At 40.9% G+C, this 72,089-nt stretch overlaps 1 protein-coding gene across 7 annotated transcripts; it reads right to left on the minus strand.

The window, feature by feature from the left end:
• Window positions 1-32,816: 32,816 nt before the first annotated feature.
• Window positions 32,817-50,320, minus strand: PCED1B (PC-esterase domain containing 1B). 7 transcript variants are annotated; one of them, XM_081248749.1, is made up of 6 exons: window positions 50,272-50,320; window positions 49,412-49,483; window positions 46,446-46,647; window positions 42,017-42,344; window positions 40,250-40,469; window positions 32,817-34,487 (listed from the first exon to the last, which is right to left on the minus strand). In XM_081248749.1, exon 6 carries the CDS (start codon window positions 34,429-34,431, stop codon window positions 33,112-33,114), a length of 1,320 nt encoding a protein of 439 aa, XP_081104875.1. In that variant the 5' UTR covers window positions 34,432-34,487; window positions 40,250-40,469; window positions 42,017-42,344; window positions 46,446-46,647; window positions 49,412-49,483; window positions 50,272-50,320; the 3' UTR covers window positions 32,817-33,111. The 7 variants fall into 7 exon arrangements, with proteins under 7 accessions (XP_081104875.1, XP_081104873.1, XP_081104874.1 ...); XM_081248747.1 differs by lacking the exon at window positions 42,017-42,344; XM_081248750.1 differs by lacking the exon at window positions 40,250-40,469 and having other exon boundaries at window positions 32,818-34,487.
• Between the last annotated feature and the right edge of the window lie 21,769 nt (window positions 50,321-72,089).

Raw genomic sequence — 72,089 nt, forward strand, 5'->3', positions numbered from 1 at the left:
AGGCCTCAGTTCAACCTGAATCACACTGAGGAAATTGCTCTTAATGTGTCATCCAAATTTTATGTAGACCCAAATGTTTCATTTAAATGTAAAACAAAAATAACAGAGTGTATCTGAGTAAAATGTGCCTCTCTTCCAATCATGCTGTTCTTTCCCTAGCACTCAAAATTCAAACCCTGCTGAGAAGTTACCCTACATCACCTTCCCAGCCAGCAAAACTCCCATTAGAGAAAGCCAACTATTTTTGAATCATTTCTCCAGTACATTACAGATACAAAGACAATAAGTCAACGACCAAGAACTAACTTTGTGATAGGCACTAGACTAGCACTCTTGCAGGAAGGGGGACCCCTTCCAGGGCCCGAGAGTGGGCTCTTGTCTAACATTCGGAAATGAATTGTCCGAGGAGACACACATGCTGACAAAGCAAGAGACTTTATTGGGAAGGAGCACCCCGGTGGAGAACAGGAGGGTAAGGGAACCCAGGAGGACTGCTCTGCCATGTGGTGGCTCACAGTCTCAGGTTTTACGGTGATGGGGTTAGTTTCCGGGTTGTCTCTGGCCAATCCCTCTGACTCAGGGTCCTTCCTGATGGCACGCACATCACTCAGCCAAGCTGGATTCCAGCGAGAAGCATTCTGGGAGGTGGGTAGGACATATGGACTGGCGTCTCCTCTCTCCTTTTGACCTTTCCTGAATTCTGCTGGTTGGTGGTAGCTTGTTAGTTCTGCATTCCTTACTAGTACCTCCTGTTTAAGATAACTCATGCAACTGGTTTCTATAAGGCCTGGCCAGGGTGGGCAGTTTGATTTAGTGATTCCCCTAACAGCACCATGAAGAACACAGGGGCAAATCAGTGAGGCATCCTGCCCTCTGGGACCTGACAGTCTAGAAAGGCAGGAAACACACACAAAAATAACCTGAGGGTAGAGGGAGAGGTGGTGCCACACAGACCTACAGGGAAGGGAAATGAGAATTTCTCCCTCAGAGCCTGGAACACAGGCCCATGCTTTGTCCTTTCCAAGGTGGAGAAGCCTTTTTCTCTGTGACCTAGTCCTAGAACATCTATTTTCCTTTTAAATTGAAACCAAGCCCAGGATGCTGCAGGGCCCTCCTGGGTACAAAAGCACCTAGGGGCCCTCCATTTCTGTTTGTATAAAAAGACTTTAGTCTCCTAGGTCTTTCCTGAGTTCTAAAGAGCAGACTTAAGCAGTTACTAACTAGGGACATGAGGGAATGCAGAAACAAAGGAAAAACAGGCAAGAAATAATAGTTCAGTGATAAAACAGAGTCCTAGTTCCTCCTCAAGGTGAAACCACACAGATTAGGACTTGAACCCACGGACTGGGACTCGAACCCAGACAGAACCCAGATTGGGACTTGAACCCACTGTCTTTTAATTGAGATCATACACCTAGTCTCTGGACTTAATGAAGCCCAGATTCTTTATGTCTCATCGCAGAAAGAATTCAGTGAGAGACCAAGTGATAGGTAAGAAGTGGATTTATTTAGAGAGATACACATTCCATTGACAGAATGCATTCCATCTCAGAAGGTGAGAACAGCCTTGGGAGAGATATACTCCACAGACAGAGTATGGGCCATCTCAGAAGGCGAGAGGCCCTGAAATATGGGGTGGTTAGTTTTTATGGGCTGGGTAATTTCATATGCTGATGAGTAGAAGGATTATTCCAACTATTTTGGAGAAGGGGTGGGGATTTCCAGGATCTGGGCCACTGCCCACTTTTTGGCCTTTTATGGTCAGCCTTGGAACTGTCATGGGGCCTGTGGGTGTGTCATTTAGCATATGCTAATGTATTACAACGAGCATATAATGAGGCTCAAGGTCTACTGGTAGTTGAATCTTCCACCATCTTGGACCTAGTTGATTCTAACCAGTTTATCTTGTACCCACAAGGGCTATGTCATTTTTTTAAAGGTTGTGCCCTGCCCCCTTCCCCCGTTTCAAAGGGATATACATAACACTGATACATATCTGAGTTGAGTTCCTGCAGAACTCAAAGATATATTATTATGCCTATCCCTTGAGGAGGAAATAGGACTCTGCTTTATCACTACACTATTGTTTGACTGCCTTTTTTTCCTGTTCTTGCATTCCTTTGTTCCCTTAAGATCATTAATTACTGAGACTTTTCAAGGGCAAGCATTGCAGCCAGGCTTAGATCACAAAAAGCCTTAGGCCAAAATGCCTTCTCTTATGTCAAGAAAGCCATTCCTGGTTCTCTTTCTCCAGGGACCCGCTAACCTATCTGCTTACGGTTCTACCGCCCACCTTGCTTCTCTCCACCTTCAGCGGAAGCATTCTCACCTCTGTCAAACCCTGCCAGAGAGCACCACCAGCAACACCCTGCACAACTCAAGTGTGTTACTATTACTTTGAGCAGGTGAAACCGTGCAACTCAGATTGGGACTTGAACCTGCATGCCGCGACTGAGATCACACACCAGACCAAATACAGACACCCTGAGACTGGTGATGGCATTCAGGACATGGACCTCAAAATATGGCTCCTTCTTATATTGAATTTTTTTTTTTTTTTTCGCAGTACGTGGGCCTCTCACTGTTGGGGCCTCTCCCGTTGCGGAGCACAGGCTCCGGACACGCAGGCTCAGCGGCCATGGCTCACGGGCCCAGCCGCTCCGTGGCATGTGGGATCTTCCCGGACCGGGGCACGAACCCGTGTCCCCTGCATCGGCAGGGGGACTCTCAACCACTGCGCCACCAGGGAAGCCCTTATATTGAATATTTTAAGCTGAAAGAGTTTGAGAAAATGGCAGAAACAGGAATGTTATTCTGAGCTCAGAGTAACATTCACCTCACCCTGCTTCCCTGAAACAGGTCATAAACCTCTCATGTGAAACACCCCCTCCATGTACCTGGAGGAAAGGAACATCCTTGTCTCTAAAACAAGACAAAAGGACTCCAAGAAGAATCCTAACAGATTGGTCTTGCTAAGTTGCCCCATTTACTACACTTACCTCATACTCCTTGCCCTATCGTACCCCCCACAACTGTCCACTCTTCTCAAACCCAGCATTGAAATACTCAAGTCTAACTCTTTCTTAGGGTCTTCATTTCCTTACGAAGACCTCCGTGTCCCATAAAACTTATATTAAATACATTTGCATACTTTTCTCCTGTTAATCTGTCTTTGTCAGTTTAATTTTCAGACCCAGCCAAGGACCCTAATAGGGTCCAGGAAAACTTTTCCTCTCCTACACCAGAGTCACTTGCTCCTATCTGACTGTGGATGCTCCATGGTCATCGTGGTCATCACCCCATAGTGTAGCCCCTAATTATCTGCTAATTGCTTCATGTGGATATGGTTGGTTTCTCCAATTGCACTGTGTAGGTCTTAGCCTGACTAGTTCTTTCTCATCATTCATGTCTCCGCTTCAATGGGACCCTGAGGAAGGACTTCCCAGCCCACCCTAACTAAAATACACCCACCCCCAGGCATTCTCTCCCTTTAGCTTGTGATATTTTCTTCATTCATTGATCACTATCTGAAATGATTTTTATTTATTCATTTGCATGTTATTTTCTGTTTTCACCAGCCACCCCAATGTTGGTTGTTTATAAAAAGCAACTATTTTGTCTATCTTATTCATCCCTGTATCTCCAGGATCTCATCATGTTTTCAACAGTCCATATGCATACATTTCAAGTTCATGTATGAGATATAGTCAGTGCCCTGTGTGCATATGTTGGAGGAAAGGGAGGGGTGTTGGAATACAACAATGGGGTCCTCGCCTCCATATGGTTTACTGCCCAAGTTTAACCCATACTTGAATGATTTTGGATTAAGCAAATAGGTGTTACAGATTAAAAGCACATGTTCCTATACACACTACCATATATAAAATAGATAACCAACAAGGACTTACTGTACAGCACAGGGAACTCTACTCAACATCTTGTAATAACCTATAAGGGAAAAGAATCTGGAAAGAATATATATATGTAAAAAAAAGCACATGTTCATATGTAAATAGTACTAAATGATGCCTTGATTGTTGATCATTTTAAAAGTCTCACAACCTTAATTAGAATACTTATAATTAGTAATTAAACTGCACTTTATTTATTTGTTTTTTTTAATTTTTTTTAAAGAAATTGAGTATTTTTATATTATTCTTGGAAAGACATAGATAGTATGTAAAGTATTTTTTTTTAAATTTATTTTTTGGTTGTGCTGGCTCTTTGTTGCTGCGTGAGGGGTTTCTCTAGTTGCAGCGAGCGGCGGCTACTCTTCGTTGCGGTGCGCGGGCTTCTCATTGCAGTGGCTTCTCTTGTTGTGGGATGCGGGCTCTAGGCTCGTGGGCTTCAGTAGTTGTGGCACGCGGGCTCAGTAGTTGTGGCTCGTGGGCTCTAGAGTGCAGGCTCAGTAGTTGTGGCACACGGGCTTAGTTGCTCCGCGGCATGTAGGATCTTCCCAGACCAGGGCTCGAGCCCATGTCTCCTGCATTGGCAGGTGGATTTTTAACCACTGTGCCACCAGGGAAGTCCCTATGGTTTTTTTTTAGCAACATTTTTTTTTATTGGAGTAAAATTGCTTTACAATGTTGTGTTAGTTTCTGCTGTACAGTGAAGTGAATCAGCTATATGTATACATGTATCCCCTCTCTCTTGGACCTCCCTCCCACCCCCCACCACTCCATAAACTGCACTTTAGAAGAGAGAATTTTTATTTTTTAATTTTTATTTATTTATTTAATTTTTGAACTTTATTTAATTAATTTTTTATACAGCAAGTCCTTATTAGTCATCAATTTTATACACATCAATGTATACATGTCAATCCTAATCACCCAATTGATCACACCACCACCACCACCTCCCCCTTGCTGTCCATATGTTTGTTCTAGAAGAGAGAATTTTTCAATTCTGGATTTTCTTTTCTAATTTTTCCAAATTCATGAAGTTTTAAATCATAAATTGGTGAGAATTCTATGTAGGGTTAAATTCCTGATTCAACTCTCCTTTGAAGAATCTTATCTGATGAGGCTGGAACGGAAAAAACAACAATTGTGGGGAGAGGGAGGGCTGTCAAATAAAATTTTCATTTGTTTATTTAGGTCTTCCCTTTCCTATTATCGTCTAGTGTGATTTTTTATAGTTGTTTGTGTCCAGGAAGTTCCGTTTTCATCAGCTGACCCTGACCTCTATACTGGTTCAATTCAGCTGCTATTTATCAGGCAAATGTTTACAGAGTTCACAGCACGAAACCAGGCAGGAGCCAAGCCATGGACGGAGAGTCTCTGCTCCTGAGATAAGGGGTCATGTCATCCGTGTGCCTTTTTACACTTTGACTAAATGATTCTTTTGGCCTTTGAATTATCTGCTTAATTGTTTAGCTTTTGCTGGCATTCAATATTTGTGAGTGGGGAATGGTTGCAGATATTTCTGAGATGTGAAAAATCTCACCTACCTACTTCGGTTTAAATGGGTCTAGATTGCACAGTACTAAATATGGCTGTTCATTCATACAAAACAATAAAATGGAACTCTCTATTCACATAGAAACAGGTCTGGAAGGGTACCCAGAATGCTCCCTGGGGAAGAAGCAAGATTTGAAAAGGAGAGCGAAGGGTTTACCTTTGAAGTTTGAATTTTTCATAACTTTTGTATGTTATTTATATAATAATTTTAAATAATTTTAAAATAATATTTTAAAATTTTAAAATAATTTTTAAAAATATATTTTAAAATAATTTTAAAAAATAATTTTAAAAAATAAAATAATTTTAAAAATAAATTTGAGAGAGAAAAATACAAGATAAATGTCATATTCTCAGATTCTATACCAAGGTTGGAAATAAGAGAAAATCTCAACTCTCAATGAGATTGTACACATTTTCATGAAACTCAACAACCAGTAGAAAGGGGAGAAGTGATCCTGGCCGTCTTTAGTGATTCCTTTGTAAGAAGCTGTCTGTTCCCAGCAGATGTTTTATTGATGACTCACAGTCTGCAGCTCATTCCCCAAGCACTCTCAATTCCCTACCGAGAGTCTTTCCATCTCTGCCTGACGCTGCCTGTCCGCTACTCTACGAAGCTAGCATCTTGTGCCACTGAAAGTTTGTGATCTTTCCTACGGCTGCTGACCCGATATTGATGGGAGATAAATTTTCATTCTTTCCAGTCACCCTGCCAGCCAAGCCCCTAGCCCCTCCTAAAGGAACTAGGTGTACTCACAACTCTTCTGGGGTGACTGGACCAGGCTGAATCCCTAACTCAAGGGCAGGCAAAACATATAGGCTGGTTCACTGTCCATGATATTCTGACATGAAAAGCCTTTCCAAACAAGGATCAGTTGGCTTCAGCCATCTAACTTTCAGGAGTTAGAATTAAGAAACACTGAGAAAAGGGGGCAGTTTTCAGTGAGAGTTGTTCAGATTATGTAAAAGAAAGAGGCCTTGAAGTAGAGCAGAGGCCATGAGGAGTCATGAGCAAGTTGAACTTGAGAGGAAGCAGAATCAATGTGCACATGGGTGCTTTAAGAAAATATTGTGAGTAAAATGTGGGAAAGGCCGTTGAGAGTGAAAGAGAATCAGAGATGCCTAGAGGAGCAAACCTGCTGAGAGTAAGCAGGGCACGTTCCAGAAGACCCAGAAACTCCACCACCTGAGCTCCCAGAAGATTCTCAGCATCTCAACGAGTTTCTCATTGCAGTCCCCTTGAGCCTGGCTCTGACACCATTCTAACCTTCCTGAAACCTGGGTGTTCTGCTTTTCTGGGGTTCTCTGAGACTTGACCATGAGGCTGAGATCACTGTTTCCTCATTTCTGTAAGACTAGATATAGCACATTCTTCATTACTTGAGGTGACCTGAGTCTTTTTTTTCGGCTGTGCCGCGCAGCATGTGGGATCTTAGCTCCTCAGCCAGGGATCAAACCTGCGTCCCCTGCATTGGAAGCATGGAATCTTAACCACTGGACAGCCAGGGAAGTCCCTGAGTCTTATTCTTAAAATTTAGAGAGCCTAACTCAAATGGTCCCCTCAGCACAGAAGGTGGAATGGACACAGCTGAGCATCATGGAAAAGGCATGGTCTTCCAAGCACACAAGTCTGAGCTGCAGGCCAGGATCTGCCACGTGTGTGTTGTGAAGCTTTGGGCAAGTTACTTACCTACTTACCTACTTCTGAGACTTGTCCTTCCTACCAGGAAATGCCTATTGTTCAGGACTGCTGTGAGGCCCAAGAATGGTTTGTGTCAACAGCTGGAGTAGTGCCCCCCGCAGCACTCAGTACAAGTTCATGCCCTTCCTTCTCTCTGGATGCTTCCTGTCTTGTGCAATAAAGCCTGACCTGCCCATCGCCCTTCAGGGACAAGAGCTATGGTTAAAATTGTCTGCTTCCTGTCTCCCTGGGCTCTGCTGTTTAACTCCTTTGTGCTCACACACTTAAAGGGTGAAAGTCAATCTGGTCTAAGCCATAAACATGGATTTGTGGTCAGAGTTTGGGCCCATTTCATTTGATAGCTACCAAGAGTTCATTAGAAGAATATGGTCAGGAGCCCACTATAATGCAATCGATTGCACAGGGCATAGGGGACCGGGAGTTACCTTTCTCATACCTACCTTCAGTCAGGCTGCCATCAAGAAATATTTCTGTGCAAGGTACTGCCAAGATCGGAGGACCACAGCATTGCATGTGATGAGTTGTGGCACAGTGATTGAGTCACAGTAAGTTTATTTCAAATTTCACTTATTTAGGATTTGCAAATGTATGCTGGTTATTTGAACAGTGTAATTAAACATTGTAAAAATGGCACTTAACTCTCTTAACCAGATCTTAACTAGGACTAACTAAGATTTAATCTAAAAATGTCTCCTGCATGGGCCCATAGTGTCCTGCTCCTAGACAGGGCTCATTAAGGATTTATGGACAAGTGACTCAGTAGCTGCTCTGGCTGCTGCGGGAATCAGCAAACATCTGTAAAGCTTGCTGAGCTAAACAGGAGTATTACTATGTAGAAAAATATATGGTGGTATTGTGATTATGGTGGGACCAAATTGCCCTAAAATCATAACATTTAAGAGGCACCCAAACATATATTGTTCCTGAGAAACTAATCTACTTATTTTCCCCGCTTGAACCTCTTTTTTCTGCAAGCCTTTAGACTATAAGTTTTTTTAAGGGACATGTGTAAATCTCCCTGTATAAATCTCAGAGAAGTAGCTTTCTGTGCCCTGCTGACCTCTTTCTCTCAAAAACAAAACAAGCAAAAGAAAACACAGATCAGAAAACTGAGCATCCTCAATAATCTAACCAGGCAACATGAAATATGAACATTCCACAAACATCATCAATTATTTCTTAGGCATAAAAGACAAGTGCAAATGTAATTATTCCACCAACTTAAAGATCTGCCTTAAAAAAAACAAACCACAGCATCAATAATTCTCTAACAACAATGTAATGAGGAAATCTTTTATGAAAAACCAATGAGCAAACTTGATAGATCATTCACCCTTGCACCCATGCACAGGTGTTGCGTGTTAAGTAAGTCAGTATAAATCCCAATTTGAATAAAGAACAACATATCTTCTGCAGGAAGATCACTATGACTTTCTGTTCAGTAATGGAAAGTTAGATAAGATAGAGATAAATCTAGAACCTAAAATAATATTTACATCCTCTGGGAGCCCTTGTCATCTGTAATGTAATATACACATACGTTCTGTGCCTTTGTCTAGAGAGCTGTGCAGAACCTGTTTAAATCAGTAAAAGTGTTGTTAATTTAAAAAATAAAAGGATGGACTGACTTTTCAAATTGAAACCCTTCATATGAGAAGTTCCATATCAAGGAACAATCCATAAGAGCTTGCTTATGTGGCATCCAAACGCCAGTACTCAAGGGGAGAAAAATGCACCATCAAGAAAAGGTCAGGTTACAAAGCGAAAGAGAGGCATGGACATATATACACTACCAAACGTAAGGTAGATAGATAGTGGGAAGCAGCCGCAGAGCACAGGGAGATCAGCTCGGTGCTTTGTGACCGCCGGGAGGGGTGGGATGGGGAGGGTGGGAGGGAGGGAGATGCATGAGGGAAGGGATGTGGGAACAGATGTATATGTATGACTGATTCACTTTGTTATAAAGCAGAAACTAATTAAAAAAAAAAAAAAGAAAAGGTCAGGTTAAACTTGAAGAATAGGAAGAAGAAGATATGGCATATAAATACCATCTCCCAACTTGATATTTAGTTGTTAGGTAAGTACCATCAGAGAAGATAATAGATGGAAAGGAACACCTTAAAGGGGAAGAATCAATATTACTAAAATTGTTCAAGAAAGAGAATGACTAGGAAACCGCCCTTAGAATCCATACCATGAATTTGGTGTCATTATAATGTTATGTTAAATAAAATCCAGTTATTTCTCATGATTAAATGACTTGGGATGGGGAACAAGATGCACCATTTTCTCAGATTTTCATTTTTAAGACATTTTTCTTCCATCACCATCGTCATCACCATCATTATCCAACACTGAAGAAATAACTGTGTGTTTCATAAGAGGAGGGGCCAGGAGGGCTACCTGTTAGCACAGTAAGGCTCTTTCCCTGCTGCTTCAGCTCACAGTGTTCTTTCTTTCCTTTGAGAAAAGACCCATTCTGTTCCCTTTGGCGATCCGTCCCGTCCTGTCCTAGTTTTGGCGTGCTTCATGGGACTGTCATGCCTAAAGCAGTTCCCAGCCTTACACATACTGTCTACTTTTCTCAGTTCCTCCAGGACAGCACTGAGCAGGTCTCAGACATTGATGGAAGTGAAATCAATCAAACATCCCAGTCACTCATGTTCTCCTTTCATGATAAGGATGTTTTCTGTCCAGAATCTCACTCTTCCCTTTCTGTGTCTCAGGCAATGGTAATGCCATCTTTCCCATCAAGAATCATTACAATGAACATTACAGATTTTTCTTCAGACAAATCATCCTGAGTTTTTCTCTGAAGTCCCTTTGTTTTCTTAGAATTCTTTTGGTTTCCTTCAAGTAGACTTAAATAACTGGTGGTGTGTGTGCCTGTTTATTGTGCTGTCTCTATGGCAACCATCTTGATGCTTCTTGGAGCTCCTTCTGAGCTGAGCAGTGTCTCTATACAGAAAGAGTCATTGTGTGTGGACAGACACCCTGCCTGGCATGATGAAGAGCTCCTGGAAAAGGCAGCCTTTATTTTTACTCAGAGATTAATCTGATTAATTATAATGCCATCATTTTCAAACAGCATCTCAAGGAGACAAGCAGAATGAAATAAGTACCGCTTTATGGAATTTTAGAGCTGCACAACATATTCATGGTACTAATTATAATCTCCAGAAAACTAAAGTTCAGAAAGCAGTCCTTTGCCTCCAAATTGCTGGATTTCCCCTCCATCAGACCATGTAGAACTTGCCCATTCCTCCCAAGTGTTCTTGGCAAATCTTGCTCGTTCGTCTCTGCCTAGCTGTGGTTAGTAATTAACAAATTAGTTCCATGATTTGTTCATTTATTCGTTCAATACTATATCTGCTCCCAAATCCCACTGCTCATTCCAAAAAGGATTTAAGGTAGATTGCCATCCTTCTTGTAGAAAAATAAGGGCGGTGTCTTGTTCCTCAGCATTTTTTCACAAAGCCCTTTGTCTCCAAGCTGGACTTCTGCTCCTTAACTCTCTCAACCAAGAACCAAAGCCCGTTCTTTGGAGATGGGTCCCACTTTTGTCTTCTAGGACAGGTTTGAAGTATCTGGTTGGAACAGTGGCTGGGTTATGCCCCCCTCTCCATCTAGTACTTCACTCTGAAGAGAAATGGTTTGTAAGTGTCTCCTCTGAGCTTAAAACCCACATATACAAAACATCTGATTAAGAAAAAAAAAGGAAGAAATTTCAAGCGGCTTCCCTTGCCTAGAAACAGATTAATTGTCCATGCATTTAAAATGAATCCAAATCATGACAGGAAGTATCATGAGCTGGGCCCATGAGAGCTTGTTCACAGAAAGTGATAAATAAAAATGTATCCATACATTTTCCACTTATGCTTGTTCATTTCACGTGTGGTGCTTCTAGAATGACTGATCTTACAGAAATAGGTGGCATTTTTTTACTTCACCCCTTTCAATTGCCATAGTGAGTTTTAAATTCCTCCCATCTGTGATCCAGCCATACCGTACAACTTTTTCTCATGTCCTCCTGTCTGCTTTAGGAAAATGCCTCTAGTTTTCCTGGGGATGTTTTTCCTATAGGAAGAATTCAAAGAAAGAAAATAACTCAGTTGATAAACGTGACCATCTTCCACTTCAAAATGGACATACTCTTTGCCATATGGTGGGAATTATGGAGAGATTCTTTATCATCCCATTATACTCAGCTGTTGTTTACTTTTTGTGAATTGAATGTTGACAATTATAGTTTGAGGGATTTTTTTAAACAGCATATGCTGAACAAGATAAAATATTTAGAACAACTTACTTTGGACTTAGTAATTACGCTACATTCTTCCAGCCTATTTATGACTAAATTAGAACATTTAGTAATGTTTGGAGACAACTCCCACACTTTGTAAGCACTAAGGGAAAAAAATATAATTTATTTAATTGGTTTTCATTTGAAAGGGAAATAACCCCATTTCAAGCGTCTTAGTGTTAGAAAAGGCACTGTGTATTCCCCATGAAAATACACAGATGCTCATACATTTGGGAAATTAACATACATCTTCCACAAGGAAACGTATGAAGGCTATTTCATTACATTACAACCATTCCTTTCACGCACATGTTTTTGCAGAATCACTACCAGTCACCTCATCTTCCCCTCATATACTCTTTACAGAAGCCCTAAACTTCAGACCAGAGATGAGGCTATTAAATTATCATTGGTCTACAGTGTCACCATAGACAGGCATCATTCATTCGATATGCACTTAAGGAATGCCTCGCCTATTATGCCAAGCCTGTGCTGGGCACTGGGATTCTGAGATGAACTAAATATGGTCCCTTCTTCAAAGACCTCATGACTTAAAGGCAGAGTCAAGGAAGAAAATGCACAATTACAACTCTGTAGTGGAGAGTGGGTAGAGAGGGGCACCTAAATCAGCCAGAATGGGAAGGAGTGGCAACAGGGCAGCTGAGAAATATTACCAAGAGCAGGCAACATCTGAGTGAGTGAGGGGGAGAGAGGAACTTCATGCAGGGATGACCCCCGACTCAAAGGCTCAGAGACAGGAGAGAGTGCCCTTGAGTCAGTGATAGCTATGATTAGTTCATTGGCGAGCTGGGGGGAGAGGGGAATCGGACTGAAAAGTTAGGTGCAGAGCAAATGGTGCTGGGCTTTGCACTTGCACTTGACCCTGAAGGCAGTGGGGAGCCCATGAAGGATTCTGCATTTTCTCGGGTGTACCATCTGGGAGGGTGGAGGGGAGCTGGACAGAGGGCAGTCTATGCTGTATGAACCTGAACTAGGACTGTGGCAAAGGGGTGCAGACTTGAGTGAGCTCTCAGGGTGGATCGAATGTGTTTGAAGTGTGGGAAATCTTGTTTGCAGGAAAGCCTAGTCAGAAAAACTGGAGGAAAGAAAAAAATGCTTTGTCCCCTTTCCATGCTGCTATGGCTAGGCTCCAGGACTACAGTGGAAGGACACATTTTGCTCTAATAACAGATGATTATCCAGCACTTACTGTGACCAGACCTCGTGCTAAGCACTTTACACTGAAGGGGACCAGAAAATGCCACTTTGGCATAAGGATTACTTTGAGCTGAAAGCAAATGAGAAGCAGCAGATATGGAAAGGGTTCTCTGCTCTCCCTTGTCTGCCTAAAAGCAGGGCATCAATTTCCCTTTATGAAGGTGTCCTCCCCCACCCCTCCCCCATCAGGAAGGGAAGAGCGACTCTGATCTCTGGAGCTGGAGAGTCAAAACCGAGATGAGTCTGCATAAACAGACCTTAATAAAATAACCCTTTCTCTTCCATTAGTTCCCCCATATATTTCCTAGTCACTTCCTCACAATTTATCGTCACTTGAAGCCCAAACCTCCTTTCCTTTCTTAAAATGGTATATAAGCCCCTGAGTCTAACCAATTCTTTGAGTTTCACTCCTTTTCTGTGAACTCATATACATGTAAATATTAATAAAAATGGTCTGTTTTTTCTCCTTTTAAACTGCCTTCCTTTAATTGAACTTGCAGGGCCCCAAAGAGTAAACCTAAGAGAGTAGAAGAAAAGTTTTTCCTCTCTGACAATATACATAATCATCTCATTGAACCCTCATCCCTCTCAGTAAAGCAAGTCCTACTCTTATCCCACTATATCGATGCAGAAACTAAACTAGGAGATGTTAAGGAGCTGATTCAAGGTCAAGTAGCTGATAGGTAGCAGGTCTGGGATTAGGGCTCATGCCTATATGACTGCACTGCCTGATCATCAAACAATTATGCTGTAATCCCAGCATAATGGGAAGCCAGTCTAACAGAGCCAGCAGACACGGAATAGTGTTCCAGGAAATCTGTAACCTGCAACTATCAACAGTAAAGTTAACTGTATAAATATTTGTGTTGTTCTCTGTAGTTCAGATGTTAATGTCGTGGCGTGAGATACAGTGTGACTTTGGATTATGTGCTGAATTTTGTTCCCCCCAAATTCATATGTTGAGGTCTTAACCCTGAGTACCTTAGGATGTCACCTTATTTGGAGATAAGCTCTTTAAAGAGGTAATTGAATTGAAAGAAAGTAATTGGGTGGGTCCTAATCTAATCTGACTGGTGTCCCTAGAAGAAGAGGAAATCAGGACACAGATTTACACAGAGGGAAGACCGTGTGAAGACACAGGGAGAGGACAACCATCTGCACACCAAAAGGAGAGGCCTCAGAACAAACTACCCCTGTGACACCTTGATCTCAGACTTCTAGCCTCCAGAATTGCGGGAAATAAGTTCCTGTTATTTAAACCACTTTGTTAAGACAGCCTTAGTAAATGAATACAATCATATAATCTATCTGTGTCTTATCAACACACAGTTTTAAAATTCCTATTACGGGGCTTCCCTGGTGGCGCAGTGGTCGAGAGTCCGCCTGCTGATGCAGGGGACACGGGTTCGTGCCCCGGTCCGGGAAGATCCCACATGCCGCGGAGCGGCTGGGCCTGTGAGCCATGGCCGCTGAGCCTGCGCGTCCGGAGCCTGTGCTCCGCAACGGGAGAGGCCATAACAGTGAGAGGCCCGCGTACCGCAAAAAAATAAATAAATAAATAAATAAACTGTAACCACAATATAACTATCACACTAAAAAGAAAAAAAAAATTATTTTAATGACATAAGATATCTAGTCAATGTTTGTCTCTCCAAATTTTATTTTTAGAGGTATTTGATCAAATCAGGATCCAAATATTATGCATTACATTGCAATTAGTTTATATGAATCTTTTAATCTATAGGTTCCATCTCTCTTTTTCTTTCTCTCTCTCTCTCTTCTTTCTCTTAACTTACATGTGAAAGAAATGGTCTTGTTTTTTAATTTCCCCAGTCTGGATTTTGCTGATTGTGACCCCAAGGTGTCATGTGACATGTTTTTCAGATCTCCTGTTTTTTATCTCAAAGTGGTATTTGATTCAAGAATGCTGAAGAGATTTGATTCTTCTAGCAAAGAACACTTCATAAGAAGTAATAATGTGTACTTCTTTTAGGAAGAGTCTGGACATCCCTTTTTGAGAAGTTTCATCCTTTGATAATCATGGATTAGATTATTTCCTTGAGGGTGTCAAAATGAGAATATTCTAATTCTATCCCTCATTCATTTATTAGTTGAAATTCTCCTAAAATGAGAGATTTCCCCTCATAGTTATCCTGAGGTACAGTTTATACATATAAAGGCAGGATAAATGCTTGATTCTTTCTCTTTATTTGCCATTTAAAAAAAATAGATGCATGATTCTCTAGGATCGCGTCCAGAGGTTACCAGTGAAGGTGTTCATTGTGAGTGTTATATTTGTTTGATTTTTGTTTTCTGAGCGCAGACTCTGAAGCCCAGTTTTGCCGCATGACTCTGAGCTAAGCATTTACCCTCACCTTCCTCATTTGTCAATTGTAAACGTAATGGTGTCTTCATAACGGGGTTGTTCTGAGGATTAAATGAGAATATATACAGCACTTGGAAAAATGCTTGGCATACAGTTAGCCCAAATATAAGTGTTCCTGATCATTAGTGTTATCGTTGTTGTATTTAAATAGGCTGGAGTGGATTCTAGGCAATGGTATTTTATTTCTGTGTGTGTTTGTTTGCTTTATTCTATGAACACAGAGACTGGTCCTTGGTATAAAAAAATGTATCATGGGGGCTTCCCTGGTGGCGCAGTGGTCGAGAGTCCGCCTGCCGATGCAGGGGACACGGGTTCGTGCCCCATTCCGGGAAGATCCCACATGCCGCAGAGCGGCTGGGTCCGTGAGCCATGGCCGCTGAGCCTGCGCATCCGGAGCCTGTGCTCCGCAACGGGAGAGGCCATAACAGTGAGAGGCCCGCGTACCGCAAAAAAAAAAAAAAAAGTAAAATGGCTCAGAGTATCGAGTGGCATGTCAATTTTTTAAAAAAATTTATTTTATATTGGAGTATAGTTGATTTACAATGCTGTGTTAGTTTCAGGTGTACAGCAAAGTGATTCAGTTATACATATACATATATTCATTCTTTTGCAGATTCTTTTCTTATATAGGTTATCACAGAATTTTTTTACAATTTTATTGGAGTATAATTGCTTCACAATAGTGTATTAGTTTCTGCTTTATAACAAAGTGAATCAGTTATACATATACATCTGTTCCCATATCCCTTCCCTCTTGCATCTCCCTCCCTCCCACCTTCCCTACCCACACCTCCAGTCGGTCACTAAGCACCGAGCTGATCTACCTGTGCTATGCGGCTGCTTCCCACTAGCTATCTACCTTACATTTGGTAGTGTATATATGTCCAGGCCTCTCTCTCGCTTTGTCACAGCTTACCCTTCCCCCTCCCCATATCCTCAAGTCCATTCTCAAGTAGGTCTGTGACTTTATTCCTGTTTTACCCCTAGGTTATTCATGACATTTTTTTTTCTTAGATTCCATATATATGTGTTAGCATATGGTATTTGTCTTTCTCTTTCTGACTTACTTCACTCTGTATGACACACTCTAGGTCTATCCACCTCATTACAAAGAGCTCAATTTCGTTTCTTTTTATGGCTGAGTAATATTCCATTGTATATACGTGCCACATCTTCTTTATCTATTCATCTGTCAATAAACAGTTAGGTTGTTTCCATGTCCTGGCTATTGTAAATAGAGCTGCAATGAACATTTTGGTACATGAGTCTTTTTGAATTATGGTTTTCTCAGGGTATATGCCCAGTAGTGGGATTGCTGGGTCATGTGGTAGTTCTATTTGTAGTTTTTAAAGAAACCTCCATACTGTTCTCCATAGTGGCTGTACCAATTCACATTCCCACCAGCAGTGCAAGAGTGTTGCCTTTTTTCCACAGCCTCTCCAGCATTTATTGTTTCTAGATTTTTTGATGATGGCCATTCTGACTGGTGTGAGATGATATCTCATTGTAGTTTTGATTTGCATTTCTCTAATGATTAATGATGTTGAGCATGCTTTCATGTGTTTGTTGGCAGTCTGTATATCTTCTGTGGAGAAATGTCTATTTAGGTCTTCTGCCCATTTTTGGATTGGGTTGTTTGTTTTTTTGCTATTGAGCTGCATGAGCTGCTTATAAATTTTGGAGATTAATCCTTTGTCAGTTGCTTCATTTGCACATATTTTCTCCCATTCTGAGAGTTGTCTTTTGGTCTTGTTTATGGTTTCCTCTGCTGTGCAAAAGCTCTGAAGTTTCATTAGGTCCCATTTATTTATTTTTGTCTTTATTTCCATTTCTCTAGGAGGTGGGTCAAAAAGGATCTTGCTGTGATTTATGTCATAGAGTGTTCTCCCTATGTTTTCCTCTAAGAGTTTGATAGTGTCTGGCCTTACATTTAGGTCTTTAATCCATTTTGAGCTTATTTTTGTGTATGGTGTTAGGGAGTGATCTAATCTCATACTTTTACATGTACCTGTCCAGTTTTCCCAGCACCACTTATTGAAGAGGCTGTCCTTTCTCCACTGTACATTCCTGCCTCCTTTATCAAAGATAAGGTGACCATATGTGCATGGGTTTATCTCTGGGCTTTCTATCCTGTTCCATTGATCTATCTTTCTGTTTTTGTGCCAGTACCATACTGTCTTGATTACTGTAGCTTTGTAGTATAGTCTGAAGTCAGGGAGCCTGATTCCTCCAGCTGTTTTTCTTTCTCAAGATTGCTTTGGCTATTCGGGGTCTTTTGTGTTTCCACACAAATTGTGAAATTTTTTGTTCTAGTTCTGTGAAAAATGCCAGTGGTAGTTTGATAGGGATTGCATTGAATCTGTTGATTGCTTTGGGTAGTAGAGTCATTTTCACAATGTTGATTCTTCCAATCCAGGAACATGGTACATCTCTCCATCTATTTGTATCATCTTTAATTTCTTTCATCAGTGTCTTATAATTTTCTGCATACAGGTCTTTTGTCTCCTTAGGTAGGTTTATTCCTAGATATTTTATTCTTTTTGTTGCAGTGGTAAATGGGAGTGTTTTCTTGATTTCAGTTTCAGATTTTTCACATTATTTTACAGGAATGCCAGAGATTTCTGTGCATTAATTTTGTATCCTGCTACTTTACCAAATTCATTGATTAGCTCTAGTAGTTTTCTGGTAGCATCTTTAGGATTCTCTATGTATAGTATCATGTCATCTGCAAACAGTGACAGCTTTACTTCTTCTTTTCTGATTTGGATTCCTTTTATTTCCTTTTCTGCTCTGATTGCTGTGGCTAAAACTTCCAAAACTATGTTGAATAATAGTGGTGAGAGTGGGCAACCTTGTCTTGTTCCTGATCTTAGTGGAAATGGTTTCAGTTTTTCACCATTGAGGACGATGTTGGCTGTGGGTTTGTCATATATGGCCTTTATGATGTTGAGGAAAGTTCCCTCTATGCCTACTTTCTGCAGGGTTTTTATCATAAATGGGTGTTGAATTTTGTCGAAAGCTTTCTCTGCATCTATTGAGATGACCATATGGTTTTTCTCCTTCAACTTGTTAATATGGTGTATCACGTTGATTGATTTGTGTATATTGAAGAATCCTTGCGTTCCTGGAATAAACCCCACTTGACCATGGTGTATGATCCTTTTAATGTGCTGTTGGATTCTGTTCACTAGTATTTTGTTGAGGATATTTGCATCTATGTTCATCAGTGATATTGGCCTGTAGTTTTCTTTCTTTGTGATATCCTTGTCTCGTTTTGGTATCAAGGTGATGGTGGCCTCGTAGACTGAGTTTGGGAGTGTTCCTCCCTCTGCTATATTTTGGAAGAGTTTGAGAAGGATAGGTGTTAGCTCTTTTCTAAATGTTTGATAGTATTTGTCTGTGAAGCCATCTGGTCCTGGGCTTTTGTTTGATGGAAGATTTTTAATCACAGTTTCAATTTCAGTGCTTGTGATTGGTCTGTTCATATTTTCTATTTCTTCCTGATTCAGTCTTGGCAGGTTGTATCACAGAATATTGAGTAGATTTCCCTGTGCTATACAGTAAGTCTTTGTTGATTATCTATTTTATATAGTAGTGTGATATGTTAATCCCAAACTCCTAATTTATCCCTCCCCCCAGCAATGATATTTTGTAACAGGTCCCCAAGTGAAGCCAAGGTACAGAACCACAACACAGTGAAGTTTAAAGAAATAATGTTTACAAAGCAGGGGAGTGAAACAACTGTGTTTACATATGTATATATATTTTTCACGTTAGGGTTAAGGTTCTAAATTTGTATTTTTAAAAGACAGCCTGGGGTTGATACCCTGCTCCTTCACTCACCGACAGTGTGAGGTCTGACAAGCAAATTCATGTCTCCAAGCCTCAGTGTCTTCATCAGAAATAAGATTAATAGTAGTGCAGGGCTCATGGAGTGGCCATGAAGATCAGTAATCGTGCACAATGCCAGGTGCATAGGAAGTATTAGCTGTGATGAGTCAAAAAACTGCACCACAAACCACTGTCTGTGCCCAACTGACACTCCTCTCCCTGCCTAGATGTGTCTCTCCATAGAACTAGTTTGTTCTGCCTTCTCATCATTTCTTTATTCAAATCAAAAAGACAAGCACTAAAATTCTGAGAAAAATATATTCCACACAAACAGCTATACTAGAAAGGTGTTAATGTTCAGGGCAATGAACAGCTATATAAACTTATACTCCAGTAGTTCATAGTAGAACTTTTTTTTTCTTTAACATCTTTATTGGAGTATAATTGCTTCACAATGGTGTGTTAGCTTCTGTTTTATAACAAAGTAAATCAGTTATACATATACATATATCCCCATATCTCCTCCCTTCCCGCGTCTCCCTCCCACCCTCCCTATCCCACCCCTCTAGGTGGTCACAAAGCACCGAGCTGATCTCCCTGTGCTATGTGGCTGCTTCCCACTAGCTATCTATTTTACATTTGGTAGTGTATATATGTCCATGCCACTCTCTCACTTCGTCCCAGCTTACCCTTCCCACTTCCTGTGTCCTCAAGTCCATTCTCTACATCTGCGTCTTTATTCCTGTCCTGCCCCTACCCCTAGGTTCATAGTAGAACATTTTAATTTTTTTTTTTTTTTTTTTTTTCGGTACGTGGGCCTCTCACTGTTGTGACCTCTCCCGTTGCAGAGCACAGGCTCCGGACGCTTAGGCTCAGCGGCCATGGCTCACGGGCCCAGCCACGTTGCGGCATGTGGGATCCTCCCGGGCCGGGGCACAAACCCATGTCCCCTCCATCGGCAGGTGGACTCCCAACCACTGCGCCACCAGGGAAGCCCAGAACATTTTAATTTAAATGATATTTTAAAAGAGAGAATCTTCAGATTGGCTAAACACATAAATAAAGGCCCTTTGAACTGTTCAGTGCCCATGTCCAGATGGATCTTCTGTTATCTTATTTGTACTTCCTGCCTTATCAGATCTTTCTTCCCTCTGCCTGTTGCACAGTTTTAAGTCATTTGTTTTTGTAATTTACACACTATAAATTTCAGGCATTTCATTTGAGACGTTGTGTACTTTAAAAAAAAGACCTTTTGTTTCCCCAATATCCTAATTTTTCATCCATAAAGACAACAGACAAGATAGTCTTTTAGAGACAGACGTTAAGGGATGAATTATTGATCAAGCCATAAACAAGTTGGAAGATGAAATGCATTTGCTAAATCAGTTTTATTTTAATCTTTTCCAAACTTTTCATCCTCCAACCCTAGAGATGTGTCAATAATAGAGAAAAATGCCATATACACAGCTGGAACCAACTGGAATAATCAGAGGCCATATTTTTTAAAGCAGTGGTTTCCAATACTGAGATCCTCTTTTATGACTTCCCATCCCCATGGGCCCTGTGTTTTGAAAAATCGAATACACCAAACTGCATTTATCAATATTTAATTTATCTTCCCATTTTTTTATTAATCACAGTCATCTATAACTGCCAACCAGAACATCCAATCGGTATGAGATGACCTGGGTTACTACACAGAATTGCTATAATTCCAGTTAAAAGCAAGAAAATATCTGAAAGGAAACCATCTTTAATCTGAAAACAGACATTGTGTTTTCTCCTTCAGCAGGAAGAATGGAGATGAGAATCTTATACTCAGGACCCTTTAGTCTTTGGTTCCAACCGTTGATGGGCAGAAAGCCTCCGCTCCCGTCCCCACCAAATGTCCACGTACTATTCCCTGGAACTTGTGAATATGTTCGGTTTCATGGCAAAGGAAAATTAAGGTTGCAGATGGAATTATGGTTGCTAGTCAGTTGATTTTGAGATGGGCAGATTATTCTGAATTATCCAAGTGGGACCAGTATAATCACAAGGCTCCTTAAATGTGGAAGAGAGAGGCAGAAGAGTCAGTGTCAGACTGATGTGATGTGATATGGTGTGAGAAAGACTCAATTGGCCATTGCTGGTTTTGAAGACGTATGGGGCCAGGAGCCAAAAAATGTGAGCAGCTTCTTGCTGGAAAAGGCAAGAAACTAGATTCTCCTCTAGAGCCTCCAGAGAGGAATGCAGCCTTGCCGACACCTTAATTTTTCCCCGTGAGAACAATTTCAGGCTTCTTCCCTCCAGAATTGTAAGATAACACATTTATGTTATCTGAACCCACCAGTTTGTGGCAATTTGTTACAGCAGCCAAGAAAACTACTACAAATCTCTTTCCTCAAGTCATTGACCTCTACTCTCCTTATGAGTCCTGTGTTGTGGGCAAAGTGACCTTGTCTGTGGTGCCTGGCATGCTCTTCCAAATCCTCTGGATCCTTGTTTATCCTCTTCCTCATGAGGGCGTCATGCCACCTCGTTTCAGCGGAGTCAAATCCTGTCCCTCTTTCAGGATGCAGCTCAGATGCCTCCTCTGCCTCAACCTCCATTGTTACTGCAACTGCCAGTTGCCTGCAATCTCTCCCTCCTTTGAACTCCTGCAGTGCTGTGTCTGTCTCTCCCTGTCCTGGCATTTACTGCATTTTCTGCTGAAAGAGTTATTCATTCACGTATTATATCTTCTTTACAAGATTTTAAGTTCCTTGATGACAGGTCTAATGTTTGACTCATCTCTAAATCTTCTATAATGTTTAGCCCAATAGGTTTATGTCCTATGAACTTAACATATAATCACAGTCCTTTATATGTGTGTACATGTACATATATGCACGTGTGTATATGCATGTATGTGTGTACGTACATATGTGCATATATGTAAATGACATTATAGTATGTCATATAGAACCATATGCCCTCATAAGAATAAAGGGAAAAAGAAAACTAAGGTTTTTCACTAGCTGCCACACAAATGTCAAGCATCCCAGACACATCTTTAAGACTAGACCGAGCACTCCTCCCTTCACAAGATGGCTATCGAAGCATGGAAGACTATGGTAAGTTTATCCCTTGGTGGAGGAGATGTGCAGTAAAAGTGGAGAGCTGTGCCTGAGACACCCGTGCATTCAGGCACAGGATATGAACAAATAGAGGAAGGTGAGGTCCATGAGCAGCTGTAAGGTCTTGGGCCAACAGCTTAATTTTTTATTTTATTTTGGATCCAGCTACCCACCAGAAAAGAATGCAAAATGCTTTTTTTTAATGCAGATGTTGATCAATATCTTTCTCGAAAGAAAGAAACTAAGAATGAAACTAAACAAGCCACAACATCAAAGAGCTGATGGCACACTTGGCTTGTGCGTCTGTGAGACAGGGCCATTCTTTTTTTTTTTTGACTTACGTGCAAAAGATTTATGAACATTACATCGTTTGACATATACATTATACCATTATGCAGTGAACAGTCTTTTACTTTTTTCCAGGAACTGAATCAGAGTCCCAATAAAATGGGGAAAGAGGGCCATTCTTTAAAAAAAAAAAAATTAATGTTTTGTCTCTAAGATAAGCAGGTAGCTTTGTGGCACCATAATTTCCAGTTCTGTGAAAATAGAAAATTGTTGTTGTTCATATTTTGCATATTAAAGCAATTACTTTAGCTATTTTTTAGCTTTTGTCCTTCTAAAAGAAACATTAGACTCAAGAATACACATCCCTCCAAAGACTATTCTAATCCTGGTATATTTTTAGTTCTTTCCTCTTAGAGTCAGGAAATGATAGATCACAAATGCAGTTTTAATTGTCTGTATTTATTATTACTATATGCCAGACATTATGCTAAGTGTTTATAGATATTCTGCCATTTAAAACTAACAGTCCTCCCCAATGTTCCTAGAAGCATTTTTTTCAATTGCCAAGATATGGAAGCAACCTAACAGTCCATCAACAGATGGATGGATAAAGAAGATGTGCTATATATACACAATGGAATACTACTCAGTCATAAAAAAGAACAAAATTTTGCTATTTGCAGCAACATGGAGGGACTTGGAGAGCATTATGCTAAGTGAAATAAGTCAGACAGAGAAAGAAAAATACTGTATGATATCACTTATATGTGGAATCTAAAAAGTACAACAGACTAATGAATATAACAAAAAAAAGAAGCAGACTCACAGACATAGAGAACAAACTAGTGGTTACCAGTGGGGAAGGGGGAGTGGGAGGTACAAACAATTGGCTGTAAGAGAGGCTACAAGGATGTATTATACAATATGGGGAATATAGCCAATATTTTGTAATAACTGGAAATGGAGTGTAACCTTTAAATAAAAAATAAAATTTTTTAAAATTAAAAAAAACAAAACTAACAATCCTGTGAGGTAGATATTATTATTTTTATTTTAAAGTTTAGGTAGCTGAGCCATAAAGAGTTTAAGTTCTTATACAAGCTCTCATCACCAGTAAGGGGCATAAGAAGCCATTTACCCCAAGGTGTTTGCTTCCTTAATCCCATGTTCTTGACCTCAGTGCCATCCAGAACTTCCCTGTGGGCTACTTATCAGGCAGACGAAGGAGCTACATCCCTCCTGTACACAGATGTCAGCTTCTAACCTTAGATATTAGAATTTAAAGAAACTCCAGGGCAGGACTTTCCAACTTTTTTGACAATAACCCATAATAAGAATCACGTTTAACATCTAATCATAGAACACACACACACACACACACACACACACCCCATAATATCATTTCTACTCTATGTGTGCTCTGATATATTTTATTCTACTCTATTTCATTTTTTAAAATTCTGGTCAGGAACCACTAGATTGGTATCAGAATTCACTTATAGGTTATTATCTTTATTTTGAAAATCATGACACCAATACATAGCTAGTCTATCTTACACAATTACTTTTGGAAGAGAGGTCTACCATCTTAAGTTATTTCTGAGTCTCCAGTTTCCTCATCTGCAAAATGAGGAGGCTGGACCAGATTTGTGATTCTTAATCTTGGCTGCAAATTAGAAATATTTAAGAGCTTTTAAATACACTTTTGTCCAGGTTTTTGCCCCCAGAATCTCTGATTTAATTGTCTTCGGGTAGGGCCTGTGCCCTGGCTTTTGTTGTTGTCTTATTTTTTTGTTTTTGTTTTTGTTTTTTCACTCCCCAGATTACACTAACAAGCCACCAGGGATAGGAATTACTGGATTAAATGATTGCTAAATTTTCTTCCAGTGAAAAATTCTAGGCTATTTTGACTGGTGAGTGGGTTGTATTTTTTAAAATTATTTTAAAATTTTATTTTTGTAAGAAGAAAAGGTCATTAACCCTGAGCAATATCCCTTACAAGAGTGCTTTTCACATTCTAGTTACAGAGGGATTGGGTTTGTTTAAAATCCTGATCCCTGGGCCCAGCCCCAGCAGTTCTGACCATGTACATCAGGGTGGTGCCACAAACATTGTGCATTTTTCACAAACACCTTAGTGATTCTGATGGAAGTGATCTCAGAAACACTGCTCTGCATCATTGTCTCACCAACTGCTTATAGTTTCCTCAGTCCAGTACTTAGCACCGGGCCTGTGGCCAGTGCTCTGAAATGTTTGCTAAGTGGCTGACCCACTAACCTGGCTGGCTGCTCCACTGCCCTCCACCAGCTGCATGGCTCCATGCCCATTTTCCTCTGTTCTTTGATCCCTTTTCTCTCTTAGCCCAAATAAATAACCACCTTCTCCTATTTATCCTACTCCAACCATACTTATGTCTTTCAATATTAAAAACACACTCAGGGGCTTACCTGGTGGCATAGTGGTTGAGAGTCCGCCTGCCGATGCAGGGGACATGGGTTCATGCCCCGGTCCAGGAAGATCCCACATGCCACAGAGCGGCTGGACCCATGAGCCATGGCCGCTGAGCCTGCACGTCCGGAGCCTGTGCTCCTCAACAGGAGAGGCCACAACAGTGAGAGGCCCGTGTACCGCAAAAAAACCCAAAAAAACAAAAAAGCAAAAAAAAAAACCCACACCATGAACTATACTCAATATTTTGTAATAACCTATTAGGGAAAAGAATCTGAAAAAAAGTATATATATATATATATATATATATATATATATATATATGTAACTGAATCACTTTGCTGTACACCAGAAACTAACACAACATCGTAAATCAACTATACTTCAGTTAAAAATAAATAACTAAATAAGTAAAAAGAAAAATAGACCGAACTAGGTTACTCATACCCTGAAGGTGATTATACAGTGGTAGCTAGAACAGTAGGATGAACTTGGAACAAATCTTTAATTTTATCTAACAAATATTTTCATAGTGCTAAGTATGTGCCAGTCACAGCTGTAAGGCTTTATAAACATTAACTTGGTTGATGTCCATCCATAGTCATCCTATGAGGTAGGTGCTACCATCCTAATTTTACAAATTAGGACCCTAAATTCCACTGTATTTTTGTAGCACTGATACTACCCAGTTTTGAAGAGCATTATTTTTTAAATTAAACTGTACAGAGTTGAACATAGAATTTCAATTAATATTTAATTTTTTAATTTTTATTGAAGTATAGTTGATTTATAATGTTATGTTAGTTTCAGGTGTACAGCAAAGTGATTCAGTTATATATATATATATATATATATTGATATTAACCCTGAGCAATATAATATATATTAACCCTGAGAATATATATATATATGTGTGTGTGTGTGTGTATACATATATATATTTTATAATTTTCATACAAGGGTAACTTTATTAAAGCAAAGAACTGAACATAATTTTAATGGACATTTTTCAAAGGACTCCACTTGCATCATATCTTCTCCTAACTTTTATCTTCATTGAGAAATTGTGCAAGGTTAAGTTTACTTTTTTCTAGTGCTGCTGTTTGGCTTACTTTGGTAATCTCATCTGCATTTCTGGTCTGGCTCTGGAACTTCATGATAACTTTCAGAGTCAACTTCGACCTCAATGCTTTGACATCTCCTGTTCGTTCTAACTGATATATATATTCTTCTTCAGATTCTTTTCCATGATAGGTTATTACAAGATACTGAATATAGTTCCCTGTGCTATACAGTAGGTCCTTGTTGTTTTTTCTATTTTATTTATAGTAGTGTGAATCTGTTAATCCCAAACTCCTAATTTATCTACCCACCCTCTTTCCCCTTTGGTAACCATACGTTTGTTTTCTATGTCTGTGAGTCTATTTCTGTTTTGTAAATAAGTTCATTTGTATCATTTTTTTTAGATTCCATCCATTAATATTTTAATATGAGGCATGAAATAAATTTAATTTGGGGGGTAGGCTGCTGCAGGGAGACCTCCTGTAGATAAAGTTTCAGCCTCCTCCACCATTAGAGGTATTCCAGTGGAAAAGTGAGAACATGGTGTTAAGGAATTACTTAGTCAAGCATTCTTAAGTTAATTCACCCAGTAGTAATTTCCTTGAATAACCTTATATAATATGTCTTATCTAAATTTTATCTCTAGCCATGAAAATTTAATGTATTGCCTAATAAATATTTTTATTGAGTTAACAAATATGTATTTGTCAATAAACTAATTAGAGACTAGTATATCATTTGCAAATTGACATAGACACATAAATACTCTCACTCTGATGTGTAATCATTTATTTATTGGTCAATTAAGGAAGATATAATACCAAAACGAAGATCACTTGACATGCAAAGGAGTTTTTCCACTTTATTGTCCCTTTATTAACTAACCCATTGGGTAGATTTTATAGAGTCTAAGCTAATCCCCAGACTTTGATTCTTTCCCATCTGCAAAATCAGGACAATTTGTCCATTGTTTGCAGGTTCATCTCCATCTGGTCTATATCTTTGGTATTGTTCTAGCTCCGAGCTTATTTCCCAGTGTTAATATTGGGTCTCTTTATGCTCTTTATGGGGTTGTTTCAAAAACCTGGCTTCTGTCTAGAATCACATTTCAGATGATCAGTGTTATGCCTTTCTCCCTGTGTCTGGGTCTGTGTCAGTAGAGCCCTAGATGATTGATGGGGGGCAGAGTGGATGAGGGGGTCTGAGAATAGAGTACACCTGTATCCATTACCATATCTCATGGTGACCAGGCTTTTCTGTAGGAAGTGTATCTCAGAGTAAGCAAACAACTCCCGTAAATGAAGAAAATCTCTTCTTTACAAAAGAATGCCAAGCTAAGAAATGTGCAAGCAGTGGTAAAATCAGAAAATCACCATTTTTCCACCCCAGTGAAATCTCTGTTTCAAGCAAGAATCATCAATGTGTGTTAAAACCATTAAGTGAAAGATTGATGAGGAACGGGAATATTGACTTGGTACCAATGTACCACCCACAAGACACTTGCTGGTTACAAGTAGGAAAACATAACTTTGAAGTGGAGGAGTTCGACTGTCACCCTTTACTTGGTGATCAATCTTGTCATAGAATACTGGGAACCAGCTTATATGCCCTCTCCTGTGGTACAGTTGAAGCTCACTGCCTTGTCTGTGACGTGTTCTATCGAAAACATTTAACTTGCCTCTAAACCAAACCTTTGGATCTATCATTCACTTTATAGGAAACACAGGGGATAAAGTAAAAGTTAAATGACATTATGAAGAAATCATTAGACAAGCTCAGAAAGTGGAACATTCTGCAGGACAAATGTTTTCAAAGAGTCAATGCCATGAAAAAAAGAAGGGAGTGCTTTGGGTTCTCTTCTAGATTAAAAGAAATCCAGAGACATAATAAGCAATGCAATGTGTGATTCTTTAGTGGATCCCAATCTGAACAGGTGTCAAAACATTTTGGGGACTGAATATCTGTCTTATTTCGGCTTCTGTATCAAGTCCAGTAGTTCACCCCTGTCTGCAGGTCATGTGTTCCAAGACCTCCAGTGGATACCCAAAACTTTGATTATTACTGAACCCTATATATACTATGTTTTTCCCTACACATACATACCTATGATGGAGTTTAATTTATAAATTAGGCACAGTAAGAGAATATCCAAATTGCCAGCACAGTTACTTTTGTGCTTTGGGTCTTTATTAAGTAAAATAAGAGATACTTGAACACAAGCACTGTGACAGAGTGACAGTTGATCTGATAATCCAGACCTCTACTTAGTGACCAATGGGTGGGATCCACTGGACAAATGGACGATTCACATCCTGGGTCGGGTGGAGTGGGGGTAGGTGGGTGAGAGACTTCATTACATTACTCAGAGTGGTGCACAATTTAAAATTTATGACTTGTTTATTTCTGGAATTTTCCATTTAATATTTTTGGGCCACAATTGGCCATAGGTAACTGAAATCATGGAATGTGAAACTGTGGATAAGGGAGTCTACTGTACTGTAGACTGAGTGGCTTCTAAACAATAGAAATTTATTTCTCACAGTGCTGGATCCTGGATGTCTGAGATCAGGGTGTCAGCATGGCTGGATTCTGGCGAGGCCCTCTTTTTCCAACTTCTTGTTGTGTCCTCACACGGCGAGGAGCAGAGAGAGGAAGCAAGCTCTCTTGTGAACCTTACAAGTGTACTAATCCCACTCATGAGGGATCCATCCTCATGCCCTCATCAAATCCTAATTATCTCCCCAAAGCCTCACCTCCTAATACCATGATATGGTGGGATAGGGTTTCAACATATGATTTGGGGTGGTGGGGGACACAAACATTCAGTCCATAACAGAAGCAGATGATTTCAACAAGCTGTCAGAGCAGCTTCTGCTGGTGCTCTTGTTCTTCACAGACAGACCTTTTCCTAGAGATTTAGTCTTGCTCTTAACCACGGTGTTGGCAGAGGGTGCTGTGTTGAATGACTATCTCTGCTCAGTTTCAGAATATTGTTTATTCTCCACTTCCCATTACCATGCTCCACTGGGGTGTGTCTTAGGATGTTCTGTGACCCTGTGCTGGGCATCAAATACCTGGGGTGTGATACCTCCACTCCACGCCATACTCTGCAGGCTGGAGTAGACCCGCCCCCATGCTTGTTATCAAGGAAGGCTGTCCTGATGCCTCCCCCATCTTGGGGGAAGAAGAGGGCAACCATTCCTTGTACATTTCATCCCACTTTGATTAACTAGCTAATCTCGGACTTGTTCCAGGTTTACCTGATAAATTTTAGCTCATATTTGGGCACAGATTATTATAATGCTCCATTAAAAAAGGGCTTCATATATAAAGTGTCACCAACAAACCTTCTCTCTTCACTTAGCCCAATTATTTTATCTGGCCTTCTCTAGCATAATATTTCCCCAAACATGCTTTTAAAAGATGCTACATATGAAAGTGGTCTGTGGTTAAATAAATCTTGGAAATACTAGGTTAAATACATTTAATAAAGTTTATTTCATACAGAACTTCTCAGAGCCTCTAATCCGTTAAAAGCCATTGTGAGTTTCCACATGGGGTGACTGTAGAGTGAATCCTTTTGTAAGCATCCTTACCCACAGAATGCATGAGGAGTAAAGATTATGGCTTAAAGGGACATGTTTTAGAACATGTTTCTTTAAAGATTAATGGGTAAAGTCTCATGAAAAATTATATCTATAAATTAAGCATGCAGTGATAAAGGCTTTTCTTAAACTTGTGACAATGAGAATACTGTTTCTAGTTTATAGCAACAAACATACAGTAGCTGAAAACAATGGTAAGCCCTTTCTCTGACATGATCTAAGTTTTCAAAACAACTTACCTTTGCGGAATTCGTGAACTGAAAGCTCCAGAGATGGAGCTGCTGCTACATACAACTCCAGAATTTAAAATGAAAATTGTCCCTGGCTGTTATGCAATGCAGATGCGGGGGAGGGGTTGGGAGTGGGAAGTTGGAGGGGGGCGCATGCAAACAAACAAGAGCTCTGTGGCTGACCAGGGATGGGGCTGATCCTGATCCTGTGGGAGGATGTAAGTTTCCATTTGTTTCCAAATGTTGGGCCTTGCTTTGCTTGTACTAAGGGGGAAAAAAAAAAAAGTTACAGCTTTAAAGTTTTGGCTTTTGGTATAACATAGTATACCTTATTATAGAATCTTGTGAGAAATATGCTGCACGGATGTTAATTTAATCATTAATTTTCCTCTTTTTTTTTTCCCCAGAAAACTGCAGACAAGAGTTAAATATAAAAAAGCTGTCATTTCTTGAGGCTGGAGAGAATAGGCCAAATGAACCCTGAATTCTAAGTCTTAACAATAGAGCAATAATTTCTCTCATAAAGGTTGAATAATTTTGGTTCTTTTTACCAGACAATAGCTTGATTGCATTGCTAGGTTTCTTGACTTAAGGAGCAAGAAGACAATAGCAAAAAAATTGGGCACAGAAGAAAGCTCTAGGCTGGAAGATAAGGCCAGGATATGTAGGAAATTAACAGGAAGGCCACTGAAGGTGCCCTCAGGCTCTAACTCCCAGTGGGGGTGGGGAGGTCCAGGGGGTGTTAGCTTCCCTGAATGACTGAGGTAAAGTTATAGGAGAGTTCTGTAGACAGTTTGGAAAGAAAAGTAAACAAATACAGCTCAATTCAGATATAAATTGCATTCTTACTTAAGGATAGAATGTGAAGTAATTGTATTCTTGAACATTTAACTAAAGTAAACATGCTTGAACACCTTCTTTGCCAGGCACCATGCTAGTAGGCATTGGGAATTCAACAGAGAGCAAAACTGGAGAAGCTAACAAACAAGCAGCCGTTGACGCCGCTGAGTGGGGAGCAACACAAAGGAAATAAAGAGCGTGTTATGATGATCCTAACAGCACTCTTAGATGGTCATGGAAGGCCACTTAGGAGATGACTTGGAAGGTGTGAGGGGAAGGATGAAGAGTTAGATATCCAAAGAACTAGGGAGTAGAGAATGTTGAACATTCCAGGCAAAGGGAATAGCAAGTGCATAGACCCAAGTTCTACAACAGTTTGACATCTTGTAAAAATAGAAAGAAGTCCTGTGGGGTTGAAAGTGTAAAGAACAACGAAGAGAGTTCCAAAAGGTAACACTGCAGGGACAAGCAGAAGCCTGATCACGTAGGACAGCATAAGACATAGGAAGGATTTTACTCTGGGCTAATGGATTTGGACTTCTGAGCTCCAGAACTGTAAGAGAATAAATACGTGTTGTTTTAAGCCACCATGTTTGTAGTATTTGGTACAGCAGCCATAGGAAATTAATACACGTGGGAAGAAGATTATCTGAGTTTACCCGTACTCCTAAACAGCTAAGAGAAACAGGACTGTTAAGTGATCGCTGCCACTTAATCCATACCATAGTGGATTCATCATCTAGTCAGTGTCTGGTGCTCAGCACTGTATGTCTAAGAACTCATTCTCCTTGGTTCATTAGGCATGAACAGATTAAGGTGGATGAATACATACTAACTTAACTCACAAGAGAGAGATATACACCACAACACAATTAATTGGCTTATTCATGGAAGTAGAAATACTAAATGGGTCAACTTACTTAGATCAACAGCTAAATGTTGCTTGATCTTGCTTGGGAATTGTAAAGCCAGATTGATGGCAACGGGCTCATCTTGATGTCTAATCATAGCCTGCTACACTCATCCCCATGGGATGAGAACATTTACACTGGTCAGACGGGTCCCTTCCCTCCTGATTATGTTGGGACCTTCTGGCAAATTTTGACTTGTAGGCACTACCTTTCTAGAGTCCTCAAATATCATCATGACCCTATTTTGGCAAGATTCCCTCCAAGATACCGCAAAGATTAAATGTCAGTTTACCTCATCTTCTGTTGTCTCACCAGGAACACATACTCCACCTCATCATTCACTCACTGATTCATTCAAGAAATATTATTCAGTACTTACTAAGTTCCAGACATTGTGCTAGGGTTTCAGACACAAAGATAAATAAGATAAAGGCCCCATTTTCTTACGGTGTTTTAGTGGATTAAAAGTTTCCACGTATTTCTTCTGTAAATAGCTGATCTCATCCATGTCTTGTGATTTCATGGACTCCATTTTTGCGGAATAACACTTCCTTACCCTCATTGCCAAATTTAGAGACGGTCCAATTGAGGACCTGTAAAACAGTCAAATCAATTCCATGAAAATCCTGTTATCTGGACAATTTTAGTCATGTCCTATTTTGACTGTTTTATCTAGGAATTAACATTTCACTAGTCTAGTGTGACAAAGGGCCTAACATTTAAACAATCTCAATGATGTTAACATTCCTACGAAACAGAGAAGAGATGGTGGTGTCCACCTGTCCAATTTGCAAGGAAAGGATTTGTGCACTGTGTGGTCCCTTCCAACTCATAGTTTTACTCTATGATGATTCATATTGTCATTGAGTGCAACTTAATTTTCTCAAGCCCCAAACTCAAGACTATTAAAGAAATCATAAAGTCATAAGCATGCCATTCACTCTAGTTTACATAACCAATAAACCTCTGGTTATGGAGCTATAAGGGTTTTTCATCATCAGTTCCATAGAAAGACCATGTTTGGTAAACTTCCCTTCTTGGTTTGTTGCAGTATAAATCAAGTTTGAAAGTTAATATAAACTGGATACTAGTATAAACTGTGAAAGACTAGTGGAGGAGTGATTTTTCTGTGTGATCTAGAACAAGTCACTCACCTCTTGACCTCAGATTCCCTGTTTGTAAATGTTAGTTAAATTTTATGTTTTTAGTTTTCTCAGTTCTAAAATTCCATGATTCTTCGAGAATCTCTGGAAAATATCACCACAAAAAGTTAAAGTTCTTTTGTTTATTTGTAAGGAATCAGATCCATTTTATGGAAACCCTTTAGAGAAATTCCATTTTGAGTAGTTTGTCAAGAGGCCGTAACTCTACAGCAGATACTGTCCCTGCTCTTATGAAGCTAAGTGTTCAATGGAAGGGAGAGGCACCATTAAATACAGACTCACAAAACTCACAATGACTTTTATGAAACAACTTGTTAATTTCAATTTTATATTTACAAAAAGACAGAGAGAATAGGCAGTGGGGAGGCAGGAATGATGCCTGGTCCCCCCTCGCAGAATGCAGTGAGAGGCCACAGCCAGCGAGAATAGGTCAGACTGCCCTTCCCTGCCATTATTGATAACAGCAATGGACCAAAGGCTTCAGTTAACAAGGTCAGTCTGTCTGGGGAGAGTCAGATGATCTGTCCAGTCCATGTGCATGAGGAGGAAGGCACCCAAGTCAGTCTATTGAGGGCTTGGCTCTCTATAGGCTGGGGCCCTTCTCTTGGAAGTTCTGGGCCGCCCTCTCCAGGGCATGTAGGGGCCACGGGGACAATACCGGGGAAAACCCCTATGGACCACAGGGTCCCGCTGCTGATAACAGGGTTGGGGGAAGGGGGGCCCAGGCGGCTGGGGACTAAACATAAAGTCACCATCGAAGGCAAATTCTGTCTGGGTAGATGGGGGAATATCTGAATGGAAATGATTCAAGGAGAACTGATCCGATTGGAAAGGATGGTCTGAAGAAAAATAGGCATCTTGGGGACAGACTAGGAACGGGGGTGTCACCTGCTGAAGGGGGACGGGACGGGGTTTTGGGGGCAGGAGTGGGAACTGGGGTGGGCGGGGAGATGGCGTGGGGAGCAGGGGGCAGCACCCAGGCAGAGGCAGGGGTCGGGGCAGAGGAGGGAAGGCCGGTTGATCTCTGCAGGCCGGGAGCTGCCTCTCAAGTCTCCTGCCAGGTCCTTCCCTTGTGGGACCATCCTTGATGCACTTGCCCACTGGGTCGCGCTGGGGCAGCTCCACCCCCCAGGCGTCGGCCACGTGGGCCAGCAGAAGCTGGGAGAGATGCCGGTGCGCTCGCTCGTTCCAGTGCACTCCGTCGGGCTGCAGGTACTTCCCTGTGTGGCGGCGGAAGTGGAAGTGCAAGTCCAGCACATCGAAGCCGTGCTTTTGGGCCTCGTTAGAGCTGTAGAAGTTGGCCTCAATCACGTTGGTTTTCAGTATGGAGGCCGCGGGTCGGAGCTCGGGCGGGAGGAAGCCGCTAGTGATGTTGTTGCCCACGGGCATGGCCGTGTTCCAAACCAGGAGGCACGACTCGGGCAGCACCTGGCGCAGGCGCCCAAACAGGCTCTCCAGGTTCTGCAGGTAGCTCGGCCAGGGGTCCTCCCGGTACCTGGTGAGGTCCCAGAGGCAGGAGTTCATGATGACCAGGTCCGGGTCGTGCTCACCCGAATGCAGCTCCTCCAGGATGGCTTCCAGGTAGTCGGAGTACACGCGCGTCAGGAAGTAGAAGCGCACCAGGTGCTGGCCAGAGCAGAACTGGCGCACCTCGCGGTAGTGGATGCCATTATGCATGCGGCCCTGCTTGCCCCCCTGCAGCAGCTCGTCCTGCTCGAAGCTGTACTCTCCCTTGGCCTTGAGCTGGCTGAGTGTGAGCAGGCAGTCCTTCTGCAGCAGGAGCACCAGGTCCTTGTACACGGCCCTCTGGACCGAGTCCCCCAGAATGACCACGAACTTGTTGTGGAGTAGCTGCCGTACTTCGGAGGCGAGCAGGTGGACCATGACGCCCGGGACGCGCTGTCTAGCTCCTTCCTTTCACTCGGTGTGTCTGCGGAAGGCTAGGACAGAAGGAGAGAGCATATGGGAAGGACCCACCTCGGGCAGGACGGTTTGGGAGGGCCTGGGGACGGGGATGGAACGTCAGCCCGGAAAGAAGGGAGCCTGGAGCCAGAAGCCCTGGTTGGCCTGGACACAGTTTCTGCCTGAGACATAACTCTGAACACCCAGGAAACCCAGGTTCTACCTGGCCAGAGTGGTGGGGGGGGGCCCTGCCCTCCCGGGCTGGAGGTACAACCACCACAAGATACCCCACCACCGGCCTGGAGGCAGCCCAGAAGTCTGACAACTGCAGAATGGTTAGGCAAATTTTGCAGCTGTTAAATACTGAGGATTATGATCAAGCAAGAACATGGAGAGTGTGATATATACTGTTAAGTTGAAGAAGTTACCATATGTGTGCCCCATTTCCCTGAAATGGTATAAAATAGATATGCATAGATATCACACTGAAAGAAAATAGGCAAAAAACAGTTTTTAATAGGACAGCAGGATTATGGGTGACTTGCCTCCCCCTCCCCTTTTTGTAAATATACTTTATATAATCTTAAATCAATTTTAATAACTTAAAAGGAATTTAATGAAATGCAACAGGCCGCAGAAAGGAAGAGCACATATGCAAGGTCAGAAAACGTTATAAAAACAGATTTCTTTTACAAGCGAGCAACTGTTTCTTATTAATGGGACTTGTAAGAAATAAATAAAATTGGAAATAATTCACATGTGTTTCAGCTGTAATATTCTTTGAGTTTCATTTGAAGGAGATCAGAATATGCCACCCCAAACATGCTTTGGCATAAGAAATATTTTAGCTAAAGGCCACTGAGAATCAATAGATACAGAAAGAGTTCTCTGCCCTCCCACTATGAACCTAAAAGCAGGGCATACATTTCCTTTTGAGGAAGGTGCCCCTTCCCCAAGCAAGGAGAGAAGAGCCAAGGAAGGAGACAGTGAATTGTCAACCCTGAGATGAGTCTGCATAAACAAACCTTACTAAAAGAGCCCTTATTTTCCATTAGTACCCCCAGAAATCCCTTCCCCACAATTTATCATCCCTTGAAACTCATACCCTTTGTTCTTTGTTAAAATGGTATATAAGCCCGGGCTATCCTGGTGGCACAGTGGTTGAGAGTCTGCCTGCCGATGCAGGGAACACGCATTCGTGCCCCGGTTCGGGAAGATCCCACATGTCACGGAGCGGCTGGGTCTGTGAGCCATGGCCACTGAGCCTGCGCGTCCGGAGCCTGTGCTCCGCAATGGGAGAGGCCACAACAGTGAGAGGCCCGCATACAGCAAAAAAAAAAAAAAAAAAAAAATGGTATATAAGCCCAAGTCTCACCACTTCTTTGAGTTTCATTCCTTTTCTGTGAACTTTTATGCACATAAATATTAACAAAACTTGTGTGCCTTTTCTCCTGTTAATCGATCTTTTGTTAGTTTTATTCACAGGGCCCCAGACACTGAACCTAAAAGTGTAGAGGAAAAGTTTTTTCTTCCCCAGTACACTGAATAAAACGTTGGAAGTTGTGAAACTTGTCTTCAGAACTTCAGATCGAGTTTATTTCAAGCTGCCATTTACAGCCATATCCACTAATGAATAAAAGGTGGAAACACACTAAAATACTACTGGCAAATCTCACATGGGGAGGAACATGGCATCCACTTCACACACTTACACAGAAGCTGTTAAAATCTGCTGTGGCTTGATATTCGTAGGCTTTCATGCATTAATAAACATTTTAATAGGTGTGGTGGATAGCTATTATTAAATTACACATCTGGTTTTTAAAAGCTATACTATTTGTGGTTTTAAATGGGTATGAGTACAAAAATAAAAACATGAAGATGGATGGAGTACAAAAGTGCTCCACTAAGAGAACAGTTTAAAATACTGGCTTATATGAATCTTCATTTAAATGTTTTTACTATCAGATAAAAAGCTTAAAACTAGGATTTTGCTCATTGTGTTACAACAAAATAAAACATAATTAAGCCAACTCCAGATCCCCTTGGGGCTCAGGCATGTTCACTTCTTTATATTCATTTATTCATCCAACTCACACTTACTAAGCACTGACTAAATGCTCCACATGGAGCATATAAAAATGAGTAAAACCTGGTCTCGCCCTTCAGGAGCAGATCAGATATATTCACTGATAACTGTAATAAAAAGTTGAAAGTGCTAAGTGACATGAAAATAGAATGAGCAGGTGCAGTGGACTTTCAGGGGTCTTTGTGAACAGGATTACTCTACCCCAGACCCAAGTCTCCAAAGTGCAAAGTGAAGGGGAAAACCTTTCCCAGTGTTTTCAGGGCTCCCATGCCACCCCAGCTATATGTGCCCTCTCTGGGCTGGACTCTTGTCATATTCTGTTCTAGTCCCCTAGAGCAGCGGTCCCCAACCTTTTTTGGCACCAGGGACTGGTTTCATGGAAGACAATTTTTCCATGGACGGGGCGGGGTTGGGGAGATGGCATAGGCGGTAATGCGAGCAATGGGGAGCAACAGGGGAGCAGCAGATGAAGCTTCGCTCACTCGCCCGTCACTCACCTCCTGCTGTGTGGTCCAGTTCCTAACAGGCCTCGGACCCGTACCAGTCTACAGCCTGGGGGTTGGGGACCCCTGCCCTAGAGTAGAGGACATCATCCCCTTCCACTGGAGTTCCCTCCCCTAGGCTGGCAGATGTGATAACTCAGCGCTCTCTCCTTCAGTGGTACTGTGTTTACACGGCCCAATGCATTCCTTCTCTGAGTATGAAGTCCCTAGATCTCAACTCACAATGTGAGTCAAATCCGCTACTTAAAAGCTGTGGAAAACGGAGGCTCTTAAATATACTGGTGAAGAGCATTGCTTTTAGAGCCACACTATCTGGGTTTGAATCTCAGCTCTTCTATTTGCTAGTTCTTTATCCCTGGGCAACTTATTTAGCCTTTCTCTGCCTTAATTTTCCTGATCTGTAAAATGGGACTTTTAGCACCCACTTCAGAGATTTGATCTGAAGATTAAATATAAAGTGGTTAGAACAATGCCCTGACAAATAGCATGGATGACTATTTCTAATAGTCATAATTATAATTATATATATAATATATATAATATATATATTATACTATTATATTATATAGTATATATAATATATAATATATAAAAATAATATTATTATATTATATTATTATATACACAATATACACAATATATAATATATATTATATATATAATTATAATTATTATAATCAATAATAATTCATTGAGTAAGTTTCAGAACACCCGGTTAATCATCTGTAAAAGGGGATTACAATATTTGTGCCATTTGTCTAGTAGGGTTCTGTGAAGATAAAATGAGAAGAAGCAAGTGAAAAATTTTGAATAAAGCAAAATTAACATTTATTGAACAGCTACCAGATGCCAAGTGCTTTGTAAATGTTATCCGATTTGTGAGAAGGTTCTTATTCTTTCCATGTTACAGGGAAGGATCTTGATGTGATGGAGCTAAGATTTAAAACTACTGATGGCAAAGGCTGTCCCTGTAGGAGACATCCCTTAGAGCAGAACCCCTGCAGGTGAGTCTGAATCCAAAAGCTTGGCTCATGTCAGGGAAATATTTGGGGGCAAGATGGGAGAAGAGTGTTTCAGTGTGCCTTTAAGCATAGGCAGGTAATCCTTTACTCTGCCTGCTTGGGAGAGCGGTCCATGTGTACTTAGGGGGTTGGGGGTCAAGTGAGGATATAGATATATCTCATCCCATACCTTGATCTCAAGCAAGAGACATGCAAAAATTAAAAGACCTGGATTTTAGAATAACCAAAACAAACTTCTACAGATTTCAGAGTCTCACAGTGTTTGAGAAATTTTGGCTGCCCTATATCCTGACCAGTGAACCTAATCCACCCAGATGCTGTTCCAAGGGCTTGGAGCCAAAACCGGGCAAAAATGTCCACCTAAGATTTCTTATTGTTCTTCTGCAATGGAACAGGCAGATTGGACTGTAGGAAAGAAGGGAGGGGGAAATGACTGGAAAGAAGCATTCCAGTTAGAAGCTGAAACTGAAATGCATGAAATTCTTGATAAACTTCCTGTCACAACAGAATTAACAAATCAGACATCCTCAGGACTATCACTGTGGGGGAAAAAATCATTTAAAGACTAAGATGCCGGGCCTCCCTGGTGGCGCAGTGGTTGAGAGTCCGCCTGCCGATGCAGGGGATACGGGTTCGTGCCCCGGTCCAGGAGGATCCCATATGCCGCGGAGCGGCTGGGCCCGTGAGCCATGGCCGCTGAGCCTGCGCATCCGGAGCCTGTGCTCCGCAACGGGAGAGGCCGCGGCGGTGAGAGGCCCGCATACCGCAAAAAAAAAAAAAAAAAAAAAAAAAGACTAAGATGCCAAGCATTAAAAACAAAACCTAATAAAAACAAAGTGATTTTTTTCAGAGGTGTGAGTGAAGAATAATTTGGAGAGCTGAATCTTCTCTGGTCTGGAAAAAAAAAAGTTGGTAAGTTCTGTTTTCAAAGCTTTTATTTATAAAAATGAAATAAAAAAGGGATTTGAAACAGATCAGTGATCTTTTTGGCTTAAGAGTTTTTCTTTGCTTCAAATTTGCAAAACTTATTAGTTTTGGTAGCTATTTTATAGATCAATTGACGCATTCATTCATTCATTAAGGAATTCATTGAGAACTAGATATTGTGCTAGGTGCAAGGAGTAGGTATAAAAAAGCAGTCTCTTCTCTCAAGAGGAGGGGTAAGAAAATGGACATATACAAATATCAAAGGAGCTAACAGCTAGAAGTGATGTATGTAAATGAAATATCAAAGCCAGTAGGAAGAGTCAAAGGGGAGGGAGGAGATAGACAGATGATCCAATGCAATCTGTGATTCCAGCCTCAAATTAAAATCGATTTTTAAAAGAGTTTTATGATGATTCCTTAAATCATAATTACAAGTAGTTCCATGTTTTTCTGTTTTCAAAGTAAAATTTGGGCTTTGGCTAAAGCTCTGACAGAAATATACATTAATAATAGCTACTACTATAGTATATTACTTTTAGTATATTACTTTTAGGCATCTTGCTTAGATTTCCATTTGGCGATAATTGCTTTTTTTTTTTTTGCGGTACGCGGGTTTCTCACTGTTGTGGCCTCTCCCGTTGCGGAGCACAGGCTTTAGACGCGCAGGCTCAGCGGCCATGGCTCACGGGCCCAACCGCTCCGCGGCATGTGGGATCTTCCCGGACCGGGGCACGAACTCGTGTCGCCTGCATCGGCAGGCGGACTCTCAACCACTGCGCCACCAGGGAAGCCCCATAATTGCTTTTTTAATAGCTTCATAAACCGTCACTTGTAAATCACTGACTATTGCTTTATAACTATCACAAACCAAACACACAGCATTGTTTTTTATTAATCAATGTGTTGTAGAAATTAGGTTAGTTTTTTTCTTTTCCTATTATCTTTAGTTAAAGGATGAGTGGCAAAGATATAGAGGCCAGTTACTGCGGAGACCCTGCAAAGAAGTCTTAAATCACAGAGGTAATCACTAACAATTAAGACGTTGTTTTGATTAGTTGTAGGAAGTACTTCTAACTAGTTTAGAGGTTTCTTGCATATGACTAACCGTCTTAATGCAACACTGTACTAGGAACATAAATAGTTCATTTCCTTCTAACTGCATTTTTGGTGATCAGATCTATGTTTGAACTATCCAAGATCCCCTTAAATGTTAATGGAATAGATGTTACAAATAAGAAAATGATTTTTCGTGAACTCACCTATACAGCTTACCAGTTCTCAGTATTTGTTTAGTTTTCTATGTGGAATTTAAACTGGTCAAAAATTAAATTGCGTATCATGTAAAGTTTCCAAAGGAAAGAGAAAAGCAAAAGATTCCAACTTCTCTTTAGGAAAGCAAACTTCTCTTTTCTGCAGATGGGGATTCTCAAGAGATTGACCTTTTTTGATTTGGGGCAAGTCAGTTAACATTCTACTCCTCTGTAAACACAAAAATGGGAAAATAATGCAGGCCTATTATTTTAAAAAGTGGTTTTAGGAGAAATTGTTAAAGATACATGAAAGTACTGTGAGATACCGTGATAAATAAAGCAATAGAAAGATGATTTCCAAATATTAGCCATTGGAAAGACCGATTTTAATCCCACACCCCTCACCTCTAATATACGCCTCAGCTCTGCAGCCCATTAATTAATTCAGTAAAAATTTAGAAGACACCGTGTATACCTGGGGCTGTGACAGGTGTCATTCTGCAAGTTTGGCTCACATCCCCCCACAACTCTCATGGTTTCTCTACCCCATCCCAACACATATGTCATATGGCCTATATTTCTCACTTGGTTATTCAGTTAGTTCTTATACACCACAGCTAAAATCTCAGAAACATGTGGCATAAATGGAAAATTGAATTTAGATTAATGATCTTCGAACATTTAGATTAATGTAACCACAAGTTTTCCTTGTGGAGGCAGGAATCACTGTGGACATAATTCCGTTTGTATCCGTACCATCCTCACCAGGCCACAATCTTAATTTGTGATTCTTTTGTAATAAAGTATCAACAGAAGAATTTCACACATTTGAAGAATTTGAAAATTACCAAGTTTAAAAATCCTAAGGCAGCGTATTTTCCCCATAGTAATAGTCCAATATAAAAATTTCTTATGGATTATACAAAGAAACGCAGGGGACATCCTTTATGAATGACGTGCAGGTTCATAATATCTGATATGCAGGTAACTTCTATAAAAACAAAGATAAACTATGGAGCCTTTATCCAAAGAGCCCCATTAAAAAAGAAACAACCAACCAACCAAACAAACAAACAAACAAAAACCTTGTATTTTACAAAAGGACCTCCTAAAGTAAAAAAATCAAAGCAATTCATATAAACAAAATATGATTTCAATCATGTACAGCCTATGATGAACTTCCACATTCTGGTCTCGAACCATTATTTAAACTACACTTGTGGGAATTCCCTGGCGGTCCAGTGGTTAGGACTCCAAGCTCTCACTGCCAAGGGCAGGGTTCGGTCCCTGCTCGGGAACTATAAAATCCCACAAGCCACGTGGTGAGGCCAAACACAACAACAACAAAAAAAACTACATTTGCTAACTCCCTACCTGTTACTCCTCTAACAGGAATGAAAGATACTGGAAGGCAGTGACCTGGCTTTCACTTCCAGGAGACGACATAGTCAGATGTGGACTCTGGCCTTGAACAGCCGTGTGCTCTTGGGCTGCCTGCCCACTGCCCTGAGCCACGGTTTTTTTTCTGGTGTCAAACAGGGGTAATATCCCCCATGTCAGTCAATAATAGTGAAGATGAAAAGAGATCAAGGTCAGCGTCCATCAGAGGCCTAGGCCAGTGCCTAAGTGCATTAGGCACCTTTAAACCCCCCGCACAGCAACCCCTCCCTGTGGGGAGAATGCTGAGCCAGCAGAAGGCAGCTCGCTCTGGTTGCCTCCCTCAAACTTCAAACCCACAGCTCCCGGTTCCTCCCTCCCAAAGGGGCAGAGCTGTACCTCCTCAGGTGTGAAGGAGATCCCTCAGCTCAGGTGGCTGGTCCTCCTACATCCTCAGGCACTTTGCTCCAGGAGGTCCCCCGGAGAGGGGAGAATTATGCTTTCTACGTTTCCTTCAATCTCCTGGGGCTGGCTCCTTTCTTTAAACCTTAAACACATTCTAGTTTCTTGCTTTAAAAAAGAAAGGAAACGTCTTTGACTCCACCTCCAAGACAGTCCTATCTTGTGCTTCCCCTTCAAGGCCACTTTTTGCAAAGTTGTTTGAACTGGCTGTGTCTGGGTCCTCACCTCCCACTCACTCCTCCTTTTACTTGATTCTGGCTTCCAACTGCACCAAAGCAAAGAAACGTTTGTCAGTAAATCCCCAGCGATTTCCTTGTTGCTCCTTTCAGCGACTACTTCTCGGTCGGTCGTTATCACATATGTAGCATTCCTAGCTCCCTGGGGCTGGGGCACGATGGTGATTCCCTTCCATAACTCTGCCGGAGAGTCTGACACCCTGGTCTCCTGTCTCACCTCTCCCGGTATCCTGTGTGAGTTTCTCTTTCTCTGGCCATCCCCAAACGTCAGTCTTTCTCAAGGCCCACTCATTGGCTCCTTCCTTCTTTTCTTCAACATTCTTTCCTTCGGTGGATTCATCCACGCTCTTGGTGTCCATCCGTAAGGTGAACATACACTCCTATTTGCCCCAACTTTTCTGGTTTACCTCTGCTTTCCCAGCATAATCTTTAATAGCGACGCTCCCCCTAAATGTCCCATTCGGGAAGGAAACAAATGATACAGTCCCCATACCAATTACTATTTGTATGCAGATGACTCCGAATTGAGGCCATAGAGCACAGAGGCTGAGGGGATGGGCCCTCGAGTCAGCCCCCTGGGTTTATATCCTGCTCCACCACTTACTAGCCTCTGAGACCCTGGGTAGAGTAACACTTCAGGATTTTTACCTATAAAACAGGAATACTACTATAGATTTCTTAAGAAGTGAGGGTTAAATGAACACATGTAAAGTCCTTAACATGAGGTGTATCATATTTTTAAGTGCTCAGTAAATTTAGCTAGCCCAAACTTGTCTCCTGAGTGCCTGACATATTCTGGTGAGTAGAATAAGGTGAGTTCAGGTGAGTTCCAAGCGGGGGGGGGGGGGGGGGCAAGGAGTGACTTAGTCTGCGTGGGCCTCTTATCACTTCTAAATTCTCTAGATGCCATTATCCTCCCATCAAACTGTGGCTGAATTCCTAACATAATTCTCTTGTGACCTTTGAACAATCTTCCTAAAGGTAAATATCGATCATCCGTGGGAATTATGGCATATTTTGATGTGCATTTTCAGAGAACTGCTATATAATTTATGCTTGCAACACTGGCTGGGGATAACTAGGTGGAAACAAACACTGCTTCTAAAATGCTTGGGTCAAGTCATTTTATTTTTCATGACTGTGGCCATTTCCACTGTTCGTAAAACATCAAAATCCTTCAGTGACAGCCTGGATATAGATCAGTTCAACTATTTCTTGGCAATAAAAAAATAAGATGTAATTTTTGAAAATACACTTTAGGGAGGAGAATGTTGCAATATATTTTAGGAGGCTGAGCACAGAAATCAATTTCACCTCTGTTTTAGATTTTATGGTTAAATTTTCTACTTCCCATACATTTCTCTTAATCCGTAAGGAAGTGCGTCTTATTTTGATTGAAATACTTTCTAAAATGGGAGAGTTTTTATTTTATACGTGTTTTCTCATATTTCTCAATTTCATATCTTCACTGTCAACTGATACGCTAGTGTAACTACAACATTTTGCATTTTTAAACTTTGTTTTTTAACCCAGGGTATGATCATTCCTTCTGTGCATCTCTCCAAAGCCTGTGGATGAATTATAGAGCTTGCGTATACCCAGAGGGCTTTTTCTTACTTCTTCATGTTTGCTCCCTGACTCAGCATTGAGCGTTCCCTAACCCTTTGTCCTACTGAAATTCTGTTCCTTCTTTAAGACCCAGTTTAGAGTACAATTCTGTCTGAGAGCCTTTCCTAGTTTCCCAGACAGAAAAATCTCCCCTTCCTCTGACAGATGCCTCTATTTAGCACTTGGTTCTGTTTTATTCTATAATTACCTGTCCATGTGTATTTCTACCCCAGTACATCCCAGTCCTGGGTGGCAGAAATGGGTCTCACCCATCCTTGTACCCCTCATGGACCAATGGTTATTATCCATTGAGCGTTTACCCTGTGCAAGGCCTATTCTATTCTCATGACCTAGTGAAGTAGAAACTATTATTATCTCCATTTTATGGGTGAGTAAAGTGAGGCTTGGAGAAGTTATGTCAATCATCCAAAGTTGTACAGCTAGTAAGAAGAGGCAGCACTGGTCCCTTATGGACAGTGAATCTACTGATTGATTAGATAAGCTTAAGATTTTGTTTTGCTTCTTTAGGAGGACATATGGCTCCAGAGCCCAGGCTTTTAACCTCAGCTATACAGATTTATTGAAATCAAGAGGAAAAAATAATCTTACCTAGGAAAAAATTTTGCATATAATTTTCCTTTTTATACTCTGTCGAAAAACAAAACAAAGCAATGCTGTGTGCACAGCTTTCAATTTTTCCATGTGAAAACAAGGCAGTTATGAAATCAACCTAGTTGTTTCCGTCACTGATAGTTAGCTCTTCTTCTGAGTGGGTCAGTGGGAAAGTCACTGCTGCACTGAAGCTACAATAATGTTTCAAAATTTTCTATCCTTACCTTGCCTACTCTAGATTCTAACTACTCTAGGTTCAATGGCTGAGTAAAAGTTTCCATGACTGAAAAGAGTGTGGGTTGGTGGTGCTAATAATGACTAAACTGCTTTCAACTGATTAACAGGTTGGATCCTGAAAATTCTGTCTTCAGGAATGGCCACAAAAGCCCATTTAACCAGCGATGCGAACCCTAGGCTGAGTCAGCAGGCTGAGGGTTTCTGCCACCGCCAGTGCTCACTTCCTCTCTGTGTGTTCAACCTTGAAATGGAAGGAATGGCCCCTATATTCCTCTAGGGAGATTGCCAAGAAGAGCTTTTAAAGTGAATATTATTTTATTATTGCTGTATTATTATTAACAATATTACATAGTATTGAGATACTAGGTGCGGTAGTGTTTCAAATGGGGAACAAAGCTCTTGAATGGAAGAATAGGATCCTCAGAGCCAGTCTCTGCCCTGCTGCCTACCGCCTCTCTTTGGTAGAGGGATCTGGAAGCCCTGGGTTCTCACTGCTTTCCGTGTAGATTTCCCCAGTTTCTTTATTTTTATTTTTATGTTTTTCTGGGTCATGAAAAGGTTTTGTTCTTACTTTCAGAAAGCATTTTTTTTTAATTTTGTTTTTTATCGGGGTAGGTATAGTTGTTTTACAATGTTGTGTTAGTTTCTACTGTATAGCAAAGTGGAGTTCCCTGTACTATACAGCAAGTTCTTATTAGTTATCTATTTTATACGTATTAGTGTATATATGTCAAAGATTTCCCCAGTTTCAAGCCCAAGGCTGGGAACTGGAGGAGGGATGAGGTGCAGGAGGGGAGGGGGCTGAGGAAATGAGAATCTAGGCTGGAGAACTGAAGGCACCGGCTCACTTCTGACACCAGGCCTTTCCCAAGTCCTGCTTTCCTCCCTTGAGACCTGAGTTTGGACCGAAGAGTTTCTTCCTACCACACGCTCAGGAGAGCTCTCAGCTTCTCCCTTATCCCTCAGTAACAAAACTAAGCTAACAGCACTGCCTACCTCAGGGTGAATTGTGGAAATGAAAGGAAATGCTCTGAAAACTCCACGATGTTAATTGTTGTTATTCTGAGTCAGCTCAGCATATTTGGGGGATGGGATTTAGCAGTTAAGGGAGCCTTCCAATGAAATCTAGTCTTTAGCTTATTATTTACTAAGTTAACTTGTTATTTAGTCACGTTATTTAGTACCCACTCCGACAGTATGTTCAGTAGTTATTCCTCTAAAGACCCGTATGAAATTGGTACTTTATTCTCTCCATTTTACACGTTCGAAAATTAAAAGATTGAGTCATCTGCCCAAGGTCATCAATTTTATAAAAGGTGGAGCTGGGAGTCATAACTGATGCCAAGCCGTTGTGGTCAACCACAACATACAAGATTATACAGACAATAGACGTGTCACCTCCTTTCTCCAGTTCACAGCTGGCTGTTCCCTTGCACTGTACGCTTTTAGAGGTTTAGTGGCTTATCAGTCACAAATCCTTACTACAAAATAATATTACAATAATAATAGTTGTCTCTTTAGGGCTCTTCAGTTAAGTGGGGGTAGGGTGGAGTGGGCTAGGATGGTGATTTCTTCCTATACAAAGTGCCCAAGAAATGAGGATCCCGAGAAAGGCTGGTCAGAAATGCGAAATTAATGCTTAAAATAAAATGGAAAAACTGGAAAGTACTTACTCATTAAAGTAACTGGTGATTAAAAAATGTGCCTCTCAGTTGATTCTAGTTCTTTTCCTAGACAGACTCCTTTCTCAGCTGGAGGTTGACGTGTCAGGTTGGACAGCCCAGAGCCTGGGCTGCAAGGCAGATAAGTTCACCTCTGGGTGTTGCTCCATTTGTGAGCCAGCGTCTGGGGAGAAGAGGCCATTTCTGGTGGCATCTAGGGCAAATGACACGAGTCAGCTTTTACTTTCTTGCATTACAAAGTGGAAGACTAATGACCGAAGCTTAAGAACTGGGCAAATACGAAAACACAAAGTGGTAAGTAAATCAAAATACAGCATCTTCCTGGAATTTGGCTCTGAGCTAGTTTTCATTTCACATTTCTCAGTAATTTGGGTGTAATGACTCTTGCCTGGTTTCGTTCTAACAATTCAGACCCTGGGCTCTTGTCACCCTTACTTGTGTGGTTTGTTCGCAGCTGGGAAAGCTATTAGAGGGGGGGAAGGAAGGAGAGACAGTGAGGGGCCAGGAGGCAGAAGTGAGGAGACACAGGAAATGATGAGAGGAAGATTGCTCCCTTTCTAATTAGTTTTTTAAAGTCATAATCTTGCACTTTTGTGTGGGGCATTACAGTTTACAAACCACTTTCAGATCGCTTCCTTTGCTCCTCCCACACACTGTGGGCGGAAGAATAGACCATTCCACAGCTGCAGAAAGCAAGGGGCCTCAGCCACAGGCCTCAGGTAAACACAGAAAATGGCAGAGCCAGGAAGCCTTCTCTCCTCCTCCATTTGAAACCAGCAGGTGACGAGGGGAAAAAGGGAAGTGGTCCTCTGATTGATTAGATAAGCTCAGAGCTTTGTTTTGTTTTGGAAGGACCTGATTTGGAAGAGGAGGAAAATCATATCACATCCCCTACAGATACCCAGACAAAAGAGACGGAGGAAATAAATCATAAAAAAAGAGAAAATGAAGCTTTAAAAGTTCTCCCCAAATGGCAAACCCTCTAGAGGTGTGTCAAACACTTTAGGATAGAATGTGTCTCCACTACATTAAATGGTATAAAATACCTAATGAACAAGAGTAACAGATTCCAAAATGGTCCTGAAATACATGCCCTTCACGCCTACATTGTTTTTGTTTTTAATGCTATGTTTTAGGTAAACTGGCCAATAAAGCAACGCAGTTGTCTTTTCTTGAAAAATACCACTTCACTGACTGCTCAATGTATGGCTTAAAAATTAATCCTACACATTACCCATTGTTTTGATCCTCTTATCTATAGCCACAGATCAAATTACTTCACAGTTTTTCCATGAGTTTTTTTTTTTTTTTTTTTTTTTTTTGCGATACACGGGCCTCTCACTGTTGTGGCCTCTCCCGTTGCGGATCACAGGCTCCGGACGCTCAGGCTCAGCGGCCACGGCTCACGGGCCCAGCCGCTCCGCGGCACGTGAGATCCTCCCGGACCGGGGCACGAACCCGTTTCCCCTGCATCGGCAGGCGGACTCTCAACCACTGCGCCACCAGGGAAGCCCCATGAGTTTTAATACAATCATTATTGTGTCTCAAGGCAGGGCTGCATCTAGAACCCAGCTGATAACTTTAGTATTTTAAAACTCAGAGTAGTCTGTGACATCACTTTGAAAATGTGCCATTTATTTGATTCTAGCAATTCTATAAATGAGTTGCAAATCTAACTTTAGTATTTTAAAATTCAGAGTAATCTATGACATAATTTGAAAACTTGCCATTATTTGATTCTTGCAATTCTATAAATGAGTTGCAGATCTTTCCAGTTCTCTAAATTCCAGCTAGTGTGTACTTTGTGAGAATAAAAGAACAATTTAGAGGATGACTAAAATTCACATAATTATCCTAAGAGCAGAGAATAGAGGAGCTGTAATAATGCAAATGATAATCTTGCTTGTACTCTTTAAATTTAAAATGAATTTTTTTGAGACCAAGCAACAGATTTTCCACTGATTTTCTTACTTCCAAGAACTTATTATGATATATGGAGACAGTTATGATTGCTATTCTGGCCCCATTTCATGTTCCGTAGCTCAGTGAGCTGCCTTTCTCATCCACCAAATCTGGCTTTTTCCTAAAAAATAATGAGAACTGTGCATGTATAATGTTTTGCACTTAGAATGTGCTATGTCACAACAGATCCCAGTACATAAAGTAAGGCGAGCTCTAATTATTATCTTCACTTTGTAGATGGTGAAACTGAGGCCCTGGGAGGGCTTAAGTGACTTAAATCCCCTTGGTGGATCAGCGCAGGATGGAGTGCTTCTGTCTGCAGGGAGTCATAGTCACTGCCTTCTGGGGGCCTGGGGAGTTGGGGGGCGGAGAAGGCCAGGCAGGGCACACTGCCCTCATTGTGATTCTTACATTTTGCTTATTTCTAGAAGCTATTTAATGCACATGGCACAAAACTTCAGAAGGTACAACTGGTATATGAGTGAGAAGTAAGTCCCCCTCCCTTTCTTGTTCCCTAATCCCTCATTTTCCTTTCTAGAAACAATACTGTCATCAGCTTCTGGTCTATTCTACCAGAAATATTCTATACAGATATTCTATATGTCTCTGAAATATTTTCTTTTCTTTCTTCTTTCTGAAAGAGTCAACTTCCCTTTTCATCGAAGGCAGTTGTTTGGAAAGAATATGAACATCACTTAGAACCAATGTTAAACTGCAGAAACTGATCTTTGGTAAACCGATCATCCAGAATGTTCCAAACACTCAAATGCTTTCCAAAAACTCAAGACTCACAACAGCCTGTAAAAGGAGGTGGGCTGCTCTCCCTGTGGTGTGGTGTCCCATCTGGGGACTACTCAGAAACCCTGATCTTGATTGGTGATTTGGTGGCTGCCTGTCTGTTGATGGTGAGGATTGGAGCCAGAGCTATGATGCTGTGAAATAACGTGAGCTGCCAGATCACTGGCTTTGGGGCCAGACAGACTTGGGTTTGAAACCTGATTCTGTCACTTGTAGCCGCATGTCTTTGGTAGTCACTTAACTCCTCTGTGACTCTGTAATTGTCTCCTCTGAGAAACAGGGATAGAAATAAGCACTACAGAGATGCAAGGACGAAACGAGAAAAACAGACAAGAACCAGGTACACGGTGGTGTATAATAAAATACATCTATATCATTAACCATGGCTCATTTATGCACTCTTTCACTCATTCATTCAAAATAATCGTGGTAGGCAGTATTAGAGGTGCTAGGGATATCGCTGTGAATAACACGGAAAAAAAAAACAAAACACCTTGTCCTTATAGAGTTGACATTTGGGCTGAGGGGAAGCAATTAAAAAGTAAGTAGAATAATATGTTAGATAAAAGAAAAGAGGGGGGCTTCCCCGCTGGCACAGCGGTTGAGAGTCCGCCTGCCAATGCAGGGGACACGGGTTCGTGCCCCGGTCCGGGAAGATCCCACATGCCGCGGAGCGGCTGGGCCCGTGAGCCATGGCCGCTGAGCCTGCGCGTCCAGAGGCCACAGCAGTGAGGAACATGATTGCTGCATGGGGAGGACGTGGGGACTGTGGGTTGGAATTTTAAATGGTGTGGCCACAGGGTTCATAACACTGTACCCTAGAATACAGCACCTCGACATACTGAATATTTTAAGCTGAAAGAATGTGAGAAACAGCAGGTACTAGAAGGACTCTCTGATGCCCCCTGAAGCAGGTCCTAAGACCCTGTGTGGGAGGGGCCCTCTCTATACTCATAAGAAAGGAGCATCCTTATCTCTGAAGACAAAGGGACTCTGAGAAGAATTCCAACAAACAGGCCTTGTTAAGTTCCCTCTGTTCACCGCCCTTAGCTCTTACCCTTTGTCCTATCAAACTTCATCAAACCCAGTGTGAAAACACTCAGGCTGAACCTTCCTTTAGGTCTTCATTTCCTTTGGAAGGCTACTTTGTAGCTTTTCTCCTGTTAATCTGTCTTTTGTTACAGAGACCCAGCTGACAACCAGAAGACAGAAGGGACCAACAGTATCCAGAGGGAGGTAACGGAGCAAACCATGTGGAAATCTGTGGGGAGAAAGCTCCAAGCAGAGAGAACAAGAAGGAGGTGAGGGTGACTAGACTGAGTGAACAAGGGAGGGGGACACGGGAGACACACTCAGGGAAGAAGGGAGACAGATCAAGGTCATTGAAAGGACTTGGGCTTTTATTTTGGGAGCCCTTGTGTAGGGTTTGAGCAGAAAATCAACACCACTTTAGTCTAGACTGTCTGGGTTAAGAGGGGAAGGAGGGGGACCAATTAGGAGGTTACTGAGTAAGGCAGGAGTTGAGCCTTAAGCCAGAATGACATTAGCCGAGGAATGAGAAAGGGTCAGATTCTGGATATATATATATATGTATATATGTATATATATATATATATATATATATATATTTTTTTTTTTTTTTTCAGTACACGGGCCTCTCACTGCTGTGGCCTCTCCCGTTGCGGAGCACAGGCTCCGGACGCGCAGGCTCAGCGGCCATGGCTCACGGGCCCAGCCGCTCCGCGGCATGTGGGATCTTCCCAGACCGGGGCACGATCCCGTGTCCCCTGCATCGGCAGGCGGACTCTCAACCACTGCGCCACCAGGGAAGCCCCTGGATATATTTTGAAAGTAGAGGTGGTAGGATTTGCCTGTGGAGATGAGATGGGGTGTGAGGAAAGGAGGGAAGACAAAGGCTAGCTCCATGGCTCTTGGCCTGAGCAACAGGAGGGATGAAGTTACTGAGATGGAGAAACTTTGGGAGAAACAGGTTTGGGGGTGGAGGGCTTGTTCTGGTCGAGATTCCTTTTATGCATCCATAGTCATTTGTGGAATGGGGATCTGGAGCTGAGTGGAGAGGACCAGGCTGGAGATAGCAGTTTGGTTTGGGTTTGGATGCTGTTGCCAATGGAGACGATGAAGCTAGAGAAGAAAAGCTGTCTGAGAATTGAGCCCTGGGGTGCTCCACACCTGGGAGGTCAGGAAGAGGAGAAGGAACCTGGAAAGGGACTGAGAAGGAAGAGTCGGTGAAGCAGGAAGAAGAATGTGTGAGGTCCCAGGAGCCAAGAGAAAAACATGTGTCAAGGGAGGACTCCAAGGAGGGACGGTCTGAGTCAGAGACAGCTGATAAGTCAAGTGGGGTGTTTGGCCATCGGCAGGACATTGGGAACCTAGACAGAGTGGTGGGGAAGACTGCGGGTTAGAGTGGTTAAGAGACAATGGGAGGAGAATTGGAGGCAGTGCCCCCCTCGAGAGGAGTTTTACTCTAAAGGGAAGCCAAGAGAGAGAAGTCAGCTGGAGGGAAAGTGGTGGTTAGAGAGTTTTTGTTTCTTTTAAGATGGGGAACAATGGTAGCATGTTTGGATGCTTAGAGGAATGATTCAGTAAACAGGGAAAAACAGATGCTGCAGGAGGAATGGGGAGAATTCTGGAGCCATGCCCTTGAGTTGGCGAAAGGGATGGGCTCTAGTGCCCAGGTGGAGGGCGTGGCCTTGGGTAGGAGCATGGACAGTTCAACCAGAGAAATGCCAGGGAAGACGCGTTATGTGGAGGTGACAGCTGGTTGGGGTTTTCCCGATTGCTCTTTTCTTAGTGAAATAGGCAGCAAGGTCCAGGTCACCAGTTGAGAGTGAACCTGGGGAAGGTGGGATTAGAGGTTTGAGGATGGAGAAGAGGTATGAAATAGTTGTCTGGGGGATGAGGAGGCTGCCATTACTCAACAGTATGGAGGCCCACTTAAAGCTGGGAGCCCTTATTTCGACTGAGGATGCCCAGCAGGGGTGGTTGGTTTTCTCTAGTCTGTTTTCAGCCATGTGGGTGCAGGTGCAGAGTAGGCAAGAATGGTATTTAGTCAGATTGGGGTTTTGCCTTTCAGTTTCTATTTATGTTAATGTGCCATTAGAAATTTATAATTTATTTTAAACCATGATTTATTTAAAAGCAAACTCACAAAAGTCAAATATAATTTAGTGAAAAAGTATTCTGAATATAAGGGCAGAAATGATGGTTCCTTTAATATTAACAACTTTTTAATAGTTCCAGCCACAGATTAATTTAGACTTATCTTTCTATGAGCCATTATCATTAGAGCCACATTTTCTATTTTAAGGAAAACTTATTTTTCTTATCTTCTTGGAACTGAGTGTTTCAAGCAGGCCAGAAATCAGCCCACTAAATATTTACTTATAAATGCACTTATTTCAGCCAGCTGGTGTGTGTTTGTGTTCAAATCAATGCCTGGTTACCTTAAAAAGAGGACCAAATTTGGCAAATCACAAAAAATATGTGTTTTCTTTGCTTGTATGACTTGAAACAGTACGTATTTTCGATCATTTCTCTTCAAAGCATTTGCATTTAGCACTTTCAAGCACATATGAATAATTTGTTTCTTTGGGGGCACAAAGTCTTCTCTGAGAGTATATTAAGAATTTTGAGGGCTTCCCTGGTGGCGCAATGGTTAAGAATCCACCTGCCAATGCAGGGGACAAGGGTTCAAGCCCTGGTCTGGGAAGATCCCACATGCCGCAGAGCAGCTAAGCCCGTGCGCCACAACTACTGAGCCCGTGCTCCACAACTACTGAAACCTGTGCGCCTAGAGGCTGTGCTCTGCAATAAGAGAGGCCACCACAATGAGAAGCCTGCACACCACAACGAAGAGTAGCCCCTGCTCACCGCAGCTAGAGAAAGCCCGTGCACAGCAACAAAGACCCAATGCAGCCCCAAATCAATAAAAAATACATAAATAAAAAGAAAAAAATTAAAAAAAAAGAACTTTGAGACTGGATCAAGACTTCTCATGAGCTGAATTTAGTAACTGGACTCAATTCTGCACTAATTCGGTATATGCAAACTTCTGTGTTGTAGAGGAGCAAGGCTAGAGTTGCTAGAGTTTGGGAGGTTACAGGCTGGCAAAAGCCCAGGTCATGGTTTCACCAGGATGGATGGAATGAGAGGAACAGCATTTATTTATTTGTTTGTTTATTTATTAAATTTTTTAAACATCTTTATTGGAGTATAATTGCTTTACAATGGTGTGTTAGTCTGCTGTATAACAAAGTGAATCAGCTATACGTATACATATATCCCCATATCTCCTCCCTCTTGCATCTCCCTCCCACATTCCCTATCCCACTCCTCTAGGTGGTCACAAAGCACCGAGCTGATCTCACTGTGCTATGCAGCTGCTTCCCACTAGCTATCTATTTGATATTTGGTAGTATATATATGTCCACGCCACTCTCTCACTTCGTCCCAGCTTACCCTTCCCCCTCCCTGTGTCCTCAAGTCCATTCTCTACGTCTGCGTCTTTATTCCTGTCCTGCCCCAGTTTCTTCAGAACCACTTTTCTTTTCTTTTTTTTTTTTTTTAGATTCCATATATATGTGTTAGCTTAGAGTATTTGTTTTTCTCTTTCTGACTTACTGCACTCTGTATGACTGACTCTAGGTCCATCCACTTCACTACAAATGACTCAATTTTGGAGGAACGGAATTTATAGAGACCTCATTCTGTCAGGATTGCTTTAACTTTTCTGCAAACTTTCTTAGAATTTTTATGTTTCATGTGACTTCTCTATTCTGTTCCAGTGTAGCTTCATGGTTCTGAGCACTTCATGGTTCTGCCTTTGCAGGCAGAAGAAATGAGTTCAGAGTCTGAAGTTTGTAACCTGCGAGCTGAGTGACTTTGGGAAAGTTACTTAAGCTCTCTGGTCCAATTCCACTTGTGGAGATTGAACAGGCCAAGTGCTATCAGAGTGCTTGGTACTTGGTCAATGTTCAATTTATTCTAGGAGTTAGTATACATACATCCATGCTTTAATAATATAAATAATTACTAAATTATCTTAGTAATTTAGCAGTATAAAAATAGACTTTCAGTGGCTAACTACTGAGCTTGAACCAAGGACCAGGCCTCCTGAATCTTGGTCCCATAGTCCCAGAGCCACGGTTCATGAATTTCAGGAAAATCAGGAAAAATAAAAGCTTGTGAACCTTTTTCACAAAGAATAATTTAATACCCTAGGAGAATTGGGCCCTGAATTATTTAGCAATGTCCCTCACCTCTAAATAATATTACATTTTATTAGAAGACTCCAGACTACTGGCTTAGTTTTCTGATTCCAGTCTCTCTCTCTCTCTCTCTCTCTCTCTCTCTCTTATTAGCATCTTAACCATTTGCAAGTGTGCAGTTCAGCACTGTTAAGTATATTCACACTGCTGTGAAACAGACCATTTCATCTTACAAATCTGAAAAACTCTATCCATCAAACAATAACTCCCCTTTTGCTGCTCTCCACACCCCCTGGGAACCACCATTCTACTTTTCTGTTCCTGTGAATTTGGCTGCTATAGACACCTCACAAAAGTGGAATCACAAGTATTTGTCTTTTTGTGTTTGGCTCATTTCACTTAATATATTGTCCCCAAGGTTCATCCATGTTGATGTAGGTGACAGGATTTCCTTCTTTTTTCAGGCTGAATAACACTGAACATCCAGCTCTAAAATTCACCTGCTCACCATATCTGTAAGAACACAGCTTTGTCCAACCCCAGGCCAGTGCTCAAAGACACTCTTTTTGAGATGTTTTATGTTAAGGGTCAGTTGACTTAGTTATTTATTAGTGACAACAAATTTCCTATACACAATCCATGTTGGCATAAACTATGCAAACAAAGAAGCTCCATCCTAGACCTGCAAAACGCTAGGAGAATCATTTTTCTCTCACCAAGAAAAGCTGGCAGAGAATCTCCCTTTACCTTTTACATTCATGATCTGTATTTGAAAAATTTCTCTTTAAAATGCCTTTTACTTTTCAACTTGTCATATTGGAGGGGGCTATTCACAACCCTGTCAGTTTTTTAAAATATGGGTATTTTGGGAATGTAAGCTGATGCAGCCACTACGGAAAACAGTATGGAGGTTCCTTAAAAAACTAAAAATAGAGCTACCATATGATCCCACTTCTGGGCATATATCTGGACAAAGCTATAATTCAAAAAGATACAAGCACCCCAATGTTCATAGCAGCACTATTCACAATAGCCAAGACATGGAAACAACCTAAATGTCCATCGACAGATGAATGGATAAAGAAGATGTCGTACATGTGTACAATGGAATACTACTCAGCCATAAAAAGAACGAAATAATGCCATTTGCAGCAACATGGATGGACCTAGAGATTATCATACTAAGTGAAATAAGTCAAAGACAAATATCATATATCATTTATATGTGGAATCTAAAATAGGACACAAATAAACTTATCTATTAAATAGAAACAGATTCACAGACAGAGAGCAGACTTGTGGTTGCAGGGGGGAGGGAGGGAGGGGGAGGAATGGAGTGGGAGTTTGAGGTTAGCAGATGCAAACTATTATATATAAAATGGAAAAACAGGGCTTCCCTGGTGGCGCAGTGGTTGAGAGCCTGCCTGCTTATGCAGGGGACGTGAGTTCGTGCCCCGGTCCGGGAAGATCCCACATGCCGCGGAGCGGCTGGGCCCGTGAGCCATGGCCGCTGAGCCTGCACGTCCGGAGCCTGTGCTCCACAACAGGAGAGGCCACAACAGTGAGAGGCCCGCGTACTGCAAAAAAAAAAAAAAAAAGAGTTCCCAGTCAGTCAGGGAGAAACACAGAAGCAGATGATTGTAATTCAGTGTTGGAAGTGCAGTTACAGCCTTATGTTAGGGCATCACTTCTATCACTGAAAAAGGATTTGAAAAATCTTACTGAAGATATGAGTATGATTGAAAATAGCATTGTGAAAAGTGGCTTCTGGTCAGACCCTCTTCAGAATGACATTTGCTTTATAAAGGTAGATTGCCCCAAATGGCATCATTTGTTTTATAAATCAAATGTGTATCACTATTCCATTCTACCAGTAAAATAGTAGGCTTTTAAATATTTTTCCAAATTATTGTTTACAAAAATAATGTTACTGGCTATTTCTTATTGCCTTCCTTTCTTTCTCCTTTAGGACATTCCTTTCCTTAACACATTTTATTGTCGAATCTCTGAAATACATTAAAAAAATGAAGATGGAGAACTACAAATTACTTCCACTTCTCTGAATCTAGTGTTCACCAGTTTAATTAACCTATGACTATAAATCTTTGAAACATATGTTGATATTCTATTTTCTTAGACATGATTTCTAAGTGTTGCATAATTGTTGACTCAGTCACCTGATATACTGGTATCAGAACAAAAAACTTTGATTGTGTTTATGTTCCCTATATGCATTTATTCTTGGAGATGCAAGAATTTTGCATCTAACTAGAATTTTGCATCTAACTAGAATTTTGCATTTAACTAGCAAATCACGGAGTAGTTTTAAAATACATGACAAAAATTCCTAAGAAGAAAGAAATGTCTCTTTGTTGCTGGTTGAATAAACTCTGCAACTATGCAAAGATCCAATTTAAAATCAGTTCTAAACTAATGAGCCTATTCCGCAAGCTTGTTCTTCTTCTCAGTAAGTGAAGCCAACATTTACTTAATTGCCACACGACAGAAATTACAAGGTCATCTGTGATTCCTCCCTTGCCTTCATCCACCTGGAGTAGAGTAGATTCTACCTGCTGAACCACTCTTGGATAAGCCCCTTTCTCTCCCTACAGCCTTGACCTCAGCTCAGATCTGCAGTCCTGCTGTGGCTTCTTAATTTATCTTCCCATGTATATGGTTTTCTTCCTCCACCCCATCTCTGACCTGCAGTCTTTGTTCCTCCTAAGACACAGATCATACAATTTCACTTCCCTTTCATAGGCTAAATTTAACCTGCTAAATCGTGTCAAAAATTTTCTGAAAATATCAATCCTTCTGCCTTTTCTTAATCAGGCATGTTAGCCAAATACATAGCATTACCTCAGTGAGGCCTGCAGATCCCAAAGTGACAAAGCATCTGGGTTCCTTTAGATCACAAGAATAAATAATAACAAACACTTATCGAGTATACTATTCTGAGCACTTTAAGTGTTTTAACTCTTTTTACAAAGTCAACAATAATAATTATTGCCACCATTTATTGGGAGTCTAATTTCCATCCAGACATTAGGTGTCCATTAGTTGTTACCTTTTAAACCACCATGCCGGGTTAGTGTTCCTGTCTCCAGGAGGAAGATGAAATGAGGGGAGGGATTTCTTAGGTCAGGGGTTGCCCCAGGCCAGTCAGCTAGGAAGTAGCAAGGTCCAGAGCCAGCCAACTCCCCCTGCCCCTGCTCTCTGCCCACCCTCAGTACTGGGCACCTCACCACTTACAGGCCTATAGTGGTGCCACATCAAGAAAGGTGATGGAAATCCACAAACAATAAATGTTGGAGAGGGTGTGGAGAAAAGGGAACCCTCTTGCACTGTTGGTGGGAATGTAAATTGATACAACCACTATGGAGAACAGTATGGAGCCTCCTTAAAAAACTTAGAGCTATCATATAATCCTGCAATCCCATTCCTGGGCATGTATCCAGAGAAAAACATGGTCTGAAAGGATACATGCACCCTAGTGTTCATTGCAGCACTGTTTACAATAGCCAGGACACGGAAGCAACCTAAATGTACATCGACAGAGGAATGGATAAAGAAGATGTGGCACATATATGCAATGGAATACTACTCAGCCATTAAAAAGAATGAAATAATGCCATTTGCGGCAAGATGGATGGACCTAGAGATTGTCATACTGAATGAAGTAAGTCAGAGAGAGAAAGAGAAATATTATATGATATTGCTTATTTTCAGAATCTAAAAAGAAATGATATAAATGAACTTATTTACAAAACAGAAACAGACTCACAGACTTAATGAACTTATGGTTATGGGGGGGAAGGGTTGGGGGGAAGGGAAAGTTAGGGAGTTTGGGATTGACAGGTATACGCTGCTATATTTAAAATGGATCACCAACAAGGACCTTCTGTACAGCACAGGGAACTCTGCTCAATATTATGTAACAAGCCTAAATGAGAAAAGAATTTGAAAAAGAATAGATGCATGTATACGTATAACTGAATCACTTTGCTGTACACCTAGAACTATCACAATATTGTTAATCAACTATACTCCAATATAAAATAAAAAAGTTAAAAAAAAAGAAAGGTGATGGAAATGGAAATGAAAATATTGTGGCCAAGTCAGGCAGACTGTTTTGACTTATGACTTCTGGGGAACAAAGCCTGGCGCTAAGCTGACTTCCCCAAGTCCATCACCTAAAGTGTTACTGTTTGGGTTTCGGGGTTGTGTCTGGTGACAGCAGGCTCAGCAGTCCTGGATATAAGGTGGAGTCACAGAATGTTAGCCCCCAGGCTGAAGGAGAAACTGTCTCTTGCAGAGCGTGATTAACCACAGACAAATTTTAGGAGGAAGTAGCCTAAGAAAAATCTGCAAACTTTGCCTGTCGTCTGCTGAGGCTGTCAAACAAAGCTAGATGAGGAGTTTCTTATTTCTTTAAGTGGGAAAGCCCTAAATAGAAAAAGCCCCCAAATGTTTTGTCTGAATAAGTTCTCTCGGTGGATGTCTTAAGAACAGGCGATGTATCGCTGATGGCCAGGGGCCAGGACCCAGCTCACCAGCCTGAGGCAAGTCCTTTACCTTGTGGCCGAGTCTGCTGATGAGGAAGGCATACTCACAGGGTCATGCAAGGACGATTTCCTTATTGTCCTGTCCCATCAGGGCTTAGTCCAGAGGAGGAAGGAAGAGAGGTCGGGGGCATGCCACACTGTCACCCGTGCTCAGAGGAGAAGAAGGCCGTTGGGAGTTCCTCTTGGCCACCTGCCGATCTGCTGGGTCACTCTCGTCCTATCAGGAGAGAGATGGTACTTCCGTCAGAGGGCTTGGGTGGGAGCAGCAGCCTCAGCCAGCTGGAGGGCATGGCCCTGTGGCCTCAGGCTGCTCCAGGAGATGGCTCAGGGCTTCCTCTTTCCTGGAGCTAATTACAGAGTCTCAACTCTTATCTGTGCTCCCAGATGAGCCCAGCTGCCGGCTGGCTCTCCTTACTTCATCTCAACCAATCCCACACACTTTTTCAAGCCAACACTGAGATTTCCTAATCATTTCTTTTACATGTGGGGACAAAGATTTAAACTAATTTAGTCCTCACTCTGTCACTTTTGGGCTAAAGTCCCTTTTCTTGGTGGTTGTACCACAGATGCCTCTTAGGACCTGAAAAGATTTTATGCCCTGAAGGTCCTCAGCTAGAGACCACCAGGGTCACCTTGGGCTACACCTTCTCCTAATGAGCTTTTGGAGAAAAGATTTGTCAGCTTTGCTGACATCCCATTCAATGCCCCTGCCAATCTGAGCAGTGAGACATTTTATCTGGATGCCAATGAAGCTGGCTCCAGTTCTTCTGGATGAGTCTATCAAAGTCCCTGTCCATTCAGACAGCCATCTATTTATGGAGGGGGACACTGGCTAAGCAGTCTATTCCCCAGAGGTGTGCTGAGATTTGGGGGTGCAAAGTGGAAGGCGGATGATTACACGCAGATCTTTTTCTTCATTTTCCTTTCCAACATAACAGGTCCTTTAAAAACCTAGGATTTTTAAAATAATTAATTAATATAAAGAGAGAGTGCAGAAAATGGAAATACAGTTTTGCCTTGTCTCCAGTAGGCTGAAGGAATTACCAAGGAGAGAGGACTCAGAGTAAAACACACCAGTCCTGATACCAACTACTGATTATATTATGGTTCACATTTACTGAGCCCTGTTTGTGTTCCTCTTCCTGTCTCTGCTCCCTCCTCCCCTCCCTCTCTTTCCTTCATTTTCATAAAGAAAACTATGGGCTAAATGAATTGCTGGTTATTACAATCTACACATAACTTCAATTATAAGGAGACGAAATGATTAGGAAGGTAACTGAACTAGGGTGTTCAGATCCTTCTACACTAAGAACCACTGAATATATAGCATTAATGCTAAACTAGCAGGAAATATTATGGCTCAACTGTGGAAATCAGCTTATTTGTGGACAATGAGGCACGTAAATGAGGAGGAGAGTCAGAGCCACCAGAACCTTTACTTTTAGATGTCTGACCTGCCTGTCCTGGTCTGTAGGCAGTGGGGGATTAAGGAAACTAGCAAGGACTGGGACTAATCCAGAACCTAAGACACACTCCAGGAACACCCAGATGCCTGAGAACAAGACCAGGAGTTGCAAGCTCCCGTAGCTGTAGGGATTAGACGTGAGATGGAAGAGGGTACAGGAACAGGATCTGTTCGTTGTATGGACAATCATTTTGCATATTAAACATGTAGGAATAGTCTTTGTTAACTCTAAGACTTGTATAGCTGGCCCTCCGTTTCCATAGGTTCCATCTGCATCCATGGATTCAACCAACTAGGAACTGAAAATATTAAAAAAAAAAAAATTCCTGAAAGTCCCAAAAAGTAAAACTTGAATTTGCCACGTGCTGGCAACTATTTACATTGCATTTGCATTGTTTTAGGTATTGTAAATAATCTAGAGTATTTAAAGTATACAAGAGGATGTGCATAGGTTATATGCAAATATATGCCATTTTATATGAGGGACCTTGGTATCCATGGACCTTGGTATCTTCTGGGGGTCCTGGAACCAATCGCCTGTGCATACCAAGGGATGACTATACTATACTTAAAAAAAAAAAATTCTTAAACCTTTCATATCTCGTGTTTTGCCACTTCTGATAAATATTATATATGGGAACAGAGAAATACCTCTCTACCATAAGGATAAAACAGAAGTGAAAGTATAGTGGTAAATAAAAACTTAATACTCAGCCTCAGAGTTGGAGACATTAGGGAATAGTGGGGATTGTGGCAAACTGGAGAACACATGTACCATTTAAGTGGGCAGGAGCCACTCTGCTCTAGCAGATTGCTTCATTAGAGAATATGGCTCCAGTATCCAGTTTTTTTTTACTTCTATCTAGACAGTGAGGGAGTCAAGTTAGAGCAAACATCTGGGAATGGGGAACCACATAGAATCCTATCAAATGGGAGCAGTGGGTAGAAGACAGGGAAGCAGTGAGGATTGCAGGAGCTACAGAAGGGCCAGAGAGAGACAGAATTCTGAAAACATTCTTGCCTTGGGAACACTTTCCCTTCTAGTTGTAGTAGAAACCAGTGACAGTTTCCCAGGCAACATCCAGGCTGGCATAGCCTGAAAACTCATGTACTTCTGCAGTGCAGCATAATTTCTTGATAGGCAAATTTTGGCACCACTTCTCAGAGTATAACCAACCCAAGAATGGAAGGTAAGATGGTGCTATTGGGTAGCAACTCCCTGTCATGGCAAATTTTAACCCTTCTGTGAAGTACAGAGTTCTTAATGAATTCTCATTTCTTTGTCTTTGTAGTTCATTGAAGTCAAGTTCTCAAAGCCTGACTGCCACATAAGAATCTTCTAGGGATTGTTTTTATTTTATCTGTGGTGCTTAAAACAAATATAGATAATTGGATATTTGTAACACCAATATGCTGATATTGTAGTTGATCTAAATGGATTTTAATATTTCTTCACAGTTGGGCACAGCTCAGTTAGAGGCTCAGTTTTACTCAATGATGAACTTAAAAATATCTGCTTTTTGGGGGCTTCCCTGGTGGCGCAGTGGTTGGGAGTACGCCGGCCAATGCAGGGGACACGGGTTCGTGCCCCAGTCCAGGAAGATCCCACATGCCGCGGAGCGGCTGGGCCCGTGAGCCATGGCCGCTGAGCCTGCGCGTCCGGAGCCTGTGCTCCGCAACAGGAGAGGCCACAACAGTGAGAGGCCCATGTACCAGAAAAAAAAAAAATCTGCTTTTTTTGTTAAGGAATAATAATGGTAATAAAATACTGTTTGGGCAGTATGAATAACCATACTGTCTAGAACTTCAAAAAGCCTTCCAAATAACTTCAAACAAATCTCTACTTTGTTTTTAAGAACACTGGGGAAATAGAATTTAAATGAACAACTGTGCCTTTTAATCCACATCTCATGGGCCCTTTACTGTTTAACTGTCCTTATTATTTTTTCCACATACTCTCTAATAAGCCAAATTGAGATGGATTAGAGTTAGTGGTCTGACACAGCAGGGGAAAGTTATAGTCACATTGTATCCAGATATCAGCAAGGCATTTGGCAAGGCCTATCATTATAACATTAGAAATAAGATGGAGAAGTGTGTATGAGCTAGATGACAGCACATTTTAGTGCATTCATAGTTAGTCATCTACATTCAACATATTATTCAACATTGATTTAGCAAATATTTACTGGAAATCTACTATGGACTAGGTACTGCTCTAGATTCTACAAGGATAGGAGTGAATATGAATTTTTTTTTTTGTAGAGAACACTGAGAAAAAAACAGAGGTTTTAAAAAAGGTATACACACACACATCTACACTATATGTATAAATACATATATAATTTAAAAAATGGATAACTCAGGCCTTGAGTGGAAAATAGATTTCATCCTCACTAACAGTGGATATTGCAATACAAAAACAATTTTGAAATGTCATGGGTGAAACATGTTATATCATTATATAAAATATACAAAATATATATTAATAGACTATTAAATATGGAGTTCTCATACATGTTCCTCCCACCCCCAAAGATTCTCCCATTATTAAATTTTGCATTAGTGTGGTACATTTGCTATAACTGATGAACCAATATTGATATATTATTTTAACTAAAGTCCTTACTTTACATTAGGGTTCACTCTGTGTTGTATATTCTATGAGTTTGGACAAGTGTTTATTTGCATCCATTATGTTTCATGGTGTCATGTATTATCATGTTTCACCATATCATGTATCCACCATTACAGTATCATACAGAATAGTTTCACTGTCCTATAAATTCTCTGTACTGTACCTACTCATCTTCCCCTCCCCCAGAAGCCTTAGCAACCGCTACTGTTTTTATTATTTCTATAATTTGCCTTTTCCAGAATGCCATATAGCTGTAATCATTCAGTATATAGTCTTTTCTAGTTGGCTTCTTCCATTTAGCAATATGCATTTAAGGTTCATCCATGTCTTTTCATGGCTTGATGACTTATTTTATCACTGAATACTATTCCATTTTATAAATGTACCACAGTTTGTTTATCCATTCACCTACTAAAGGACATCTTGGTTGTTTCCAAGTTCAGGAAAGTGTGATAGAGCTGTTATAAACATTGAAATGCAGGGTTTCCTGTGGCCATAATTTTCAACTCATTTGGGTAAATACCAGGGGGTACAATTAATGGATTGTACAATAAGTCTAAGTTTAGCTTTGTAAGAAACTGTCTTCTGAAATGGCTGGACCATTTTGCATTCCCACCAGCAATGAATGAAAGTTCCTGTAGCTCCACATCCTCTTCGGCATTTGGTATTGTCATTGTTTTGGATTTTGGCCATTCTAATAGGTGTCTCATTTTTGTTTTAGTTTGTCATTCCCTAATGACATATGGTGTTGAGCATCTTTTCATATACTTATTTGCCATCTGTAGCGTCTTTGTTAAGGTGTTAGATCTTTTGCCCATTTTTAAAGTTAGGTTGTTTGTTTTCTTATTGTTGAGTTTTGAGAATTCTTTGTACATTTCAGATATAAGTTCTTAATCAGATACGTGTTTTGTAAATATTTTCTCCTAGTCTATGGCTTGTCTTTTCATTCATTTAACAGTGTCTTTTGTAGAGCAGAAGTTTTTAATTTTAATGAAGTTCCACTTAATTTTTCTTTCATGGATTGCACTTTTGATATTGAATCTAAAAACTCATTGCCAAACACAAGATTACCTAGACCTTCTCCTTTTATATTTTCTTAGAATTTTAGTTTTGCATTTTACATTTAGGTCTGTGATCCATTTTGAGTTAATTTTTGTGAAAGGTGTAAGGTCTGTGTCAATTCCTTCTTTCCTTTTCTTTTTGCCTGTGGATATCCAGTTTTTCCAGCACCATTTGTTGAAAAGATTATCCTTTCTCCACTGAATTGCCTTTGCTCCTTTGTCAAAGATGAGTTGATTAGATTTGTGTAGGTCTATTTCTGAGCTATTTATTTTGTGCCATTGATATATTTGTCTATTCTTTTGCTAATTCCACATCACTATACCTTTAGAGTAAGAATTAAAGTCAGATAGTGGCAGTCCTCCATATTTATTCTTCTTCTTCAATATTGTGTTGGCTATTCTGGGTCTTTTGCTTCTCCATAAAAATTTCTTTTTTAAAAAATTTATTTTACTTAATTTTGGCTGTGTTGGGTCTTTATGGCTGCGTGCGGGCTTCCTCTAGTTTTGGTAAGTGAGGTCTACTCTTTGTTTTGGTGCGTGGGCTTCTCACTGCGGTGGCTTCTCTTGTTATGGAGCACAGGGTCTAGGTGCATGGGCTTCAGTGGTTGTGGTGCATGGGCTCAGTAGTTGTGACTCGCAGGCTCTAGAGAGCAGGCTCAGTGTTTGTTATGCACCGACTTAGTTGCTCCGTGGCATGTGGGATCTTCCCAGACCAGGGATCGAACCCATGTCCCCTGCATTGGCAGGTGGATTCTTAACCACTGCGCCACCAGGAAGGCCCTCCATGTAAACTTTAGAATCAATTTGTCAATAGCCACAAAATAACTTGCTGGTATTTTTATTAGAATTGAGTTAAATCTATAGATCCAATTGGAAAGAACTGATATCTTGACAATATTGACTCTTGTTCTCCATGGAATACATCTCTATTGATTTAGATCTTCTTTTGTTTCTTTCATCAGAATTTTGTAATTTTCATCAGCTAGATCTTGTATATATTTTTGGAGATTTTTCCTTAAGTATTTCTTTTTCTTTCTTTTGTAAATGGTGTTAATGTAGATGGTGTTGTGTTTTAAATTTCAAATTCCAATTGTTCGTTGCTGGTATATAAGAAAGCAATTACTTTGGTATCATTCATCTGTATCTTACAACCTGTCTACAATCATGTATCTGTTTCAGCAGGTTTTTTGTTCTCCCTTTGGGATTTTCTACACAAACAGTCATGTTATTTGTGAGCAAAGACAGTTTTATTTCTTTCTTCCCAAACTGTATACATTTTACTTCTTCTTTTAATCTTATTTCATTAGTTAGGATTTCCAGTGCAGTGTTGGAAAGGAGAGGTGAGAGTGGGCATCATTGCTTTGTTCCTAATCTTAGGCAGAAAGCATCTAGTTTCCATTAAGTATGAAGTTAGATGTAGGTATTTTGTAGACATTCTTTATCAGGTTGAGGAAGTTACCCTCTGTTCCTAGTCTGCTAAGGTTTCTTTTGTTTGTTTGAATTATGAATGGGTATTGGATTTTTTCAAATGCTTTTTCTACATTTATGGATATAATCATATGATCACCTTCAGCCTGTTGATGTGATGAATTACATTAATTGATTCTCAAATGTTGAATCAGCCTCATGTACCTTGAATAAATTCTACTTCATCATGGTGTATAATTCTTTTTATACATTGTTGGATTTGATTTGCTAATATTTTGTTGAGAATTTTCACATCCATGTTTATGAGAGACATTGGCTTGTTTTCCTTTCTTTAATGTTTTTGTTTGGTTTTGCTGTTAGGGTAATGCTGGACTCATAGAATGAGTTAGGAAGTATTCCCTCAGCTTCTATTTCTGGAAGAGATTGTAGAGAACTGGTATCATTTCTTCCTTAAATGTATGGTAGAATTCACCAGTGAATCCATCTGGGCCTGGTACTTTCTGTTTTGGAATATTATTAATTACTAATTCTATTTCCATAATAGATATAGGCTTTCCAGATTGTCTATTTCTCCTAGGTATGAGTTTTTGTAGATTGTGTCTTTCAAAGAAATGGTCCATTTCTTCCAAGTTATCATATTTGTGGGCATAGAGTTGTTGATAACACTCCTTTATTATTCTTTTAATATCTGTGGGATCAGTAGTAATAACCCTTCTTTCATTTCTGATATTAGCAATTTGTCTTCTCTCTATTTTTGTATACATTATATTTTAATGTGCGATTTTTATTATAAGTGAAATAAGATACGTTTTCATATAGCCCTTTTTTTTTTTTTCTGCACCATACAGCATGAGGGATCTTAGAGTCCAGACCAGGGATTGAACCCATGTCCCCTGCAGTGGAAGCACAGAGTCTTCACTGCTGGATCACTGGGAAGTCCCCATATAGTCCCCAGTTTTATTTTTTTTAATAAACCACAGAATTTATGTACCTTGCCTGTTTTTCTATTTTATCTAAGGCTTATGATATATGAAATGTTTCCCTTTTGCTCTGTCACACATGCTGCAAAGGTTTTTATTCCAGCTTATTACTTTCCTCTTAATTTTGTGTTCATATTTTTCATACGTAAGCTTTAGTTAAAGTCTTTCAGTATTTTAAATATTGTTTCTTCCTTTGCTATTGTGCTAAATAATACCTAACATTCACTAAGTGTTTACTGTGCATCGGACATTATATAAAGTATATAATACTTTATATACTTTATAGATAGAGTATAGATATATAATCATATATAATATATATAACATAGTTATCTATAGTATATAGATAACTGTATATTATCTAGGTTAAACCTCCAAGAACCCTTGTGGTAAGTACTATTATTTCCATCTTAAGGATGAGGAAACTGAGGCACAAGACGGTGAGTCTCTAGTTGCAGGTGAGCACAGAGCCAGGATTTGAAGCTAGGCACTCTAATACCAGACACTCAGCCCCTAAGCTTTACTGCCTCCCAGAGAAGTGCTGCCACTTGAAGATGGTATGATTTATCAATATTTTTTAATGGTCTACATAGTTTTTAAAAAGGACACTCATAAACAATCTACTTTTAAAATGTCAAGATTTTCAAATTTTATAACATAGAGCTATTATGCCATGGCCCTTGCAATTTTAAAAGAATTCATTTATTTTGGAATTGGAATTGATGCATTATGTACTTTGATCTTATGGAAAAGTGGACTGACAGAATATTGGAAGATGTGGGAGAAATTATGAGACAAGGAAAACTAAGCAATTTTAAAGAAAAGGCAATTATTAACTCTAGGGAAAAAGCAAATGGTAAAGGGACACCTCATGATTACAGGGTACACAACATTAAGTTGTGAATGCTATTTGCATGGACATAATAAAGTGAAAAATGAATGTTTAACTACACAAAACTAGTGAAAGAAAGGTGAGGAAATGGAAAATGGAGAAAGTGGAACAGACAACTCTAGTTTTGGGGAGTCGCTATTTCTAAATGAATGTAGAACAATCAGAGGAAGAAGAAGGATTGGTAGAGCAAAAAAGGAATAGCCTTACAAGCATCAATTATTAGATGGAGTTGATGGTAAACATAATAAATATGGAGAGAGATTGTTTCATTTTCTCATGATCTCCATTTTCTCCCTTGAGACATAGCTCCAACTTTTAGAAATATTCCTAAGACTATTAAAAAAAGATTAAAACAAGTTTGTTTTCCTCTCATTCAAGAACAAGTCTTCACTTAACAAGTTAAATACATAATGCTAACAAATAATTCACAATACTCCAATGAAGACAATAACTTTAAATGAAATTACAAAACAGAATAAATGGACAGTTATTTTTCAAGAGAACAATTTCGTTTACTATCAAATTTTGCCACATTGTACCTTTCTCTGCTTCATTAAAACCCTGGCCATATAGCGGCTTTCCCATCCAAGGGACATCTGATCTTTAAATAGCATGTGGAACTCCTACCAGAGTGACCTTTCTTTTTGGCAGGTCATCTGACAATATTAGCTAGAGTACTTTGTTCCCAGAAGAGCAGGAGACCTTAATATTCGGAGAAGCTTTATTGTTGAAACAGTCTGAGCCGACTGCCAAAAATGACTGACTTCCTTTGCTCTGAAGAAGTTTCTCTTGTGTTTGCAATAAGTAGATATCAAAGGGACATTTATGGGTCTAAACTAGTTCCGGTGCTTGTAAAGAGGGCCACCCCGAGATGAGGCAGGCAGTTGGGAGACAGATCTGTTTCAGGGGCATGAGAGGAAGTTTTCTGAAGGATGCTGGCAGCAAAGGGCGGGCAGCCAGTACTGCAGGGAGGTCTTAACACAACATGACCAAGTGTCCCTACAGGTGACAGAGCATAGCAATAGCATATCAGGAGCATATGATATTCAATGCCAAGGTAGGAAGGCAGGAAACCAGAAATGCAGCTTAGTGAAGGTAAGAGCAAGGCCAGGCCCCAGCCCCAGAGAGAAAGAGCAATGAAATGAGTTAAAAACAATGCAGGAAAACAAGTTTAATTATCACAATGGGGTCCCAAATGGCAGACTCTGAAATAAACTCGTAAATGCAATCAGCAAATGAGGTTAGAACCTTGGAAACTATCCAGTTGCTTCATATGATTTATAGGATTGGAGAAGTGTGTTAATCCTCATACCGAAATTTATGTCACAAGGTGTAAACACAATTCTAACTTCCCAGTGAACCATGATTTAAGCTACACAAGGCTGAGTGTGCGGAAGTATGCCTTTGTCTCTAAGGGAGATAATAAGAAATGCTTGCAATTTATGAAAGTCACCGATAATTTTTAATCTTTTTGTTTTCGAGGTCAGCCAAAATTCCAAATCTTTTACACTAACCATTGCAGTAATCCAGGTGAGTGAAGGCGGTGGTGATGGAGAGGATGGGGACAAGGTGATAGACTGAACAGTGACTGGAGGGGAGTGAGGGATGGGAGAGAATTACGAGCCGAGAAGTATTGTACAGAATGCTTCCTTGGTGTTAGAAGATAAACTGAGGCATATTAAAACTTTTTAGTTTCTTTGAGCAAAAATCAATTGGAATGGAGCAGCGCCAGATCAGAAGTTGTTAGGAGCCCTCCACCAACAGGAACTCTGGGAGAGACTTTATAGAAAGAAGGTGGAAGCAAAGCAAGGAATTATTGGTTGGCTACAGCTTAAAGCCTCGTTGGCTGTTTGTGACTGGTTGTCCTTAGGTTTGCATTTCGATTTGAGTTTGCTTACATAGGCTGCCATGGCATTAGTGCCACCTTTTTTTTTTTTTAAATAAATTTATTTATTTATTTATTTATTATTTTTGGCTGTGTTGGGTCTTTGTTGTTGTGCATGGGCTTTCTCTAGTTGTGGTGAGCAGGGGCTACTCTTTGTTGCAGTGCACGGGCTTCTCATTGCAGTGGCTTCTCGTTGTGGAGCATGGGCTCTAGGCGTGTGGGCTTCAGTAGTTGTAGCACGCAGGCTCAGTAGTTGTGGCTCATGGGCTTAGCTGCTCTGTGGCATGTGGGATCTTCCCAGACCAGGGCTCGAACTGTGTCCCCTGCGTTGGCAGGTGGATTCTTAACCACTGCACCACCAGGGAAGCCCAGTGCCACCCGTCTTAATGGTCTCCTTGTTGAGTTAACTTAACACTGGTTTCTGGATTGGCTCGGACACCTGAGTGTACAGGAATGCCAGCACAGAGTAGGCACAGTCTGATGTCTGGAGTCAAAACCTGACTCCAGTTTTTATGCTCTGTGTGAACTTTAGCCAATTACTTAACCTCTCTCAGCTTTATCTGTAAAAACAAGAAAAATTCTACTTACAAAGTTGTTGCGAGAGCTAAATGAGAGTTCATACCACTAACTTGACACATATACTGATAGTCTATTAATTGCCAAACCCTGAATTCAAAGTCCAGTATGCTGGGAGAGACATGCAAAAACAATCAACACACTACAAAGGGGCAAGTGATAAGCACAAAAATATCAGCCTCCCTAAAGTGTTCGAGGAGCCCAGAATCAGATGCTCTGCTTACAGATGTGGGGAGAGGGGAATGGGTATTTGAGCCAGGCTTGAATGAATACGTTTCCACTAAAATGCATCTCCCCTGTGACCTTGGACAAATTAATCTCCGAGAGCCTCTGTTTCCTCAGTTAGGGATAATAATAGCAATCAACCCCAGGGGTGATTGTGTGGGTGCCGGAGTCCAGCTCCAGCGAGTCCAGGGATACCCAAGGGATGGATAGCGTCAGTGAAGGAAATAAATCTATTACACTTCTTAAAGTATCAGTATCGCATGTCTCTCTTTTATTGTTTACAATCACAGGTTTATATATTGTAGTTGATTACATTACCAGGTACGTGACCAAACAATCTTAGCACAATCTGACCTCAAAATGTTCTATAAAGATTTTTTAAGAATATCCCCTAGTTTCTAGATGTCCCATTAAGATATTTCCCCAAGTTCCCATTAAGCACAGGTTATTTCTTAGTAATCAAGCCAAGCAGTTATATAATTATTTTAATTGCAGAAGTTGGATCTATTTGTTCTTATTTCTCTTCTTGCATGGGCAACCTTTTACAATGGTTCCACGAAAATATTTACAATATACCCTGCATGCCCTTTCTTGTTGTTTCCTCCAACTGAGACAGTGTTTTCTCCCTATCCTAACATCCAATTCTGCTCTAGGCATTTGCTTTTCTATAATTAATCTTCCTTTATAATAGAACCGTAAATTTCCTATGTCATCAGGAACTCTGGTCCATGGCCATAACTCCATACTAGAGGGTGTTTTCCATACAAACATCCCCTTATTTCCAGGCTCTTAATCCTTTACCCATTTCCCCGGGGCTTTAGTGGGTACTTCCCATTCTGTGGTAGTTTCAGGAGGGGGAGTCCTTAGAGGAATTTTTCTCTCATGTGGAGCAAAATCCCCCTAAAATTGCCCCTATATGTAAATTTATTATCATAAAACATAACAACAGAGCTGTAGTCCACCCTCCTGGCATGGCGCTGCCTTGCAGTTTCGCCTTCTGTTGCTTCATGACTTTGTCATGGTGCAATGGCTCCAGGGTGGCTTCCGACATGATGGTTGAGTGAAATGATCCCTGAAAAATGCCCAGTACAGTGCCTGGTACATAGCAAGTACTCCATCAACGTTGGCTATTTTTTTTTTTTTTGCGGTACGCGGGCCTCTCACCGTTGTGGCCTCTCCCGTTGCAGAGCACAGGCTCCAGACGCACAGGCTCAGTGGCCATGGCTCACGGGTCCAGCCGCTCTGCGGCATGTGGGATCTTCCCAGACCGGGGCACGAACCCGTGTCCTCTGCATCGGCAGGCGGACTCTCAACCACTGCGCCACCAGGGAAGCCCAACGTTGGCTATTTTTATTAACATTATTACTATGGTGATCTCTGGGACTAAAGAGCTCTGATGAACTCAATGACATATCAAGGTCACAGCTAGTTAATAGCAGAGACTAGACTAGGATCCAGGCCACAATTTTATGCTCAAAATAAAAGTAGAGCTCTGGACTCATCCATCCTCCTGGAGATTCTAAAGAGAGTGTTGGATCTTTTTGTGTAACATGGAAACTTAGCAACTTTTCCCAAATGAAGTTCTGAATGAAATCATTTAACATTTGAATGAGCTCATATGTAAAAGGATTAACCACTTTGACAGGTACTAAGTCTGCAGTACATATAAATTTACTTTGTCTCACTGGACGTCTTGGTTTTGCTTTTTTTTTTCTCCAGGTTACATATTTCTCTAATTTCAACCCTCTAACCCCGTTCTCTGAAGCCTATTTGATTTTCATATCAAAGGAAAATGAAAGCAAATTGGATAGGTTCTACTTGTAATCAACATCCGTTTACTGTCTATTGTGGTTCAGAAGCTCTTTGCTAGCACTGTGGAAGGAGACAAAGAATAGAAAAGATAGCCTCCATCTTTGAGACAGTTGCTGTTTT

This window comes from Mesoplodon bidens, assembly GCF_964165515.1.
Source record: "Mesoplodon bidens genome assembly, chromosome: 11".
Lineage (NCBI taxonomy): Eukaryota > Metazoa > Chordata > Mammalia > Artiodactyla > Ziphiidae > Mesoplodon > Mesoplodon bidens.

Bases quoted from the DNA above. Each gene is read 5' to 3' on its own strand.
- PCED1B (XM_081248747.1), bottom strand. From the start codon at position 34,431: ATGGTCCACCTGCTCGCCTCCGAAGTACGGCAGCTACTCCACAACAAG.